Here is a 72,089-nt window from a genome sequence, read left to right as displayed (position 1 = left end):
TACTCCACACTGGAATAAGGGTATATAAGTTACTTATAACTCTTGTAAAGGTTACAAGATAGAAATAATGAAAATAAATATGACTATAGTAATTTATTATTAGTTATACAATATAAAAAGATGTGAATTGTGTCCCCAAAAACATAAAATATGAGAGTATAAAATTGTAGTTTTTTATATGAAATCAAAGTGAAGTTACTGTTGATTTAAAATAGACCATTGTTAAGGCTTGTATATGAAGTGTCCCCCAAAACCTCATGAGTGAGACAATGCAAAAAGATTTGGAGGAGAAATGATTGGATTATAGCCTTAACCTAATCAGTACATTAATCCCTGATGGGATTAACTGAGTGGTAACTGGAGGCAGGTGGGATGTGGCTGGAGGAAGTGGCTCATTGGGGGTGTGGCTGTCGGGTATATATTTTGTATCCACAAGGTGGAGTCTCTCTCTCTGCTTCCTGATCATGACTTGAGCTGCTTCCCTCCCCCACATTCTCCTGCCATGATATTCAGCCTTGCCTTAACCCCCAAGGATGGAGTCAGCCTCCTATGGATGAAGACCTCTGAAACTGTGAGCCCTCAAATAAACTTTCTTCCTCTACAGTTGTTCTGGTTGGGTCTTTCAGTCATAGCAGCGAAAAAGCTCACTAAAACACTACTAAACCAACCTTAAGCAGAACAAGAAGTGTTTAAATAAAAAGGAAACACTTAGGCAGATTTTCATGCTTAGTCAGCTGCTCCTGAACCTGTTAGTATATATAGTTTCAATAAAATACCTAGAATCCAAATTTAATCACCAACAATAACCTATTTAATAAATAGTGCTATGTGCCTGATTTGGGCAAATAAAACTGGTATCTGAAAGGATACACATTTAATTTTAATCAAGGACTCATGGATGGCTACCTGATCCAGTTTTCATTTTAAGAGCTCATCATGAAGTAGAGAAAATGATAGTACAATGACTTTTAGAACTTCAGAAAATGGTTTATAATGAATGTTTGATTTTTCAAACCCACAACCCTAGAGGGACAATAAAAACCTCAGGGAGTACACTTCTACCTCCTGCTGGATCAAGGACCACTCACAGATTTCATTGCCATCTGCCATGCATATCAAAACGCTCTGAGAATTTTATGTTCTCCAATTGAAAAGCTTTCTCATGCAGGTAGGCCAGTGCTGTAAAACGTTATTGGAAAATGTGTTTCCTTTATGGAGCATTCCTGAAGAAAAACTTTCAGCAGTAGAAGTACTCATTTCACTAGACAAGTAATAAAACAAAATATAACAAATAGAATGACATTACAATTGCTCCTAAAATTGTTCTGGTCAGATCTTATAGTTACAACAGTGAAAAAGTTGACTAAAAAACCATTATAACTATAACATGTTTTATGTAACCTTAGGGTAACTACAAAGCAAAAACTTATAGAAGATACACAAAGATAAGGAGAAAGGAAGTAAACCATACTATCATAAAAATCATCAACTCACAAAGGAAGACAAAAAAAAAGTTTCTGCAGAATAGCTAGAAAGTAGCAAAATGGCAATAGTGAGCCCTTGTCTACCAGTAATTACCTTGCATTAAATGACTTGAGTTCCTCAACAAAAAGACAAAGTAGATGAGCGGATAAAACCATAAGATCCAACTAGCTACCTAGAAAAGACTCGCTTTGGCTTTCAGTATGCACATAGGTAGAGAGGGGAAGGGATGGCTAGACATTCTAGACTAATAGAAACCAAAGTGAAAAGGGGCAGATATACATGCAATCGGATAAAATAGACTTCAAGGCAAGCACTAGAAAAAAATCAAGGAAGATGATTATATAATAAAAAAAAATAACAAACCGTCAGAGGATATAACATTTATAAATATATATGCACCCAACATCAGAGCATTTACATATATAAAGCAAATATTAGCCAAAGGGAGAAAAATACAGTGATACAATAATAGTAGGAGACTTTAATACCTCACTTTCAACAATAAATAGATCATTCAATAAAGAAAAAAATGTTGTTTTTTGCTGTATTGGGGAGTGAACCCAGGGGCACTGTACCACTGAACTACAAATCCCAGTCCCGTTTATCTTTTATTTTGAGACAGGATCTCACTAGTTGCTGAGGCTGGCCTTGAACTTGAGATTCTCATACCTCATTCTCACAAGTAGCTGGGATTACAGACACACACCATCCCACCCTGCTAGAATATTGGTTTTGAACAACATTGCAAACCAAATGGAAGTACTAGACAAAATGGAACATTCTATTCAACAACAATAGAATACATATTATTTGCAAGTGCACATAGAACATTGTACAAGATAGATTATATATCAGGCCACAAAACAAGACTAACATTTAGGAAGATTGAAATCATATCAGAATTTTTTTCCAACCACAATTTTTGAAATCAATAACAGAAGGAAAATTGGAAAATTCACAAATATGTGGAAATTTAAAAACACTTCTGAACAGCCCATGGGTAAAATAAAAAAAAAAATTAGAGGAAAATTTAAAAATAACTTCATACAAATAAAATTGGAAAGAACATATCAAAACTTATCAGTAGCAAGCTTCCAGCATGCTTGGGTCTGCAGTGACACTGTTGCATTACTACAGTGCTTGCCATAACAGTTTTGAAATGGTTTGAGGCCTTGTTTTGCCCTATTCGGAGTAAGGTTATAGAAATTTCAGGCAATTAAAAAAAAAAACTTATCGGATGTAGCAAAAGTACTTCTAAGAGGAAACTTTACATTGAGAAATAATCACATAAGGAAAAAGGAAACATCTCAACCAACCTAACTTTACCCCTTAAGGAAGTGGGAAAAAAACAAAAAATTATAAACTAATCCAAGTTAGTAGAAAGTAAGAAATAAAAAAATCAGAAAATAGAGAATAGAAAAAAATAGAAAAGATTAAATTACAAGTTGTTCTTACTCCTTTTTCTTTTTCTTTTGTTTTTTCAGTGCTGAGGATCAAAACCAAATCTTCATGCATGGTAGACCAGTGCTCTACCACTAAGCTATACCCCAACATAGAAGTTGGTTTTTAAAAGAAATAAAATTGACAAACACTTAACCAGAAAAACTAAGGAAAAGTAGAGAAGTCTGAAATCAATAAAATCAGAAAGGTATGAGGAGAATTTACAACTGGTATCACAGAAATACAAAAGCTCATGAGTGACTATAATAAATAATTACATGCCAAATATGGATGAAATAGAAGAAAGAGATAAATTCTTAGAAATAAACCACCAACACTCAATTATGAAAAATTGGAAAATCTGAACAGACCAATAATGAGCAGGGAGATTGAATCAGTAATACAAAACTTCCCAAGAAAGAAAAGCCAAACACTTGCTGGTTTCATTAATAAATTTTACCATCTAATGAAGAACTAGTATCAGTCTCTCAAATTCTCTCCAAAAAATTGTAAATGAAGGAATGCTTCCCAAAACATTCATTGTATGAGGTCAACATTGCCTTGATACCTCAACCAGGCAAGCATACCACATGAAAAGGAAACTACAGACTAATATATTTTATGATCATAGATTCAATTTTCCTCAACAAAGGGATAGCAAATTGAATTCAACAGCACATTAAAAAGATCATACACCATGGTCAAGTGAGATTTATTCTTTTTGTATGAAACCAATAAATGTGATTAACCACATTAGTAGAATGGAGGATAAAAATCATAGGATCATCTCAATAGATCTAGAAAAAAACATTTGATGCAATTCAATATCTTTTCATGAAACATCCAATAGATTAGTTAGAGAAGTAATGTACTTCAACATCATGATCACATATGACATGCCCATAGTGAATACCATATTCAACGGTAAAAAATGGAAAACTTTTCTAAGATTAAAAGTAAGACAAGGATGCCCACTCTTGGCATTTTTGTTCAATACTAGAAGCTCTATCCAGGCAAGATAAAGAAACAGAAGGCATCCAAATAGAAATAGAAAAAGTAAAATTGTCTCTATGCAGAGGACATAATTTTACATGTAGTAAACCCAAAGGTCTCCACAAAACAATCATTAGAACTAATAAAAAAAATTGAAAAAAGATCAGTGTATAAAAACTAGTTGTGTTTTATGCACTATCAACAAACTACTTAAAATGGAGAAAAGGGATAAAGTACTTTGGAATAAACTTTTGAGGAAATAAATCTTATACACTGAAAACTATAGAACACTGAGGAGAAAATTGAAGAAGAATTAAAAGAATCAATATTGTAAAAAATGCTCATACTATTCAATGTAATCTACAGGATCAATGTAATCTCTATCAAAATTACAATGGCACTTTCCAAAGCAATAGAAAAAAAAATTATAAAATTTGTATGGAACCATAAAATACCATAATACCCAAAGCAATAATGAACAAAAAGAACAAAGCTGGAAACATCACATCTCCTGATTCAAATTATATTACAAAGCTATGGTAATCAAAACAATGTAGAACTGGCATAAAAACAGATATGAATTGATGGAACAGAATAGAAATCCAGAAGTTAATTGAAACATACATGGTCAACTGATTCTGGAATATTTGTACTGTGGACACCATGTAGGGAAACTGGACATTTACATGAAAAAAGAAAGAGAGAGTGAGGGAAGGAAAGGAAATGAAAGGAAAAGAAAGGAAAGGAAGAAAGAAAGAAAGAAAGAAGGAGGAAGGAAGAAAAGCCTCTTATCTTATTCCACACACAAGAATCAACTTGAAATAGATTGAAGATTTAAGCATGAGACCTGGCAGCATAACAGTTCTAGAAGGAAACACATGACATTGGTCTTGGCAATGATTTTTTTTTTTTTTTTTTTGGATATGACATTGAAAGCATAGGCAACAAAACCAAAAATAAACAAATAGGACTACATGAAAACTAAAAAATTCCCACACAGCAAAGGGAACAACCAACAATGAAAAGATGACCTTTAAAATGGGGGGAAATATTTGCAAATCTTGTATCATGTAAGGGGTTATTATATTCACACTACATAAGGAACTCATATAATTCAGTAGTAAACCACAGTAAAGGCGGGGAGGGGAAGAAGAGAAATTCAGTTGATTAGACAACAGGGAACAAAAGGAGGGGGGTGGGGATAGGAATAGGAAAAACAGTAGAATACATCTAATATAATTTTCCTATGTACACTTATGAAATTACCTAAATGAATCCCACCACTGTGCCCACCCACAAGAATGGGGTCTTAATTAGAATAAGATATATTTTGTGCTTGTATAATTTTATCAAAATGGATTCTACTGTCATGTATAACTAAGAAAAATCAATGTAAAAAAAGAAAGTATGGTTAAATATCCATTACAGTAACTTGCTTCTGGGGAAGAAAAAGTTGTGTGGGAAAGAACACAGATAGTTTTCTTGGGATGATGTAAATATTTTATGCTTTAAAGCAGTGAAGGTTTCTATGAGTGTACTTGTCAAAACTGTATAGTTAGTATTTGTGATATTCAATACATGTACATATGACCTCACCAACAAATAAATATGTAAAGAGTTGGGCTGGTCTAGGTTGGGGAATGGGTAGAAGCATAGAAGAAATAAAAATGGCATGTAATAAGCAGATGTTGAATCTGGATAACTGGCATAATGTAATATTCACTTTTTATATACATTTACATTTATGTAATAAAACATTTATATAAAATCCCTACCAAGTAAAAATAGGCAAAGGACCTAAATATGCATTTTTCCAGAGAAAATAAGCTCTGTTCATATCAAAACCATAATGTTAGGATGGCCTTTTAATGTTAATAAAAAGGCAAATGACAACAAATGTTGGCAAGGATGTGGAGAAAAGGGAACCTTTGTACATTGTTGATGGGAATGTAAATTCATACATCCATTATGGAAACAGCATGAAGATGCTTCAAAAATTTAAAAATAGAACTACCATATGCTCCAGAAAGTTTACTAATGGGTATATGTCATTTAGTCAGTGTTCTGTTGCTATGACAAAATATCTGAGAAAATCAACTTACAGGATAACACATATTTTGGCTCACACTTTTAGAAGCCACTTCAGTCCATGGCCACTTGGCCTGGTGGTTTTGGGGCCTACAGTGAGGCAGTCTATTGTGTTGGAAGAAAACTGCTCACCTTCTGGTAACTAGGAAACAAAAGAAAGAGGAAGGTGCCAGGGACCAAACATACCTTCAGAGGTTAACCCCAGGGACCTTCTTCCCACTTCCCAAAGTTTGTACCTCCTCCTAATAGCACCACATGTTGGCAACCAAGCTTTTCACATATGATCTTTGAGAGACACTTCAGATGCAAGGCATATCAATATCCAAAGGATATAAATCACTAACTTGGAGATATAGCTCCACTCCATGTCCATTGTAGTATAATACACAATAGCCAAGATATAAAAATAACCTGTGGACTTTAACAGATGAAAATATTACATATAATTTTATACATCTATCAATTGAATGAAATATTATTCAGCCCTAAAATGGAAATTCCTGCCACTTATGCTAACATGGATGAATCTGGAGGATGTTATGCCAAGTGAAATTAGATAGGTAAAGGAATATAAATCCTGACAATCTCACTTATATGTGGTATCGTCAAGTCAAACTCATAGAAACAAATAGAATAGTAACCAAAGGTCATGGTGTTGGGGGAATGAGGAGACATTCATCTAAGGATGCAAACTTGCAGTTATAAAATGAAAATTTTATATGAAATTATATGCAACATAGTGATTGCAGTTAATAATAATGTATAGTAGTTTGAAATTTGCTGAGAGTAGATATTAAAAATTCTTAACATATAAGTAATTATGGGAAGTTATAGATATCTTAATTTCATTGTGCTAATAATTTCATAACGTACACACATATTAAAACCTCACATTGTACACCTTAAGTATATGTAATTTTTATTGTAAATTATACCTCAATAAATTGGAAAAATGATCTTAAAAATAAAAAGAATTTAAATGTCACAGTCTGATTCTATTACTTCCATACATCTATTATTGTTTCGAAGTGAGAATTAAGTTAAAAATCTCATTTCTTAAAATAGTTTCTATTATCAACTTACATTCTCTCCTTCTCCTCCTCATAATGAATTCTAATCACTTCCTGTGTGCCAGGCATCAACTATTGTAAATAGTTTTTGCATATTAAATAATTAAGTTGAATAAGAAGTTTTTGAGGTACATAATATTCTCATTTTAAGAGGAAAAATTAAGGTCTGGAGTTGTTAAACAAGAAGTCACAGACTTTAAAAAGAGACTAAATGAGGAAAAGGAAAGCTGTCGCAGATGTCACCTGTTTTGAATCTAGGTATGTTAAGAAATGGTGGAGGAAAAGGTCTTTGGAGAAAAATGATGAATTTAGTTCGTGTCAGGGATTCTGATGGAATGACAGCGCATAGAATTTAGACTAATAAAGTGGTTACACAGGAAAGCTGGAACTGTGGAGTGGTCAGAGGTGTGTGAGAGAGTTGAAGGTATTCAGGGTTCAGTGAAGGCCTCTGAAGTGATTAGGGTGGGCTTGACCAGGTGGGGGCAGCAGAGCATCACCAATTGCTGGAGACCTCGGGCCAGGAAAGAGCGCCAGAGTCAGCTTAGGAGACACTGGCAGTGGGCCCCTGAAGGTGGGATGACCTGCACAGCCAGCAGCATGTCCAAGATGTGAACGTTTCTAGAAAGTCAGGAGTTGGTAAGCGTGTGAGTAGATGCAAGTGCCTAGTGACTTTGAAAAAAAGTGATTTTGGAAGAGTAGCGGAATCAGCACCAGATTACAGGGATTAAATGGGAAATGGATATGGAGATAGGAAGAGTGGGACTGTATATTTTTGAATCGGCCAAAGAAAAGAAGCAGAGTAACAGGATAGTAGTTTAAGGGGAAGGCAGACTAGCTGGGGAGATTTTTTTTAACCTGAAGTACTCTCATAAAAGTTTATGAGGTCAATGGGATAATATCACGAAGAGAGTAATTGAAGATGACAAAGAGGGAAAGATGCTTCTCAAAATAGTTAGAATATAATCAAGGGTACTAGTAGGTGAAAGTTTTCAGCTAGAGAGGAGCACAAAGAGAGAAGATACAGATGATAGAGATTTTATGGATCTTTACTAAGAATGCCAACTTGTATAATTAAGCTGTCTTCTAATAGTCATTAGTTATTTGGGAAGTTTAAACAATTTTTTTCATTACCAATTTTCCCTTATCACTTCATTTCAGTAAATAGAAATTTCAGGTACCATATAAAATGTTGAAAGAATTCCATCCTTTTTACATTGGTCACTTCAGTGCCTTCAAGTACCTAAATGTCAAGGTGGGAAGTGAGGGATAATTTCTGGTGTCTACTGGGATGAGTATAAGCAGTTACCATGGATGAATCAGGCTTGTTCATTTCTTTAGACCTCTAAGCAAGTGAAGGTTATTTGGGTCAAAGAGGTATCTTGTCCTAGACTTTTCATTATTCTCCATGATTTAGAATTTGAAATCTGAATGGCCTTAATTCACTTGTGTAATCAAATCCAAGTCTGTGAATGCATTGTTTCCTAATCCAATGACATAAAGAAGTTTCCACATCTTGTACTACCAGCCTCTCCCAGCCCTTAATCCTTTTCACTTCTGTTGTAAAGGAAAATACTTCAACATTATTTGCAAGTAAGACTAATTTTCCACAGTGTAAGGTAAAGACTTGGATATAACACAAAGTAACAGTTCAGTATTCATCTTTCAGGTGTTCCTTTTCTCCTTTCAGTTTATTTTTTCGAGTTCAGCATTGCTCTCTATCACTTTTGATCTGAAAATCTCTCTCTGCTTGTTTAAAACCTTCTCTAGCTGCCTCTTTCATCTCTATCTTCAGTATGGATACATGTGGTTCTTATATTTTGTATGTCCTGAAGGGCTACAGTGATGTATTCCATATACAGTTTTGTTTCTTCTTAAACAAAAATATTTTCAAACTAATTATTTCAGAGTGGGTGTGTGTCCTTTTTTATTTTACAAAAATAATTGGAGGGACTCTGAGAGAAGTCATGATTAATAAAGCCAGAAGGAACTGAGAATGAACCAATCTCACTTATTTGACATGTGACAAAATCAAGGCACAGAAGGGTTAAATGATTTGCTAGATAACACACAGGAAAAATAAAGGAATGGAGGAAGGATGAAAGAAAGACCTGCATAAAGTGTACCAATATGGATTAGTTGCCAAGAATTTAACTCAATTTTTTTTTCTTCAGTTTATGGCTATTTTGACCACAAGAGGAAAACTAAATTGGAAGGTCAGGGAAACAGAAAGTTTTGTTCTCAAAAGTTAGCTCACTGTCCAATCGATTGTAAAAAAAGAAAAAAAATATGATTCATCTGTCATTTTTCTCACTGTTATTGCTTGATTCCTTTTCTAAAGGCCTAACCACATCATGATGTCTTGGATTCTTTCTGGTCCATCAACTCCATTTCTTAGCATTGGTTTTTCAATGCTTTGCAGAGCTTTTCTGTTCCCTTTAGACTGAATTAATTCTTTTATTTACTTTTTTATTAATTCATTGGCAGAATGTTTTTCCACATTTTTATGAGAGCTTTGGCTCTGAAAGAAGTATTTATTATACATGTACTTTAACCCCAAAGGAAACCAGAAAAAAAAGGAAACTGGAACAAGAAATTAATATTCAATTTATGGGGATATTAACAGATGAAATATGGTTAGAAAAAATTTCCTGAAATAAAATAACCACAGTGCCCTTCAATTCTTGCCATCGATGTGGTTTGTCACAATACCAAATTAAATCCATTTAAAAAAAAATGTCCTGTGTTATTTTAAACAAATATTTTCCTTAAATTTAAGAAAAAGGAAAAACTCCATTCAAGGTAATAAATATTGGAGTGCTTACTATTTGTGAAGCACTGTGGTGGGCCCTAAAAGAGGATACTAAAATAAGTAAGTCTCTGTGAGGTACTTGTCTTTTTTGAATTTCAAAAGCCTTTGCATAGATAGAACTCTGGGATCTGTTAGAGAATCACACAAGTTTTCACACTTTTGTCTTTTTCCCTCCAAGACTATGCAGCAATTGACACTACTGAACTTTACCCATTAACTGAACGAATATTTACTGCATTCTTAATTATTGGTCTGGTGTAGGTCACTGATACATGGCTACAGCAGTGCAAAGAATCACAAAATTCTTGCCCCTACAGAATTTGTATTATAGTGGGGAGAAACAGAATATGTAACTAGGTAAAATATCATCTATAAGTACTACAGACGGAGGATTAAAAAGGGGAGGAGCATTGGGAGTTTTTGGACTGCTGATGTTGCCATTTCAAATAGGTTTCAAACAGGGTTTCAAGGGAGGGTCTCATTAGCAGAGTTCTGGGGAAATAAGCTGAGTGAAATAAAGGTGTTAGGCAACTGATACATGTGGCAGAATATTCCAAGCAGAGGGAATGAATGGCTAGTGACAAGGCCGACAGTTCTGAATGTACCTGGCCTTTTCGAAGACATACTAATACTAGAAGACTGTGTGGCTGGAAATAACTAGAAGGAAAGGGCAGAGGACAAAGTTTAGGACTTTAAGGGGTAGGGAGACTATGGGTTTTATAAATATGAAAAGTTACTGTAGTATTTTGTTGGATAGTGACATGACCTGATTTGTAATTTTGGTGGACCACAAACGAAGTTGGTCGTGTCCAGAAGCAGGAATATAGGTAAAGGAACTACTATAAAACCCAGTAGAGAGAAAGAAAGAATTGTAGTAGAGTGTGTGGTGAAAACTGGTTGATTTCTGCATATATTTTGTTGGTGAAATCATCAGAATTAGCTGAAGAACTAAAGGTGAGATGGGAAAGAATGAGGACAAGAAGCTACCAGCTTTGGAAACCAGTTACACTTCCAGTATCACTTTTGTAAAAGGTGAAACTTTTTAAACCTCTAGGTTCCTGTTACCCCAGACTATTTAGCCAGGATCTCCAGGATCGTGGAAACAATACATTTAAAACTCCTCCAAGATTTTTCCACAGTCAACTTGGGCTAACAAAACCTGCAGGCGCAGGGTTCATTTGTGTTGGTTATTCGTTGAGTTCATGCACAGCACTGTGCAGTGCGCTTGGGCTGTTGTTCTAGGGGAGAAAAAGATTAATCCTACTTCAATGCAGGAATACTCTTAAGATACCTTTAATGGGTTGGGTTGATCATGGAACGGGAAGGCTTTCTGTAATAGCCTGATTTTGACGAAGCTTTTCTCAGACCTTTAAAAAGAAGGAAAATACAAAGGCGAAAGGAGAAGATGGTAGGATGGTACGAAGAGGTGACAACTGGCACACACCACACCTCTGGTTTCTCACGCAACGCGACACTATCCAGGAGAAATAGTCCTGAGGCGCAGAGGAGACTACACTCAAGCTACGCCTCCGCCACAGAAGACCCGGCCCATTTTCCGTCTGCAGCAAATCTTGGGTTTCCGGAAGGACCTGATTCAGGAGCGGACCAAACCGGATAAAGGTCGCACGCACCCGCCTTTCTCCGCCCTCTTTCTGATTCACCCACAGGCAACTTCTCAGAAGGGCGGGGACGCAACGATCTTTCGCGCAGGCGCAGTCGGCGGTTCACGCGCGGCGCAATGGCTGGGACGCACGTTTCCCGTGTCCGGGCATTATATAGGAGGATCTTGCAACTACATCGGGTTCTGCCCCCGGACCTCAAATCTCTGGGTGACCAATACGTGAAGGATGAATTTAGGAGACATAAGACCGTTGGTTCTGACGAGGCTCAGCGTTTCTTGCAGGAGTGGGAGGCAAGTGACGCCCCCTTTTCTTCGCCTCAGAGGTTTGGGGTTTCTTTAAGTGGTGCCCGGGTTGTCCCTTTCAGAGTCCACCTATCCGAATTCGTGCCCATTAACCCTACAGATTAAGCAGAGGGGCAATCTGTTTTGTTTGAGTTGAATTGCGTAAAGTTGTTCACCCAACACTTGATAAAGTTACATCCTGAGTCCCCAGTTTCTCCCACCGGATCCTGGCTGGAGCAGATCCAGTTATATCAGTGTGTCTAATTCAGTTCGGCTTTTTGGGCTCTTGCGGATACCAGTTGTCCGAGAGGTGAGGGTGGAGGTCACAAAATTGTCAAGTGTTCAGAGGGCTTGCCGGCTTTTCTCCGCTCCGCTGACTTTGCATGTAGCAAGAACCTGTTAATAAGTTAGTGGTTCTTTCATAACTTAGTCTCCACACTTAGAGGTTTGTTTTCCTGAATTATTATATTTTAATCTCAGGGTCTTAGTAAATTTCTTACTTGATACGGAAATCAGATACAAGACTGTTGAAGATTACAAATAGTGAAGGAGAAAAATGCTGGTCGGAGTTAAGCCGGGTGAAAAGTGTTTTTCTAGGGTCTCTAGTCACTAGTCACGTGGCTTTGTTACATTACTGTTCACTATTGCGCCCAGTCTTAAGCAGACACAGACATTAGGGATTAGTCTCTTGACTTTTTGACTTTTTTTTTTTTTTTTTTTTTTTTGGAGTGAAGGAAAAAAAAAAAAAACCACTATTTCGTGGGTTGGGGGCCCTGCAGGATTTCCTCTTCTGATTTGTATAAGTATTAAGAAATGAATAGAACTGGAGATTAGAGCACGTCTCAAGTATTTGAAAGCATGGAATTCTGGTGGTATGGGAATAGAAGTGAGTCTTATGTCTAAAAAGTTGATGGCTGAAGAGATGACTGAATTGGGTTTGTTAAAAAAAAAAAAATCATATAGGTTATACTAGGGTAAACATGGAACTTTTTCACCGAATTTCAGAATTGGTTGTAGAACCATTAAAATTTTAAAACCTGGCATTTAGAAAAATGGTGAAATTTAGAACGTTCCTAAAAATCATGGTGTAGTAGATATAATTTTTGCTTGCCTGAAGCCTGCAAAAATCTTTTTAAGTGCAGACCACTTTATTTTAATAAGGTAATTTGGTTTTGGAGCCAAAACTAGATTCAAATTCAGGCTTGGACATTGTTAGAGGTCAGATCACTTAATTTTACTAGTCTTTTTTCCCCTTGCCTGTAAATTAATAGTATGTACAGTATGCGTCTCAAAATTAGTGTGTGTTCCACTAAGCTGCATCCTAGCCTTGTTGCAGACTTTTAACTATTTAAAAGCACTTTGAATATTGTTAATTGCATTGAAGCTATAATATATTTAAGGTGTTTGTTAAGTGTCTCTTTTAAGTTAGGTCTGTTTGTGGCTTGACAGGAGAGTTTAACTCTGCTCTGTTCTGGGAAGAAATGAGGCTACTTTGAGAAGTCCTAAAGTATAGAAACTTGGAAACGTTTTTAGGGAAAATGTCGGAAAGAGTGGGAACTTAGAATAAATTGAGGGAAAAGAGAATGTAAGAAAAGAACTAGGTAAATTGTTGAACAATCTACGAAGCTTGGTAGGAATTTAGTTTTTTTTTTTTTAACTCTATTGGAATAATTTTAGACTTGAGTTACAGAGATAATATGGAGTTCCCATACATCTGTACCCTGCTTCCCTTTCTGGTAATATATCATCAAAACTCTTTTATCAAAACTAAGAAATTAAGTACTATAATACTATTAATTACACAGTTTATTCATATTTTGCTAGTACATCCATGAATGTTCTTATTCTGTACAGGATCCAATCTGGATCCACATTGCATTTAGTCATCTTTTATCTTTAATCTCTTCCAATCTGTGACAGTTGCTCAGTGTTTCCTATCTTTCAGGACCTTGACACTCTTGAAAAGTACTAGTCTGTTACTTTGTGGAATGTTTCTCTCTCTCTCTTTTTTTGATGTTTATTCATGATCATTGATGATGTTATCCATTATGAGAATACTACAGGGGTGAAGTGTCCTTCTCAATACATATCAACTGATCACTTGGTTAAAGTGTTATCTGCCAGGTGTCTCTAGTGTTAAGTTAATATTCTTATTTGAATAAGGTTTGACTGTGTCCTGTAAAGGTTCTTATGCTGGATGCTTGGTCCCCAGTGTGGTGATAGTCAGAGGTGATAGAACCTTGAAGAGGTGGGGCCTGGTGGAAAGTAATTAGCTCACTGGGAGCATCACCCTTGAAAATCATTGATATATTTCTTGCAGGACACTGGCTAGTTCCTGTTAGAATGGGTTTTGAAAGAGTGAAACTGGCTGTTAAATCTCTCTTGCTTCCTGTCTGCTTGTGGTCTCACACACATTCTTCCACCATGATGCTATCTGCCACGTTGTGATATAGTCAGAAGACCCTCAGGAGAGCCAAGCACGTACCAGTACCATACTCTTGGACTTCCAAAACCCGGAGCTGAATAAATCTTTTTTCTTTATACATTACTCAGCATCAGGTATTTTATTATAGCAATAAAAAATGGATTAAGACACTTTCTATTTTTCCTTTGGAAATTAGTACATATTTTGGGGCAGAGACTCAGAGACCAAATTCTCCTTTAATTTGGCCAACATATTTTAGTGTTCATTGATGAATTTTGCCTGCCTGTGCCACTAAGCTATGTCCTAGTCCCATTGCAGACTTTTAACTATGCTATGTGGAATTTGGTCTCTAGGATTCTTTCATGTACTTCTAAAATTAATTGTGAATTTGAATGGATTCTAAATGTTTTTTATCATTGGCACATTTGAGTATGAGTACCATGGATAAAAGAAAAGGGGAAGGATTAAGAATGCTAGAGAACCAGTATTAGGAAGTTTTCTAGTTCCCCTTATTTGTGATCATGGAAAACAGACATCACAGAAAATATTCAACTGAGGGAGTTTCTGTACCAGGACCCGTTGGAGGAAGGTGAAGGAAAGTCTTTTATTTCATCTTATAAGTAAATGTGCAAATGTGTATTTACAGAGCAAATTCTGAATTTATGTAATTTCTTAACATAAAAGAAAAAATACAAGTTTAGGAAGAGATGTTGGGAATTTAAGAGAATGTTTGATAACTGGTTTATAAAATGTCCATTATAATCTCACTCCCAAGTCCTTTAGGAAGCAAGAAGTGGAATTGTATTGGGTAGATCAGCGTCTTATGGCATTTTAAAAGTTCTAACTCTGTTCGAACAATTTTTTGAAAAATAGCTGATTTAGGTAATGGCTTTCCATTTTTCTGTCTACCACTTATTTTCTAGGGACTCAGAATAAGAGATAAGATTAAATAGCAAATATGTTGGTGAGAGAATGTGAGACAGAGAGCAAAAAGTAGTGTACTGTATAGAGCTATTCTGGAGAACCATGTTTAATTTTCCTTTATCCCATTTATTTATGCTGATTGTCTTCTTGCCTGGTTTCTTTTCCTAAATATTTGCCTTGCTCAGTGTCTGGTGGGGAATGTTTATCAGTAGAAATTCTGTTTTTGGAGAAAAATAAAAAGGCTTAAGCATTCTACAAATAAAACTCAATCACTTATTATTGCCAGGAATGTGGTAGGCATAGTATGGGGCCCAAAAATGAAGTTAATATATTTTACTTTCACAGTGTTTAAAGTTTTGTAGAGTAGAACAGTTAGTACATAGTATGAAAGAATGTCTATTAAATGCCATGGGAGCAAGGAGGAATGAAGTTGAAGGCAACATAGATGATTGAGCTGAGTATTGAGCAAGTCAGTTACTGTGTCAAGAAAAAAATTTTATAAGAGCTGGGCACCATGCCTGCAATTCCAGCGACCTGGGAGACTGAGGTAGGAGGATTGCAAGTTTGGGACTGGCCTCAAGAAACTTGGCCAGAATTTCAAAAAAAGGCAAAAGGCAAAAAACAAAACAAAACAAAAAAAAGAACTTTCTAGAAAGGAATAACATATAAAACATTGAAGTTAGAAGCAATATGACTTTACAGGAATATGCAAGAGCATTGAAGTAAGAAGCAAGATGACTTTTTATAGTACTTCAATGTTTGGAATTTAGTTTCTTATGAAAGATTAGGAAGAGATAAAGCTGAGAAGAGACAAGATATTCTAAATATTTTAGACTTTGAATAGAAATATTATAAGCAGTGGTAGAAATGATTCAAATTATATTTTAGAAAGATCATTTTTTCAGCAGTATAGAGGAATGATTGAAGAAAGAACCAGATTTAAGGTAGAGAGAATTTTTAGGAGATTGGTGCAGTAATCTCCAATATATTCATGCCTGAACCAAGACAGAGACATTGAAAATGAGGGTATAGATTTATGAGTTATTCTTTCAAGGCAGAATGGCACTTCCAAGGCAAGTCCCAGTGACCCACCTTCTCCAGCCACTCCTTGGGTATTTGAGGATGGAAGACTAACATTTAGAGGAAAGTAGCTAACATTTAGGAGTTAGGAGAATGAGTTGATAGTAGTGTAGTGCTAGAATCATTCTCTTTTGTTTAAAATTTTATTTAATTATTCCTTGTCACTTGCAAAGAAACATACTTTTATCCTTCCTGATTAATTCTTGAGACTTGTGTGATAGTTTAGCTATTAAAATATGAACTTTGCTTTTTTTGTTTTGCTGCATTTGTTTTAGAGATGAGGAAATTCTTCTGAGTCATGTGGCCATACATTTGTAACTCGCTCGGGATGTCTTTTTCTTATTTATGACTTTGAAGTGGATCATTAGATAAAAATATGTGATTAAGTTGCATGTGACATGTATTTAGAGTTTCTTTAACTTAGTATAATTAGAGTTGGATGGGTATTTTGCTAATTTTTGTAATTGTATGCCTCTTGTACCTAATTTGGGAACTTCATTTTGTTGATTTTAAGCATTCTGATTTGAAGTTTGTATTTTAGCTTGTGGGAGAAAAGGAAAGAATTATCTCTCTGTTCAGTAAATTGATTCTATGTGTGGAGAACATCTACTTAGTATGAGTGGGTCACTTGGGTACCTCTTAGTTATATTGTTTATTCTGTATGTTACTTATAGCTTTTTTTTGTATCGGTTTATTGAATGGATCTGTCACACATGTTTGTTTTCTGTACCCAGGTTTATCTTTTAAAAATTTTAGACACATTGTGGTCCTTAACTAATATCCTAAAAGGTAATAAACTGATAAAAGGGAAAATATGAAATAGTATATTCTTGTAACATAAAATGCATTTTAGTCTTTTTTGTTGTTATAATGAAATACCTAGGACTGGATAACTTTATAAAGAAACAAGGTTTATCTAGCTCAATACTCTGTGCCAGCAATGACTTGTCTTTGGTGAGAGACTTTGTGGTGGATGAAATTACAATGATGGGAGCCTGTTTGGGAGGGAGAGATCCTATCTTGAGACAGGAAGCCAGAGAATTCAGGGTTTGGAGTCACTATCATAACAGCTAGCTCTTATAGGAACTAACTCAGGTTCCCAGGAGAACTACTTCCAAGGACAGTGCCCCCCGGTGACCTGAGAACCTCCCGGTAGGACTCATCTGTTAAAGGACCTGCCAACTCTAATAGAAACATCTGTATTTGTATATGTATGCATACAACATGCATTCTTACAAATTTGAAGTTTTGTACAGAATTTAGGAAAGATGATATTAATCTTGTTTAAATATTTTATGTAATGTAGTTTATGGTTGCTTAAAATAAATGATAAATATTCTTGAAGTTTTACATCAAGAATATTAGAATTGACTGAAAGGGAGCTTCAGTTTACTCTGTTAAACCCTTTTCTTTTTTTTTTTTTTTTTCCAGTTAATTCACTTCTCTTTTTTTTTTCCAGTACTGGAGATTGAACCCAGGGCCTCATACATACTAGGCAAGTGATCTACTACTGAGCTATATCCGTAGTCCCACCAACTTTTGGTAAAAAAATCAATGATATGTGCTTATGGTTATAAAAATAAGTGTAGAAGGGCTTTAAATAAAGATCAGTATATTCTTTTCTGATTTTTAATTTCTCTGTTCTTCTAGGGATATTCTTTATTCTAGACTTGTTTCACATGTCTTCTGAATTTTGGTTATCTGTTCATATTTGTGAATAAAGCAACAAGAAACAGAACTCTGCATGTAGGTAGGTGTGGTTGATTAAGAAATTACTTTGAGGCTTACAGAGTTTCAGTTAACCTCATTCCTGTTTGCTTTTCTCTTCAGAGTCCCTTACTTTATTTGGTGTTTGTTCAGTTGGTTCTGGTGGTTTCTTTCTCTTCAGCGACATTCTCTTTTATATCCTTGTGCTGTGGCTTCCTCTGTCTAACCCCTCATTACTTACACTCTTTTGCCTGCTTTCTATCTTCAGGAATTTGCTAAAGTCTCTTGACTGCTAATGGCTCTGTTCTTGTTCTTTTAATCATTATGGATTACTGTTTTTAAAAATTCATTTTCCACCAATGCAGTGGAATTTTAGAAGAGAAAACTGATAAGAAAAAAACTGATAAGGCTCCTGTGATTTCTCCAGTCTGCCATTGTTTTACCTGAAAACTCTAAATTCTTTCCTCTTAGAGACGAGTATACTAAGTCCTATTTAAAAAAAAGGTGACTGTGGCATATAGAGAGTATGTCAGGGTAAAATGACATACAGCATCTTAGGACAAAAAGCTTGTGTTTCTACTTTATGAAAGGCTACTTAAGACTTTGGAAATTAAAGTTTCAAAAGAAACCAAACTTTTGCAGTGAAAAATGATTGCAGTGTAAAACGATTTTTTTGTTTTGAATCTTGCTTCTTTACCAGATACAGTTTGTCTATTTGAGTCTTCATTTGTATATTTTTCCTGAGGGAAAGGGAAGCTTCTTAATGGTCTATTTAATTTTCTTCATCTCTAGTGTAGTGCCTTACAAATAATGTTTAAAAATTATTTTTGTGTTTATTAGTCTAAGGTGCTACTTGCCTTACACTTCTGTTTCAGAGTTTTTGTTTTTTTTTTTTTTCAGCGACAAAAGGAGAATGAAAATTGCTGGGATATAACTGTTAAACTTTCATATTAATTAGGTACATATTTATTTTCTGTGTAATTTTTTGAAAGATTTTCTTGGACCTTAATTGTCTTAATAGAGGAGAAAATATATTTCTGCTGAAATTAGAGATGGACCAAAGTTATTTCACCTCTAAGATATGATTATATTGTGAGATTGGTTAAACTATTAAATCAAATGGCTTAACCTACTTTACACTTTTCACTGGCACCCTGATTTTTCCCTTTAATCTTTTCTGTTAGTTGTATGGTTATGTTAGTATAGCAGCAGAAGTGGTAAAGAAAAAAAAAATTGTGTGTTTTATTTGTCTTTGAATATACTGTAGTCACATAGTATAGCATTTAATACCTCCTGAATTTAAAAATAGTTAAAATGAAAAGGCAAATGGATTATATTTGGGGTTAGTAGAAAAATGATAGTATAAACATAAAAAGAGCTCATTTAGCTAGGTAGGAAAACACTAAAAAGAATGGGCAAAAGGCATCTACGGACTTTTTGTGATTTAGGTTCAAAAATGTTAATTGCTATGTTGTGTGGATATAGTAAAATAAAGAAATTTAAAGCAATGTAGATATCTAGTTGTAGAAGAATGAAATTATAACCATGTAATGTATGGTTTTGTAGGCAGCTATTGGAAGTGGTGTTTTAGAAGAATGAATGGCATAAAAAACTGCTCATGATATAATTAAATGTAAATGCTATTAATCGTTAGGGGTTAAGACGAAGAATGATATTAATTTTTTTCTTTGTATTTCAAGTTTTTCAAGATTCTCTACAAAGATCACATGTTACTTTAGTAATGATAAGAAAGCCAGTAAGAATTATTTTTAAAATGCAGTTGGGCTAGGTGCAGTGATGTACACTTATAATCCCATCTATTTGGGAGGCTGAGGCAGGAGAATTGCTGGTTTAAGGCCAGCCCGGTCAACTTAGCCAGACCCTGTCTCAAAAACCACCACCACCATCACAACAAAACCAAAAACAGAAAGGGCTGGGGGTATAGATGAGTGGCAGAGTGTCCCTCTGTTCATTCCCTAGTACTGAAAAAAAAGTTAGTTGTATACACTGTGCAATATTTTGTTACCAGTCTTGTCTCACAAAGGACTTGAGGCAAACATGTTTAGAATCACATACCAGCAACTTTCTTCATGTATTGCCTAATGTTGCCCTTTAAAATTTGTATGTCAAACTTGGACTTTTTCCATGTTTCGTGAATATTAGTGTCTGTTATATATAAGATCTTGCTTAATTTTGTAATGAAAGAAAATGTAAACATGTAGCTTCAAAGTTAAAATTTACTCTTTACTATTAGAAGAAACATTTAGAATCCTAAGGGTTCTAAACTAAGATTAGAAAAGAACTATGGTCACCTGGTATCATCAAGTTCATTTATCTGGTATAAGGTATTTTTAAGTAATACAAGGAATCTTTTCATGTTTAGGTTTTTAGAAATCATATTTAGACCTGGGATTGTGGCTCAGTGGTAGAGCACTTGCTTAGCATGTGTGAGGCACTGGATTTGATTCTGAGCACCACATACAAATAAATAAATAAAGGTTCATCAACAACTAATACAAATTTTTTTTAAGAGATCATATTTATACATTCAGTGATTCTCCACTAAGTATGATAGACTTAAGCGCTACTTAATTTTATTGTATTCTATAATTTTTTGCATTTTTTTGCCTTTTCTAAGTTTTATTAGGTTGAATGAAGACGACAGGATTGGGAAGGGAGATAAGTTAATTGTTGGTTTATCTTCTGATAGGTCAGTTAGGGAGGATGGAAGACAAGTAAACAGGCACCCTTTGTGGCTTAGAAACCAGGAGATTTAGGAAAGATATTTGAGGTAGGTATTTGCCATCCTGGGTTCTGATTACACAACCTGGTAATCTTGATCTTGCAAGTCTGCAATTGGACTAACCAGCATACCCAGAGATGATCAGATTCTTACCATGGGACTCATGCTAATTAAATTTATATAGTACTGAAATATAAACTACAAGTTTGCTCTTTCTTGTTGATAGGGGAAAAGGAGCTGATGAAGAGGGCTTTCCTTTTCTAGAAGTTAGATTATTTGCATTCTCTTCCAGGTGACCCCCCCCCCTTTTTTTCAGATGCGACTCAAAATTCATATTTTTTCTACGTTTTTTAAAGGTAATGGGTATGTAGTGAATTTTAAGAAACACTCCATTGGGATCTGGAGTGGTATTCTGTAATGGTTAATGTATCTTTGGAAAAAATTTGACTATTCACAAGTGCAGTTAATAAAAAGATTTTGTGTCCATTTAGGTCATACTTTACTACCTGGTTTATCTTATTCTAAAAAAGCTTTTGCTTTTGAGAAATTCTTTGTAAAACTGCAACTAGGAGATTGTGGATCTCTGTGAAGCTTTCTGGGAGACTGAGTTAGTGTTTAGTAATTTGCCTGATAAACAGGAAATTAAAATAATAAGAAATGGGTAGGCTTGAGAAAATTTTCTTTAGGCCTCTGCATTTGAAGAAGAAAACATCCCTTTAGTGACCATTTTTGTGGGTCCTCTAGCTTCATAGTTCTTTTTTTTTTCTGAACAGTGCTGAGCACATATTAGCAAGTTTCTCTTTAATCCTTTATGTTAACCACCTTCTTTCTGTTGAGACCATTATTATTATTATTATTATTATTATTATTATTATTATTTTAAAATAGATTAAACTATCTAGGTCTTCTGGGTCTGAGAGAGTTCAGATTCATCTTATTGTGTACAGATTTAATTACTTTAATTCCCAAGGTAGGACTGTGATGTTTTATTTATAAATTTTTGCTCTTCTTGTCTCTTAAACTACTAACTTGAAGCATTTATAGATTAAAGTATCTATGTTAGTTTTCTAAGCTCTTAAACACAAAAAAATTTACACTTTATTTGAATAAGTTTTAAACACTTCATCATTATAAGCATACAGAACAAAGCCAAAACATGAATGTTATATGTTTAAATACCAAACCTTTCTAGACTTTGATGTACTGACTGCACTTTTTTGCTCATGAACAGGTCTATAGTTTAAAACCTATCTCACTTAATTCAGAGTGTGTGCTGTGAAGATAGGTAAGTATCTGTCTCATTCATGTGATTGTTGTTGTTTTTATATACCTACCACCATTCTTAGCTCTGGAAAGGTTGTATGAAAAGTGTATAAATTTTAAATCGATAACTTTAGAATTTCTGGCCAATAACCATAGTTACACTACTTTAAAAGAAAAGTCTGTGAGCATCTTTAAATGCCTTTATAAGACTAAATGAAAGATACAGAGTGAGAACTTATAAAATATCTGGAGTTATATAAAACTTTAATATAGTTTCAAAGTGTTCATAGCATCCTGGAATACCTTATGTAAATACCTAATATTTCTAGAGCACTTTTAGAAAATGCAATATGATCATAGTCTAATATTATAATTAAATCTTTTTGTTTATTTAGATACGGGGGTTGAACCCAGGGGTACTTTACCACTGAGCTACATCCCAGTGCTTTTTATTTTTAATTTTGGAAACGGGTCTCCCTAAGTTGCTTAGGCTAGTGTTGAACTTGTGATCCTCCTGCCTTAGGGTCTTAAGTCTTTGGGATCATAGGCGTGCAACACTGTACCCAGCTTTAATTAAATCTAACACCACCTCCTCAAAGAGATGTATTGTGGTGTTTTCTCTACTTTCCAAACTCCTTTCTCCTATCTTTCTCTCTCTCTCTCTTTCTCTCTCTCTCTCTCTTTTCAGGCAACTTTAGCTATCCACTTTGCACCATCAGATTTTCCTGAAGTGACTACGTCTTCATATTTTTCTTTCAGCATTACCGTGTCATTATTGTAAGACTGTTTTTTTGCTGTCACTTATATTGCTCCACATCACACCCAGTTTTGGGGTCTTCAGTGGAAATGCCAGTGTTTGTGAATTTGTTCTTTAGATGGCACTCTGAACAAAACAGGAAGTCAGCCAGTAGTGGCAGTTTTTTTTTGTTTTTTTGTTTTTTTTTTTTGGTACTGGGAATTATTGAACTTGGGGGCACTCGCCACCACTGAGCCACATCTCCAGCCCTATTTTATATTTTATTTAGAGACAGGTTCTCACTGAGTTGCTTAGTGCCTTGCTTTTGCTGAGGCTGGCTTTGAATTTATACTTCTGCGCCACTAGAATTACAGTCCTGCTTCTCTTAGCTTGTCTAAAATGCTTCATTTCTGCATCATCATATTTGAATCTCCTTTTCCCAGGCATTATCTTCCTCCTCTCAGAGGTTTTCTTAGAAAATTGCAACAAATGGGGAATCTCTGGATTTTTTATTTTTCCTGTATTCTTGCTTGCATGTACAAAGAAGGCAAAGTAGCTCTTTGCCCTTAGATTTCTTGTAGTCATCTTTACCCATATTAACTGTACTGTTTGCTAGTCCCTGAAAAATATTTTCAGGACCAGGGATTGAACTCAGGGGTACTCTGCCACTGAACTACATCCCCAACCCATTATATTATATTATATTATATTATATTGTATATTATATTATTTATTTTTGAGACAGGGTCTTGCTAAGGTGCCCAAGCTGGTTGAACTTGTGATTTTCCTGCCTCAGCATCTGAGTACCCGGGATTATAGATGTGAGCCACCACATCTGGCTCCTGAATATATTTTAAAATAACTTCATAGGTTGGTAATTATGAGAATAGTTATATTAAATATTCATTTCTATGCTATGTTCATCTATCATATTTAATCCATTAGTTTAATTTACTTTATTTGTCAAGATTTTAGGACAAAGACTAATAATAGGAGTTCTTAAAGATTGGTACCCCTTTAACTAACTTTATGCTTGAGTTTATTTCTGAAAATTTGTTTATAAATTGATTTTTTAAAAAATATAATTATGTTTTAAGCACACTGGCAAACTTACTATTTAAAGGAGTTCTCTTTTGGATCCTTTTGTAAAGTGAATAATCAGCCCATAATTTGTTTCTTTGTGTAAAGTTGCATTTGCATACATCAAATTTGTTTTAAATAGGCTGTGTCTACAAGTGTTGATGCATGTGTCTAAAAAGAAGAGAATTTAATTTCTGTTTGATGTGAAGAACAAATTCACTTTTGATAAGTGAGACATACCAGATTATTTTAACTTCATTCTTTTCAACTAAATGCTATCAAAATGTGCTCAACACCCTAAATTAAAGGAGTGGCAAGAGTTCGTATATTTAGATTGAGCCATGGTATATTTTTATAATTTATCTTCTTAAATACTAGCAGGGTTAGTGTGAAGTTATGCAGAGTTTGAAATTATTTAGTGGTTTTATCCTTTTTTTTTAAAAAAAAAAAAAACATAATTGGAGTTCCAAATGTTAATTGCTTCATTTTTTAAAAAAATTTTTGCTTTATCTTAGCCTGTGGATGTATGTGGTGCTTTTAAATATGTATCTTAGCTTACTTTTGCAGTAGTTTGATTATACTCAGCAGTTTATTGCTCTCTTTAATATTTGGAAGATACTAATGACAATTCATCTTTCTCTTAGTTTTAATACTGAAATACTAACTAGAATTAACCAAAAACAGCTATTTAGTTCTTAATACATCAAAAATATGGCAGATTTATAATGAAAAGATAAGATAAAAATGATTGTCATTCTGAATATTTTACTGCAGTGTTGGTTAACTAGAGGGTTTTTTGGTTGTTGTTTTGTTTTTGCAAAACTGTGGAAACCCTGAACAAAACTTGGATTAACCCTACCTAGTACAGTAAAAAATCTACATATAACTTTTGAATCCTCCAAAACTTAACTATTAATAGCCTACAATTGACTGTAAGCCTTACAATAACATAAATATTCGATTAACACATTTGTGTTGTATTATATATATGAAAAATAGAGAACTGCCAGAGAGCACTTTTTACTGCAAACTTTTTTTTACGGTGTCTCTTTATAAGAGTGATGAACTGCTCACATGGAGGTGAATGCTGTCAGTATGATCTCACTGTGATAGCAACAGGTGGAGGCTGTGAAATTTTAACAGTAGTACAGTCTGTATTACAGTTAATTTTATGGAGTTAGAGTTTAATACTGCATCTTTACATTTGTTTGCATTTTTTCTTCACTACAAATGATGTCATATATGTTCTGTAAGTATTGGTGTGTACGTTTTGATAAATTTAACTTATAATTTGTGTATATTTTATGGGAATAAATGATTTATTATTATCTATATATATTTTTGCAGTCACACGTTAATTTTTCATTTTTTGATATTTATAGATTATTCAGTTCATTCGAGAGTTTTTTCAAAATGGTTGCTGATCTCAAAAAAAGTCTGCATACAGTGGACTTGTGCAGTCCAACCCATGTTGTTCAAGGGTCAGTTATGTAAGTTAAAGCCAAGAGCATTGGGAAATTGTTCACATAACTCAGATCTTCTATGCAACCAATTACATTGTTCGTCAAAAGAGAAGCCTTCTCACTATCAAACATGGGTTCTGTTAGATCCCATGGAAAATAATAACCTTAGTAACTGAGGAAGAAGTTCTGTTAGTGAGTCACAGAACTCTTGGTAATTTCCTGGGATTTAGGAGAAACTCTTCTAAATAAGGCCATTTGTATTTATCTACTGCTTTAACAAGTTGAATGTCAGGAATTATTCAGAGGGCATTATTAAGCTCAAAATTGGGAAGGAGATGGGATCAGGAGCAGAGGTTTTGAGATTGAGATCATGGTGAGACATGGAAAAATTATTCAAAATATTTGAACAATGTGAGGGTGTTGGTCACACAATGCCAAAAGTTCTAGACAGAAGCAGTCCAACAGAGTTCATTTGTTTACCCATTCACTCATTGCCTACTGTTTTATAGGGGAGAGGAATATTAAATACATGGTTAGTGACTTCAAGGAATTTGTGTGTCTGTTTACAAATCTGTATATGATAGGTGAAACTCATTGTACCTCAAAGAATAGTGGTTGAGAATATTGGTCTTTTGATAGCAGGGCAAACAGATTCAGAGTTTTAGTACAGGAAGAGAAACTTATTTTTCTCTTACAAAGCACTCCTTTATTTTATTGCCTTTATGAAAATTCATCCCTGTTTTTCCATTAGCTTCTCTTTAACTTGGCGTTAAAAAGTGTGTAAAATCTAAGCCAGGCACAATGGCATACACCTGTAATCCCAGTGGCTCAGGAAGCTGAGGTGGGAGGACTGTGAGTTCAAAGCCAGCCTCAGCAACTTAGTGAGGTGCTAAGCAGCTCAGTGAGACCCTATCTCTAAATAGTATGTGCACACACACATACACACAGCTGGAGATGTGGCTGAGTGGTTAAGTGCCCCTGAGTTCAAATTCCTGGTACCAAAAACAAAACAAAACAACAACAAAAAACGGTGTGTAAGATCTGATCCAAATTTATTTTATTACTTTACATCTCAGTCTTCTTTGTTATGAATTGTTTTGTTGTCATTTGACTGTCTCTGAAAGTGACCATTTGAATAAATCTTTTCATTTTCCTATAAGGCCAGACTCTAAAATGTTTCAAAACAACCATCATTTCTCTTCTCTTTTTCTTGATTAAGTCTTCCAGTGAAAAGCAAATCCTAGTGTCTTCTGATTTCCCAGGACATTATTTTTTTATTTCTGTTTTGGTACTTACTACTTTCTACATCATATTATGAGTATGTACACCTTTTTGTCACTGGTACATGTAAGTTCATTGAGGATAAAAAATTATGTTTTACTTATCTTGGTGTACTTTAAAATTATTAAGATAGTATTTTGTGTATCATAGAAGTTCAGTAAATCTTCCCAACCCAATGAAAAATGGGTGTTAATGTTCATATCTCAATAAAAAGTTTACAAAATACATGAACTGTAGTCTTCATAAATATTAGTAGTTTAAGCAAAGGCTTAAACTCTTAAATTGTATTTCATTAATATAAAATAATTCATTGTTATATTCACTGGGTGCTTGGCTTATGCCAAACACTTTAATTCATATTTCATCTAGATATGTAGTTAATGGGCATGTGATTGTATGGATAGTTGGTTCAGTTTTTAATTATAAAACTAGTATCAGGCCTCTGTGGTTCCTAATTATTCAGAACAAGTTAATGTAGCTTAATATTCCTGTTTCTTTTTCTATTCAGTATAGTATTTTAAGTGCCTAAGGTGGGGGAGAGTTAAGGCAAGAGCAGTTAAAGAATTTAAGACCATGAACTGGAAGAGACCTAGAAGAGCCATAACTGTTGTGCATCTTAGAAACAAAAATAGTGTCTGCTATGCAGTTCCCTTATGCTGCAGGCGAGCACCATCTTTTCTTAGGAAGGAGTGGAGCCTTGTGCACAAATGTTTTCATTAAATTTTAGTAACAGTTACTTGAAGGTTACAATTGGATTCGTCTTTTCAAATGTGGGAAACTAGGGTTAACTGAATACTCTAGTGAAGTATAGTAGTTTTTAAAATGCATGTGTAATTTCAAAAACTTCCACATGATGGCAGAAGATCCTTGTGTCTGGAAAGATGAATGAAATGCAGAAAACTTTACATTTCAGTTTTAATCTGCAGTATTTGTCTTTTCACATATGAGCTAGCAATTTTCATGTTTGTATTATGTAATATAGATATGTTGTTGCCATTTTAATATTTCAAATGTATTCACTAATTTTAAAATGAAATAATTTTTCTATTTCTTAAACAGCATCCATCCATTTTTGAAGGTTTCATGGTATTCACCTGAATAGCATTTAAATTTCAAGTGTAATTATTTTTTTCTTAGTTTATGGAAAATTTAGGGCAGTTATTTACTCTTTATGGGTAAAAATATGAAATCTAATAATGTGAAACTTTAATTTTATTTTAGAAATTAAGGAATTGATTCAATATGTATTCTTTTGTGTGTTAACATGCCCAGAATTTTGAATGGCAACCTCATTGTCTCTTTACTATTTTGTTTCTTGCCTCATTTTTTTTTTTTTTTTTTTTTTTTTTTGGTTATGCTGGGAATCAAACTTGGGGTCTAATGCATGCTGGGCAAGAGCTCCAATACCAAGCCACAAGCCACATTCTCAGCCCTTCTGGTCTTAATTTAAGAAATTCATTCATTCAATAAGTTTTTATTAAATGCCTACCATGTTTTAGAAACTGCCCTACTGATGATTCATAGTGGTCAAAAGAAAAAAAATAAATAAAAAAACTTTGTTTTGCAAGGATAGCCACCAAATACATGCTGTGTTTTAGTTAGTGTTTGTGATTCTTGAGACAAAATAGATTTTTCATAAAAATTTAAGCAATGTACTGCTTTTTTACATAGGTACAGATTAATTGCAAAAGTGTGATTTTGAATTATATGAATGATTTACTTTGAAAAAGATCAAAATTGAGGTTTGGAGATTCTGTGAGAAGTTAAACAGGCTATTTTCATTTTGAAAACTAGATGGTAGATGATCTAGTTAAAGGGGGGAGATAAGACATTTTTTACTTTTGGCCTGTAATATTCTTTTCTTTTTCAATGTGCTGATGCTTATTATTAGTTAAGAGTATGTAATTTGTTGTCAAAACTGTAACACTATTGGGAATGGAAGAAGCACTAAAATCATACACCTACATGTTTGAAATGTGTATTTATGGACTTATAAATTTGGTTTATTGCTAGAATTGTAATATAGTTTTATGATAATTATTACCAAGAGTAAATTTTCAAAATATAAAAACATCTGTATTTTAAGATATTAAAATCTTAAAATATCTCTAAAATATCTTAAAATATATTAAAATATCTTAAAATAATCTTAAAATATCTGTATTTTAAGATTAAAATTTACAGATTTAAAATATTGTAAGATTTTTGTAATGTTCATATAGTTGCGATTATATGAACATTACAAAAAAAACTTTTTTCTGAAAAATATGAACGTTGCATTGTGATTTTATTTAAAACATTTCCTTAAGATTACCTGCAGTGTTTTCTGAAGTTACATTTTGTGATTAACAATGATCTTTCTCAATAGAGTGGAAGAAGGGGATTGAAATGAAGGTAGGAGGAACAGGAAAAGGGAAGAAGAGTGGAATGAATCTGACTGAACTTTTGCGTGTACTTACATGAATATACCATAGTGAATCCAACATCAAGTATATTCACAAGACACCAGTTTAAAAAAAAAAAAAACATATAAATTGCAGAAAGATCAGTAGAGTAGAGGGAGGGGAATAGGGAGAAGGAAGAAAGGGGCACGGGGAGGTAGTGAGTGCTAGGGACTGAATGAGAGCAAATTATATTCCATGCTTTTGTGATGATGTCATAATGTCCTAAAGTTATATATAACTAAAAAGAATCAATTAAAAATTCTGGAATCATAAAAAATGATCATTCTCTGGGTGCTAAGGTGGCAGAGAAGCTCAGGACAAATCCTGTTCAATGGAGGATTGTTTTCGAATTGATATTTTTTGTATTTGTGTATTAAATATTTAAGGTTTGATCTTTTTTTTAATCTCCATTTGAATTTGCTTTCTTTGATACATAGATTTGTAATGCAAAACTTGTCAGAGCAATTGTAGGATTATTTTGGGTGTTTTGCCAAATTCGTATGCTCTGAAATCACATGCCTTTCCAATTTTCTTCCATTTTGTTATAAATATAAATTAAATACATTTAGTTATAAGTAGAAGCTCCTTCAAAATATTGTTTCCAGAAGTTGAGATAGATATGCGATTATAGAATTTCAAAATTAAATCTTGCACACTATTTGTGCTCCCATAATTTAATTTGTTGGTTCTTTCTTGACAGTAAATTTCCATCTTCCAATTTATAGCTTTATTTTCAGAAAACATTTGTGAAAGTTTAAGCTTTTGGTTTATTTGTCCACTACTTTAATTAGAGAATTCCTATATTGATTTCAACAAAATGCAACCACTTAGGTTGATTTATAAATTATTTCTGTAAAGACTCTAATATTTCTTAAAATCTGTAGTTCATAGGCATAGAGAAAGATTATACTGCCATACACTCAATAGCAGATAGAAATCTGTAGCGTATAGACTACAAACTGTATATTTTTAAAAATGTGTCAATTTGACGACAGATTGTTGTGATTATTAGAATATCACAGTTTGACCATAGTTAAGAATCGCTTCCATACCACAACTAATTCCAAGAACATTTCTTAAGGGTCTTTAAATTTAATTAGTACATTCATTCTTACTTTGGCATTCTGCTTTACCAAAAGTTGTTTATAGTATCAATGAAAAAACAAATAATTTAATCTTCGATATTAAACTTTTAAAAACTGAATTTATAGTACCATTCATCGTAAAATCAGATATTTCTTTTTTTAATTTTTTTTTAGTTGTTTATAGACCTTTATTTAATTAATTTGTATGCGCTGCTGAAAATTGAACCCAGTGCCTCACACATGCTAGGCAAGCACTCTACCACTGAGCCACAACCCCAGGTCCAGATGTTTCATCTTTGAGTGAATTTCTAATAGCTTTATTTTGATTCCATGAATTTCATAAATCATGATGTTACTAGATTTACTTTGCTTTTTTATTTAAAGCTTTTGGTATCACTGATGTAGAGCTAACATTTAACTTTTTGCCAAGTGGTTCTTTTTTGTGGGGAGAGGTACCAGGGATTGAACTCAGGGACACTCGGCCACTGAACCACATCCCCGGCCCGATTTTGTATTATATTAGAGACAGAGTCTCACTGAGTTGCTTAGCACCTCACTCTTGCTAAGGCTGGCTTTGAACTTGTAATCTTCCTGCTTCAGCCTCAGTTGCTGGAATTTCAGGTATGTACCACCCGGCCTAGCCCAAGTGGTTGTTTTGCTAACAGTTTAGCAACTATTGATTTATTTTTTACATATGCACAAAAATTTAGGATAAAATTGAGTGAAATTAATTTAGATGAATAGCTATTTGATCTCAGTAGAAATAATCACAGTTTTCAGCATAATATATAAATATATTATCTGTAGCTATATGCATAGTCTTGTATAGTTTTAAAGTAATTCAAAATTTTAAAGTAAATGCTGATACTTAGAAGATTGTGTCTTGGTTTTCATGTGGTCAGTGCAAAGGCCTTGTGTGTTTAGTACTTATCATCAAATTCAGAAATGGAGATTCCACATTGACTTTTTTCATTCAAAGTAAACATTTTTGTTAATTGATGCCAAAAGGAGTTAGCAAGTAAAAAGTTATAGATTCGTACCACATATTAAATGATAAAACCAGTAATGTTGGAACAAACTCTATTGTATTTACTCTCTATATTATCTCTTTCCCTTATGTATTTTATCTAACCTTTTATTATGGTATGGATATGTGGTATCCCCCAAAAGCTCATGTGTGAAACAAAACAGTTTTCAGAGGTGAAAAGATTAGATTATGAGAAGTATAAACTAATCAGCGGATTAATCCACTGATACGGTTTAACTAGGTGGTAACCATGTAAGGTAGGGTGTGATAGGAAGGTAAATCACTGGGAGCATGACTTTGGGACTTTTATCTTGTCCCTGATGAGTGGAACTCTCTGCTTCCTGGTTGCCATGCTCTGAACTGTTTTCCTCTGTCATGCCCTTCCACCAGGATGTTGTGCTTCACTTTGGACTGATAACTATAGAGTTGGCCACCTATAGACTAAACCTCTGAAACTGTGAGCCAAAATAAACTTTTCTTTCTCTGTTGTTCTTATCAGGTCTTTTGGTCACAGCCTGAAAAAGTAGACTAAACTCCTGTAATTTTTCTTGTCCCTTCTCAGACTGCTTATTGGTAGTTTTGTGTACTAGTCTGAAACATACCAGACTAAGTTGTTGGTAGGGCAATAGAGTCAAATACTTACATGACTATTCTATGCTGTATCAGAGGAGACACTTGTGTCTGAGTCCGTTAACTTCATTATCCAGATCTTCTATGCTGTTCATGAAAGGAAGGTGTTTAGTTACATTGAATCAGGAAAGAACTGGGAGAGCGAGATGGGTTATCAACAGCTATCTTCCAGATTTAACCACTTATTAAATCAAGAACTTGTGTTAGTTGCATCTTAAACACTGCTAGACTAGACTGGCAGAAAGTAAAAGTACAAAGTGGAGGTATACTAGTTCCATCTCGGCTATCTAACGAAACTATTAATACTTTGGTAAAAATGAAAAAAATTCAGGGGGTTGGAGGTGTGACTCAGCGATGGAGTGAGAACCTGGGTTTGAATTGCAGCACTGCCAAAAAGGGGAGAAAAACAACAAATTTAGGTCACATTTTAAACTGAATGAGTTCTTAAAAACTTTTCTAGTTCAGGTGTTAAGTTAACCTTATTTGCACAATCCAATTTATTACTATCTAAGAAAGAATGTCAACCTCGGAAACAACTTTAAAAGCCAGTAAGTCTGTCACAAGAAACTAGACTTGGGCTGGGGTTGTGGTTCAGTGATAAAGTGCTTGCTTTGCATGTGTGAAGCACTGGGTTTGATCCTTAGTACCTGCATATAAATAAATTATTGTGTCCATCTACAACTAAAAAATATTGAAAAAAAAAAAGACTTAAAGAATGTTATAATTTGATACTTAAAAGATGGTAGAAAACCATCTAAAATGTACAGGTCTGTGTACTCTAAGGTAACAGTTGGCCTGGAGATGTGACTTCCCATTATATGTACTTTCTCCCCACTTTCACTTCTGAAGTGCTTTTAAAGTCTTAGGGTCCAAATTAAAAAAAAAAAAAAAAAAAAAAAAAAAAAATTATTTAAATGTGGACCAGATTAACTGGTCACCCTAAAATAACTCATGATTTTCAAGAGGAAGACCACAGAGGGTATATATACTATTGCTATCATTTTTACCTCATTAATGTGGCTGATGAGCTTGCATCATAGTTGGAGACATATCTTATCATTTCTTACTTGTATTTGTATTAGTCATAATGACTTCAGAAGATTCATTAGAGTCATCTTTTAAAGCTGCCCATTTTATAGCTTAATTAAACTAGATAATATAAATTACATATATAAATTATAATTTATGATTATATAAATTACAAATGTCTATATATTGTGTATGTTATATATAAATTATACATTTATGTAATTATATAATTATAAATTCATTTAAATGGTATATCAAATTATAGCATATTCAAGTAGCATATGTCAATGGCAGATATAGTCGTGGTAGGGGAGGTCTCATTGGGGACATTTGGGTACACCCATTCTCCCCTATATATATATATATTGCTTGTATACTACATAGCTTAGGCTGTATGTCGTAGTCATGAGGATATCAGGGACAATCTGTAATTTAATGAATCCAGAGACTAATAAATCTAATAGAGAACTAAAAGAGTTTTAAAGGTCATTTTACTGGTTTCTTAAATTGATTCTTTTCTATATTCTCCAGACTTCCTCATTTATTTTGTATGATGCCCTGCTCTGGTTCTTATTGGCAATTTACTGCTCTTAGAGATTTAGCATTTACTGTTATTTAATGTGTGGTTAAATTTCCTATGCTAAAGTAAGTCCATAAATTCTGAAATAAGTAGCAGTATCATAAAAATGGAATGTATCACAGCCTAAATGCATATAGTGAGTGTTTTCCTTGAAAAGATCATAGCTACCCACCTGACTCCAACAAAAACAAAATTCTAGACCTGAATTATATAAGTAATCATTACATGTCTGAAGAATAGATTGTTCAAATATTGCTTTATACTTAAGACTGAACCTGGGAATCCTTATCAAAATTCAGTCATTGCTAGATTACGTTGTCTTAAAATTTTTCTTTTGGGGGTTGGTTAATTGAGAGGGTGCTTATAAGAGTCTGGCATTTATATTCTCCAGCAATATAGAATGTGAATGCTTTCATCCTTTGGCCTTTTGTCTTTTATTTTTTTATTTTATTTTTTGGGTGCTGGGGATTGAACCCAGGGCCTTGTGCTTACAAAGCAAGCACTCTACCGACTGAGCTATCTCCCCAGTCCTGGCCTTTTGTTTTTTAAATCTCCATTTCTTCTCAACTTATAAACACCTTCCCAGTATCCCTAGTTTATGAGTACTTCTTTAGAATGGGAACATACACAAGCTGTATCATTGGAAAAATAATTTAAAAATAATATAGTCTAGGATCACTTTAAAGAAACCCAGAATACAAAATACAAACTTAAGACTGTAATTAATTAGGATTAATTACTTTATTTCCAAAGAAATTAGCTTTTGCAAAGTTTTTAGAAATAAACCATTTTACTTTGTAGTTTTACTTCAACTTGTAGAAATTTGATTCATAGAATCTTCTTAAAATTGTAAAGTGAGGCAGGTAACTAAGCATTTTGACAGATGGCTAATATTAATTGAATACAGTTAATAGATTCTTTATAAAGCAGTGTTTGAACAATCTGCTCTTCAGATATGTAATGATTATTAATGTGAATTCAATGTAGGATTTTTGTTATTGGTGATGGGTGGGTAGTTAGGATCTTTTCGAGGAAAATGTGTACTATATGCATTTAGGCTATAATACATACCATTTTGGGGTTACCTTTACTTACGTCAGCATTTATGGGCTTATTTAAGAATTCGAAAATATGACCAGGCATTAAATAATACTAACTTGCTAAGAGCAGTATATTGCAAATATAGTAACTAGTATTTTGATGCTACCATGAGAGGAATAAATATGATACTTTGTAGCATGGCATGTGGCAACATTCTCATGGAAGTTATTATTTTGTTTGATTTATTTTGAGATATTGCTTCGTGAATTCATATTTTTTATACTATGTGTTTTAGAATATTTGTGAAGCTATTTTTATTGTGATGTTTAAAATGTATATTCAGAATGAATGCAGGTTTAAGGCCTTGATCATTTCAGTTAAACTTAAAAATTGCATATTTGCCTATTATTTTACCATCCCATTGTTTTAAATGAATCTTTTTATTATTCAGGGCTATTCTTTTGTCAACTATTTCTCTTCTGAGGTATTATCCTTCAGAAGAATAACTGCATGAATTTGAATATAATTTGAATAGATTTGTATTAGCTGTGTCATGTATTCATTTTTAGCTTAAAACTTGTCCATAGATATTCTTTCTACCTTACTGTTCCTAAGTGGTAATACAAAAACTTGTTGATTCAGGTGAAATTTATTTTGTAAAATAAATGTATTCTGGCAAACTTAAATTTGAATATATATATAGTTCATTTTCCTAGTGATTTGTATTATGAAATTTAAGATTTGATGGAGGTTGACTAATATGTACAGTTCAAAATAATTTATTTAAAGATGTATCCACCTATGTAAAGTCTATTTTTGTAGTTTTTTTTTTTCTTTCTAATTGTTTTTATTAGTAATTCAGTATAAGGAAAATATACTTGCTGAGGGATCCTAACTGAATGTCATATAAAGAAGTCACTCATTTTTCTTTAAAAATGTTACTTTTTAGCAAAGTAGCATGCACGTCTTCTAACTTCCCTAGGCTATTGGTCTCTGTTCTTCATGTTATTAATGTTAGCTTCTGTAACAAATACTCCCAAAGTTTGGATGGCTTAATATGATAAAAATTTGTCAAACTGTGAAAGTACACTGTAGATGTTCCTGTTCAGGCTGCTGTCCTGTAGTCAATCTCCTCTAAGCAGTGACACTGGAATCTAAACTTCTTTAACATTTTAGACATGTGGATGTATGTGAGACCTTTTAGATTCCCAGAAATACGTGGATACTTTTCAAAGCCCTTACTCCCCAAAGTTTCTCATTCAGCAGCCTTTCATGCCAACATATTTGGTTAGTCTGCCCCCACTTCTGTTCCTGCAGCAGCAGGGACTAGTAGTACATTTATTTCCTCTGCCTCTCTTTCACAAACGCCCCCCTGGTGCTTCTCTCAGCACTGGAAGAGTTTGAAGTAAAGCAAGATAAAGGCAATTCCTTTGAGTTGGTCCTCCAGGCAGTCACCACACAAGTCACAACAACTTCAGTCTTGAGAGTGAGTTCATTCTAGTTTTTCTGGTACTGGGTACCTGTACCTGAAATGTGGGCTGATGTAATAACCATTGCCCATCTGGGGAGCATAGAAAGGGATTAGAGTGAGTTAAAATGTCACAAAGTTGTCTTACCAAGATTCAGCTTTTTTTTTTTTGTCTTGACTAAATGTTAACCTGATTTCTGTAAACTCCATTCTATAGTTTAGAGAAAGCATAATCTGCCAGTTTTTGATAGTTTATTTGTTGCTTTGTGAAGGGATAGCCCGCTGGAGATCCATACTCTGCCATTTTTTCTGGCTTTTGTTTGAGAATGGTTTCATTCTGATGACATTGGGAAAGGAACGATAATGACAAGGATGTGTTAATGGTGGGTGTAGTGGCACATGCCTGTAATCCCAGAGGCTTGGGAGGCTGAGGTAGGGGGACTGCAAGTTCAAAGCCAACCTTAGCAATTTAGTGAGAACCTAAGCAACTTCATGAGACCCTGTCTCAAAATGAAAAGTAAGAGGGATGGGGATGTGGCTCAGTGATTAAGTACCCCTGGGTTCAATACCTGATCAAAAAAAAAAAAAAAATTGCTAATGATAAAATTGTAAGCAGTTGTAAATATGGGTGGGATTGTTTTGAAAGGCACAATTGTCAGACTTTTATACTAGGTTTTTGAATTTGATAATGTTAACTTTGGAACGTGGAAATTAATTTGTGGAAAGAATAGCAAAGGGTGGTGTGCAAAGGGTGGAGATGAAATACAGTCAATGTGTATAAAGAAACGTATGAAAATAATGAAATAGGACTTTTAATTTTTCTTAATGGGAAAACTGTGGAATTTAGTATATACTAACATTAATTTCTACTTGTTACTTTTTTTTTTTTTTTTTTGGTACTGGGGATAGAATGTAGGACTGACACATTCTAGGTAACCATACTACCACTGAGCTACATTCCCAGCTGGAATTTGTCATTTCTTAAAAAAAAAAAAAAAAAAAAAAAAAATGATGTAGAATCTGTGAGACTTCACTTCCCAATTGGGATTGGTTGGGTTTAAAGGGAAGGATAATTAAAACAGCGATGTTTTTCTGCTTGGACTTTATCAAATAATCAGTTTGTAGTAAAAGAAATCAGAAAGACCTAAGTACACTCATGTACCATACTCCAGTATTTTGGTCAGTGAAGGACCACACATATAACAGTGATACCATAAGATTATATCACCTAGTGGTGTTGTGGCCACAGAATATACTCTGTAGTCTTTGCATAATGACAAAAACACCTGTTAACACATTTCTCAGAATGTATCCCTGTCACTGAGTGATGGATAACTCTACTCAGTGTTGCCTTTACTTATTTATTTTTTTACATCTTTCCCTTTGCCAAATCCTACCCCTCTCCGAACTCTGGTAGCTTCGTTTCTAGTCGCTATAACATCAGAGCTTTTTAATATCTGTTGAATTGATTTGAACAACCAGTTTGACAAATACATTGTACTATCTAACCTATCTTCAAGTAATCAAATTGACCTCATCTCATTCTCCATTTTTTCTCCTCCTTTCAGCCTTTGCTTTTGTCATATTTAACACTGTATCAGACTGCAGACATTCTAGGAAAAGGCAATAAGGTGAAATTTTTCAGAAGTTTCAGTGTACCTTATCAATATCCACAGTGGAATAGTAGAGGCTTTAATTATTTGGAACTACCAAAAAATCCCACAAATTTCAAAAGTGTGTTTTAAAATAAACTGAATCACGATCTCTTGAGACTTTCAAAGTAACTTCTCACTAGTGATCTGAAATTATTCATTTAAAAATCAAACAATAATTAGACTGAAAAAGGAAGGATATGATCATGGTAGTTTTAATTGCTCCCTAAGTGTATTTTACCAAAGTAATACATTTTTTTTAAATTGGAAAAGGAGGACGGTATGTTATAGACTATAGTATTGAAAGTGGAGAAACCCAAAGCATTTCTTACGGCATATTGTTTGAAGTAATGCTAATAATTTGTATGTCTACTAATGATGTATAGAGATTTTAAGGAAATTCTATTTAGAGTTGATTTTTTTGAATATGCATTTTTGGTAATATTCTTGCTTTAATTTTTGAAGATCAGTGCACCAGGGAGACCACAATGGTGACTATTAGAAGGATAATACAAAAAGAATAAGTCAAGGACCGCATGAACCAAATAAATGAAAATCAGAGAAACCAAAGAATGAGCTGAAAAAGGAATCTTTTGTTTTAATCCAAGTGCCCATTTTGTTGATTTCTGAGTTTCTTCAATACTTCATGTGTTCATCCATGCAGCACATTTTCCCCTGTTGGGCCAACATATTATTAGGAGCAGTCCTGTTATCCAAAACACTTTTAGCAAACAAGTTTAGCGAAGTTTATTGGACGGCTATAGATAACCTTTGCAGTCAAGTCAGCTATAGTAGCTAATGTTTGAGAAATTTCTAATAATAACCTCATTCACATTTGTGTCATGCCAGGAAAGGAGTATTATATGCTAAGATACTCATTTAAAGGAATTTATACTTGCAGCCAATTTTCTATTTATCCTGTAGGCTAGAAATAAGAGGTGTAGACAAATTTTCAGGTTTCATTTGGTTATGGAGTGACAGTGGTGTTGTAGAATCCCTAATCCACATTAGGCTCTTATTTCATTCTGTTGAGAGTTGCCTGTGTATGTGATTGACCATTATGTCCTCCACAGATAACGAATTTTGACAGGACACAGTAATAGTTTCCTGTGAGTTGCCTTATATGGTGGGAATCATGAGCAAAGAAGCAGTAGTAGTATTTCTTCAAGGCTCCACTACTGAATTAGTTGCATGGTTCAAAGGCTACTAACAGAAAACCAGAACTAGTGAACTTTCCTCTGCTTTGGTTTTCTTACTCAGTTTCTGGGATAATTTAACTGGAAAACCTTCAGTATATTTTTAAAAAATTATTTATTTTTTTATTTTTACAGACTGCGTTTTGATTCATTGTACACAAATGGGGTGCATCATTTCATTTCTGTGGTTGTACATGATGTAGATTCATACTGTTCGTGAAATCATACATGTACGTTGGGTAATAAACATATATGTGCAGGCATCTTTTTGCTATGATGATATCATTTCCTTTTATATGTACAACCAGAAGTGATATAGCTGGATCATCTGGTAGATATTCTAGTTTTTAGCAACCTCTATACTCTTCTTCATTGCGATTATACCAATTTACATTCCTACCAAAAATGTATGAGAATTCCCTTTCTCTACATCTTTGCCTGCTTTTACTCTTTTGTCTTTTTGATAACAGCTGGGGTGAGTTGTTACCTCATTGTGGTTCTGATTTGCATTTCCCTGATGGTTGGTTGTGTTGAATATTTTTTCAAAAATATTTTGGCCATTTGAATTTCATATTTTGAGAAGTGTCTATTCATATCCTTTGCCCATGTTTTTAGTTATATTATTTTTTGTTGAGGTTTTGAGAGTTCTTTATTTTTTCTGGATATTAATCATTAGTCAGATGAGTAGTTTGCAATTTTTTCCCTATTCTGTAAGTTGCCTCTGTGCTATGTTGATTGTTTCCTTAGCTGTGCAGAACTTTTTTAGTCTACTATAATACCATCCATTTTTTGCTTTCTTCCTAAGCCTTTGGAGTCTTATCCAAAAAAATTGTTTCCTAAACCAGTGTTTTCAAGCTTTCTCTTGTTTCCTTCTAGTAGTCTCAGATCTTATAATTAAGTCTTTGGTCCATTTTTAATTGATGGGGCAAGAGATAAGAGTCAAGTTTCAGTCTCCTGCATCTCGATATCTGGTTTCCCCAGTACTATTTACTGAAGAAGCTAGCTATTCTCCAGTTGGCTGCCTGTGATTGACTGAAGCTTGACTGTTTCTGATTGGCTGAACTTGGCTCTTACAAAAAAATATACCAAGTTTGGTTAGGTAGAAAGTCAAAATGTGAGACAGCCTCAGGCTAAAAGCCTCAAGCTTATTTAGTTTAGCAGAATGTATAGTGGCAAGGTAATTATTATCTCCAAGAAAAACTAAAGAAGAGTTTATTCATGGTACTGTCTTTCATATATGTTACATTTATGCAATTAGCCATCTTGATTAATTGTTTGGTTTGTTCACAGTGAATAACTAGAAGTGACAATTTGGAGTGAAATCAGTCTACAAATTTGGGGAATAGAAGGAGAATAAGACAGACTAACATAATTTTTCATAATTTGCTATGCACTGAAACAACATTATCATGTAATCATTACATAGTGTGCTGAAATTACAGGAAAGATGTATAAATATATTGGGAACATAGTTTGAAAAAATGTGTCATGGCTATTAGGAGACAAATGGAAAACAGTAGCTTAGAGTTACTTGTAAGATTAGATTGTAGTTGCCCGGAAAGCTGAGGCAGTGTCTCCAAGAGAACTGTCCTCTGAAAACTTTTTTTTTAAAGCAATCTGTAGATTTATTAGCATTTGAGAAAATTTTTACATATATAAAATAGCTACATTTTATCCTTTCAATAAAAATAAAAGTTAAGTAAAATTGATGTGATTTACTCTAGAGAATATTGATTTTAGTAAAACAGGTTTTACATTATACAGAAGAAAGAATAGAGAAAGGTATGGAAATCCTTAGAACTCCTCTTTGATTGAAATTTGGGGGGGATACTGGGGATTGAACCCAGGGGTGCTTAACCATTGAACCATATCCCCAGCCCTTTTATTTTTTATTTTGAAAAAGGGTCTCACTTAGTTGTTTGGGGTCTCACTAAATTGCTGAGGCTGGCTTTGAACTTGGGATCCTCCTGCCTCAGCCTCCTGAGCTGCTGGTATTACAGGTGTGCACCACCACACCTGACTTTGAGTTTTTTAAGAGATCCCATTACACTTGTTTTATACTGGCAAAATAAGTTTGACTTCAGATTAGGGCATCTAAAAGTGATTTTCCTTGTTTTGTTTCATTTGTTGCTTGCTTGTTTTCATTTTGGCTACTAGTTAACATTCCATTTAGTTCTCTTTAAAAGTTGACTTTGGGATTAAGGAGAACCTTGTTGCCTTTTTATGATATTATGTTTTTCTGATTCAAAAAAAAGGACTTTACAGAATATTTTGTAAAGCAGTATAAGGGAGAAATAAAAATCTCCAAATCATGTTTTATTTGTCCTTACTTGAAGGGTTATGGAAAATAATATTTCTGCAAGAGAGCCCCGAAAGAAAAATGGAGAGAAGTGTGGCTCGGGAGGAGGAAGGGGAAACTAGCCAAGGAAACCTCCCAGCAGATCTTTTCTTGATAATGATGGGTCCTGGGGGAGAGAGGCAGATACTGAATACTGGGCCCTAAATAATGACCTTCTACCATATATAGTGAATAAAGGCTTCTCTGAATCCTTTGAAGTCTGCATCCCGTCCTTTTGCACTTACATTATTATCTTCATTTACTGGGATGAATCAGGGTCTGAATTCTGACAGATTGCAAATTCATTCATTGAAATGGTCAAGTTATCTCTGTTTTTGCAAAATTGAAGAAATTACTATACATATTTCAGTTTTAAATTAGTAGTTTCCCTTGTGAAACAAAATGTTAAGTGAACTGAAAACATGGATTTTGATTGATCAGAACATTTTACATATTGATTCCCTTTCCTGGTAACATGTTCATACCTGGTATTACCAGACATTGAAGGCACATGAATATCCAGGCATGATCTTTTGCTTTCAGGACTTTGCTTTTAAATTCTAATGTAAGAAATTTCAACAATAAGAAGTATGCTATAAAGAATATATGTACTGAATGCCAGAGTATCATAAAACTCTATCATGGAGAAAGTGATGTTTGAGATAAATCTTAAAGGAATATATGTTGATAGATGCACAGACAAGCACAGAATATTGGTGCTTTGTAATGACGGTGGTTAAATAAGGAGCCAGATGGTGAAGGATCTTGTACAATAGTAAAAGTAATAATCACTGTTTTTGCAATTTGAAGAATCACATGCATATCTGAAAGTTATTAAGCTTAGCCAGTGATAAATAAGGAATTTTATGACTATGTATCTTTCTCCACTACAGTGTCTTGCTTTTAAGAGGATCCAAATTCTCATTTGCCTAATCCAGACATTCCCACTTGGAAATGCTTGGTAACAATTTATTCAGTACTTTTTTCCTTGCCAAGGTGTTTAAAGAGGGGTATGCTCAAGAGGCTGAATTATTCAGCTTTGTGCTTTTATTGTGCCCCCTCATTTTTTAAACCTTTTAAAAATGTTTCTCAATTTTTGTTCCTTCTTTTTCCTGTTCTATTTTAAAATTATGAGTAAATGTTCAAAATTGTTAAAATATGCTTAATCATATAGTCTTTAGTAAATTATTTTTAATTTTTTTAGCTTAATTATACATATATGTTTTCTTGGTAATTTAAAATATGATTGTGATAACGCTGAAGTGTCTCATTTGGTTCATTAACATAAAATCTAAATGTAGAGAATAACTGAGGACATGGTATATTTTTGTTAAAATTTTTCTTTCAGAAACAAAGTGTCACAATGTAATAATAATTTGCTTTGAATCATGGCATGCAACCCCAAATTGGACTGTGACATACCAATTTCATATGTGATTTTTACCCCCATTTTTTGTGATACTGGGAATTGAGCTCAGGACCTTCTGCATACTGGGCAAATGCTCTACCCCAGCCTCTCACCAGTTCTTTTTATTTTGAGACAGGTTCTCTTGCCTGTGTTGGCCTCAAGTTTGTGATCTTAGTCCCTGAGCCTCTTGAGTAGCTAGCTGGGATTTAGGTATGTACCCAGTTTCTGTGAGGTTTTAAAAGATACTTAGTTTGATGTAGTAACTCACTTGATCTTTTAATAGATTGCTCTGGAGAATGTCTGAGAATTACGTAGATGCTGTGGAGTTTTTTTGATAACTGCCAGAATATGAATTAATAATTTGTTAGAAACCATACTGCTCATTTTATTTTCTTGATAATTCTTTGAAGATTTTCTAAACTCATTGCATCAAAGCATAATTCGAATTTTTTTTAAGTAATCTGTTTGTTTTTTCTTTTTTGAAATTTGGAATTATCCTGCCTTATAAATGAACAGGTTTTTCTGCTCTTTTGCCTGTGATTTTAACTTTTTTAAAGGTAATATTTGCAATCTGTACACATGGAATATTTACTTTTTGCCATTTGTGGCAGCTGTATTCTCCAGTATTGCTGTTTTCTTTCCTTTTCCCCTTCTAGATTGACATTTTCTCCCCGCTTCTATACTTGTGTGTAGAAAATCTGTCTACATCCTTTCTCAGAAAGTCTCAGAAGCCCTACTAAATGATCATGGGCACATTATTTCTTTCCTGGTTAGAGATAATTGAGTATGGGACAAACACTTAGTATAAACTTTATCTATGAGAATTTGGAATTGGTTGGGAATGGAGGACCTGGTTTGTAAGGTAGGACTCCTTGATTTGTTAGGTGTTGTGAATAGGGGTGGAGGTCAATAATTTGGATCAGGTAAACACATGAGCAACTAAACTCTGATAGCAGAGATAATCCCTATTCCAAACATAATCTTTCATTTCTTTTTTTCATTGTAATTGGGTTGAAACCCTTATTAAGAATTTAATATCTCTATGTAGATTAGTGCTTCTATCTAACTCTTCCGTGATTCTATTAGATTCTAAAATTTGTCAAGTTTTAAATTTTTTTTGTATCATGTAGTGCGGTTAATTTTGGTACTAATTTTACTGAACAATTTCCTTATTCTAACTTGTGTAATGACTCGTTAGGTTTTGTTGATTAATTTTAGGGAAATCATCATTTCTCTTTTCAATAGTTCGATTTGTTTCATGTCTTACTCATTTGCTTCATTGTTTCATGCTAACCACCTCTTCATACTTTGAAAGAAATCATATAAATACTTCATTCATTTTGTTCTTAAGAGTTTTTGTTCAATTCTTATAGGAGTTAGATAATTGGCAGTGAGGTAGCATTTGAAAAATACAAAGTCAAAGAGTTGACTATTCTGTGATGTAAGTTGAAATCTTCCTTCTAAAGATGAAATTTCTAAAGTGTTTTCTCAATTGTGTGCTTTGAAAAATATTTTCATTAATCTCTAGGATGAACTATATAGTATGTAGTATTTTCCACATACACCTAAGTAGAGGTTGTCTTTTCAGAAGGAAGAGCATTTAGTGAGATTAGAGCTCCCTGAAAGATACTTTGGAAAAGTTGTATTCCAGAATTGCAACTGATACTCAAAATCAGCAGTGGATAAAACTACTGATATCTTTGCCTAAGTTGAGGCTGTGTGCTAGGGGTGTAGCTCAGTAGTAGAGTGCTTGATGCCCTAGCATGTGTTAGACCCTGGTTTTGAGCCCCAGCATCTAAAACAAAAACAAAAACCCAAAACAACAATAAACAGACTGTAACACAAGCAGTTATCATATCATCATTGCTTTGCACTTACAGTTTTAAAAAAGACCAATATTGTTTAAGAACATCCTTCATGAAACAATAAACATTAATTTTTTTAAACAGGGACCTTTGAGTATGTGTCTAAAATTCTATGGGAAGTACTCAAATTACTTCTGCCTTTTACTGAAATGTGATGCTTATTTGAGTAAAAGCACTTGTGCAAATATTTGAGTAGCAAGCTAAATAACACACTTTTTTTTTTTTCTTTTCATTTTACCCCCTTTAACTGACAGTTGTTTTTCAGACTTGGGTATTTGCAGACATTTTCTTTAGAATTAATGGAGTGATTCTATCAGTTCAAGTAAAACAACTATTTCTTGCCAAAGGTAACATTTTCACTTGAAAGCTCAAATTAGAACTTTGTAAAAATTTCTCTCCACCACTATAAGATTTACAAATATGATATAATCTTAAATTGTGGATCTTTGTAAAAATCTAGAAGATGAGGTATTGTACATGGTAGCTTTCAGTGTGACATTATGCCTTTACTACCTTACGAGTGGGTTTTGGTAAATGTTTGGATAACATTCATTTATTAATCACGAAAATTATAATTACTGAGCACTGTCTTTGTTTCCAAGTACTATGCTAGATGAAGGAAATTTGGTAATGAAAAAAATGTATTCCTGTTTTTCATGGACTTTTCTAGTGGGGGAAACAAAGTAATTCTGATTAGGCTAAGTACCAGGCAGGAAATCTGGATACTAAGACTAGCAGGCTAAATAGACGAGTGAGAAAGACCTCTCCATGGAAGAGACATTTAACCTGATATCTGAGAGAGAAACAGCAGTCAACCATGAGAAGAACATTCCAGGGAAGGGGAAGAATACTCATAAAGACATTATAAATGCAAGGAGAATTAGAACTCTGTGGTGTTTCATGGCCTGGACAAGTACCTTTTAAAAATACTAACAGTTTGTCATGTAATTCTAACCATAATCCTCTTAGGTAGGCAGTGCAGATCTCATTATTGTCCTGTAACTGTTTGGTAGTTCTAGTAAAGATGTCCTGATAATTAGAATGCTGGATCACAGTTTTTATCATTTTTAACTACCCTGTGTGAATGCATCATTGTATCATCGGCTTAATATCTACAGCATAATGAACTTTATAAAACTTACTGATGCAAATCATATCTTTAGAGAAAAATTGAAGTTGCTGTATAAAGCATCAAGTGTACAGTCTGTTTACCTCAGTGGTTTTTGAAATGATCAGGAAAATATAATTTTAAAATTAGTTTTATGCCAGGCAGTGATGATATACTCCTGTATTCCCAGCAACTCAGGAGGCTAAGGCAGGAGGATCGCCAAGTTCAAAGCCAGTCTCAGCAACTTAGAGAGACCCTGTCCTAAAATAAAATAAAATAAAAAAGAGCTTTGGATGTGACTCTGGTTAAATGACCCTCAGTTTAATCTCTGGTACCAAAATAATTTTACAGTTACATAAGATACTAACCTTTACAATGATGTTAAGCTTCTAGGGAATTTTGGATGAATTTCATAAATAAGAATGTACTTATTTGCACTGATTTCTTATTTTTGACATTGTCATATTCCTTTTGTATATGTCTAATGTCGAGGACATACAGAATTCATAGTAGAAAAAGTAGAGAGTATTTGAGAGTCACATCTTCTCTAACATTTACTTATTCTGCTTCCTTAGCCAAGAACTTTCCATGTTTTTGCTTTTATTCCAGATTTTTTTTCTTTCTTTCTTTTTTTTTTTAAATTCCCCCTCTGTACTGTAAGTAGCAACTAATACCTTTCTTCCTCAATCCTAGAGTCACAGATGAATCCTGAGTTTGGTTTACTGCAATGGGCAGAGAAACCTGGGGAACTTGACTCCAGAGAGGCTCTGGCTTCATGGTCACCTGAGAAATACACTTATTGGTGGCACTTGTATTATTTTCTATCCTTGTTTGTATTCTATGAATTTAAGTATTTAAGAGTTGAGAAATAACATTTATTTGCTATCTCGTGCTATAAAAATGGATAATCTATCCTCAGTGACTTGAAAATCATAAAACCTGGTCATAAAAGAGCCAAGAAACCAAATTTATTTCATTGCAACAGATTCCTTTTTTCTAGAATATGAATTGTCTGTATTAAGGACTTGGGCAGATGTGCTTCAAATCCCCAAAGTGCCTTTGCATTTAGTTATTATAATTTGGGTAACTTTCAGCTTTCTTGTGGAGGAGGGTGTTTTTGTGTTTTTGCTCTACAAGGAGACCTGACATTTTTAATCAGTTCTCTAGGGAAAGTTTGACTAAGTGCTGCAAATTTAAATTTATTGGTTCAGTGTTACTGAATAGAATCTTATGATAATTGAATAAAATTGGGAGAAAGGTATTTGTTTCTTTCTAGATTTAATAATTGTCCTTCTGTTTGGAAGTTTACATGGAAGGACTTGAAATAATTCATCAAATTTATGAAAACAATTACTATTTTAGCTTTCTAGCAGATTGTGAGAAGGGCAACACATGCTTTAATCTTTTTTATTCTTTTGGGGAGATTGTTAAAAAATTTATGTAATTTAAAAGAAAGCTAGGTTTCTTTAGACTAATTCTGATTATGTGTTAGCATTTTTATGAACTAATCTGAAATGTAATGAAATGTCAGGTTTTTAAATGGGACAGGGGGTACATAGAGAATATAATTCGAGAAAAGTTCTAACTTAAAACCATTGGTTTTGTTGGTTAAAAAAAAATCCATGCTTTTAAAAATACATGGAGTAAATAAAGGAGGAAAGATTTATTTTGACTCATGGCTTCAGAGGTTATAATTCTTGATCAGCTGGCTTCTTTGTTTTGGGTCTGTGGTAAGGCAGAACATCATGGCAGAAGGGCATGGCAGAGCAGAACTGCTCACATAGGGCAGCCGGGTAGCAGAGAGAGAGAGGAAGGAAGGATCTAGGGACAAGATAGAGTTCCCAAGGGCATGTCCCCAGTGACCCATTTCCTTCAACTAGGTCCTACTTCCTATAGTTTCTACTACCTCCCACTAGTCCATTCAACTCTGAATCCATCAATGGACTGATTGATGGATGAGTTCAGAGCCCTCATGATCCAGTCACTTCCCAAAAGCACCACCTCTGAACTTAGCTACATTGGGAACAAAGCATTCAACACATGAACCTTTGGGGGACTTTCCAGATCCAAACCTTAACAACTATTAAAAGGAGGCCTATGAAAAACATGTTTTCCTAAATATGACCTAGTGTGTGTGTGAAGCAACTATCCTTTTATTTACTCAGTTTGTCAGTTTGGGTTTTTATATGTTGTGATTTTACAATTAAATGTTTCTATTTTGGGGTTTTCAAGAAACCAAGGAAAGAAAATACTAGATGTGATTAAAAAATTAGAACCTGAGTTTGGTTATTTCTTATAGTTAAATTAATTAATTTTAGCTGGCAAATTGATTTGATTCTTATTGTTAGGACAAATTCTGAAAAACCAGAGCTTCAACTTATTCATTTCAAAGTCTTTCTCCTGTAATTTCTCTTCTCCCAGCTTTCTCACCATTTAATTATGTACGTCTTTATTATTTAAAATTTTAGAATAGCAAGGAGGTAAAGGTGTTCAGGACAAAATGTGAAAGACCACCCACCCAAGTTTTGTGACCATCCTTATAGCCTACTTTCACATAAATATTCTGTTGCATATAAATTTTTACACATTTTAAAGCCTAAAAAAGCATTGTATTTACATAATATCCTGTAAGTTGATTTTCTAATTTGTCTTGGGAACTCTGTCAATACATTCTTGACTACTCTTTTTAACTATCACATACTGTTCCATAGTATAGATGTACCACAGTTAATTTGACCAATTTCTTATCTTTCTATATAGATAAATTTAAGATATGAATGGGGGCCAGTAACTTTTCTTTCCTGATATTCCTTTTATTCATGCTTGGCAGCTCAATTCTCTGAAATCCATGAATTTATTTTCTATGATTTTCTTGCTTTCTATGTCTCTATCCCACATTCAAATCCTATTCTCTTGTTGCCAATTCTCTTCCTTATTGGCACTTGGAGAATTCATGGCACAGATTTGTTCTTAAGAACAGTCTCAATTTTTGTGTGCCAGCTGTATAAGGAGTTTTATTTGATTCTAGCCTGTGGGGAAAATAGCACAAATCTAGCAACTTACATTATGAATACAAATGCTAATTTAATGGCACACAAATTTAGTTAAATTAAGGTTCACTGTGATAGAGTGATGATTCTGAAATCTTATTCTTTTACTGAGGAAATTCCCATAAAACCTATGTAAGACTCTGTCTTACATACTTAAGGAAAAATGCTAGGAAATTTAAGAAAAACTGCTGGTAAATTTAAATGTAGACTTTTTAAATTAAAGAACCTTAATATGTTTTCTAATGACCACTTTTAGAGTGGCAGAAGAAACAGTGAAATGGTTAATTGGTAGCAGGAGAGAATGAGGATCAAAGGGGATTAACAAGAACTATAATGAACAAAGCAGATAATCATTGTAACTGCATTATAATATTAAAAGTATCAAGATTGAGCAAAGATACCTTCAAAACTAACTGGTTTTATTCTTTGAATCTTGATGAATCCACAAAAAACATTTTTTAGGTATGTTTTAGAAAATGAGATTACAAAAAACAGACAATATTTGAATCTGAAGAAACTTTTATTTTCTTCACCGATTCACAAAAAATAAAATTTTACTTTGAAGGTGCTTTGTATTCCTTACTGAAACTAATAATTGAAAGTTATGATTTTCAGGTCAATAAAGCAATATATTAAAGAGTTACATGCCTATGGTTAGACAGGGGAGGGTTAGCCCCTTAGGACTTATCATGTTTTTTAGATAAGAAATTTCAAATCCATAGTTGGAATTTATAAGTGATTGAAATAGTTTCAGATTAGTATTTATACATAGTTAATTCTGTTGATTTATATTTCTGATTTTAAGTTATGTGCATTATGTATATATACATACATACTTTTAAGAAACTAATGGGAAAAATATCAAACATATATGCATGTTCAGAGAACACAGTGAATCACCATGCATACATCACTTGACTGCAACATTTATCAGTTCATGGCTAATCTTGTTTTATCTATAACTCTGCCCCTTTTCTCCATATCATTTTAAAGCAAGTCCGAAACATAATTTTATTTACAGATGCTTCAATATCTATCCCTAACAGAAACTCTTTTAAATTAACCATAATACTGTTACAGGTCAAATATCCCTTATCTGTTAAGGGATATTATCTGTTACGCTTGGGCCCAGAAGTGTTTCAGAATTTTTTAAAATTTTGGTTTGCATAGACTTTACCAGTTGAGCATCCCTAATCTGAATTCTGAAATGTTCCCAAACCTGAAACTTTTGAGCATTTTGGATTTTCATATTGGGAATGCTCAGTATGTATTATGACTTTAAAATTAGTAATAATTCTTTTATTTTTGGCAGTACTTGGAGATTGAACCCAGAACCTTGTACCTATAAGGCGAGTTCTCTTCCACTTGGCTGCAAACCCAGCCTACAGTAATTCTTAAAGTTTTTGATTGAATAAGAATTACATGGATACATTGTAATTCATTGAACTCTCAGATCTTTTAAAATTTTTCATTTTTAGATTTTTGAGTTAATTTTAGACTTAGTTTCAAAGATAGTACAGAATTCCCATACCCTTTGCCAGCTTCTCCCCATGTTAATACCTTACAAAGCTATAGTAGGATGATTAGAACTAAGAAATTAACATTGATGCATTAATTTTAACTAAATTAGAAAATATATTTAGTTTCAACAGATTTGCACTATGCTCGTTTGCTGTTCCAGGGTTTAATCCAAGATCCCACATCATATTCATTTGTCAAGTTGCCTTTATTTGCTCTAATCTGATAAAGTTCCTTAGTCTTTCCTCATGTCTCATGACCTGAGAAATACTGATCAGTTATTTTTATGAGTCTCCAATAATTTAGGTTTATCTTATGTTTTAGATTGATTTATATTATTGGGAGGAAAACTACAGAGGTGATAACACCATTTTCAGTGCCTAATGATCAGGGGCTTATGATGGCAACATCACTTACTAATGGTGATATTTTTCTTGATCATCTGGTTGAGGTGTATCCTTCAGATTTCTTCATTGTAATGTTGATATTTTTCCTTTATTACTTGTGTAGTTTTAAAGTTTTCCTTTAAAACTTAGTTTTCCATAATCTGAATTTTGCTGGTTACACTCCCATGGTTATGTGTAATACTTTACTTTGCCTTCTGTATTTCCTATTAGTTAATGGAGTAGAGGCTCATTAAGTACAGGTTTATTTTTGGTATAGGTAAAATATACTTCAGTCAGGAGGCACATAACCTTTGGTTGTTTCTTCTTTTATGTTATTCATTGAAATGATCTATTGATCTTTCTGCCATTTACCCACGGTTGCACTTTCCCTTTTCACTTTCCAATTGCTGTGGGTATTCCAAACTGTCCTTTGATTGCTCATTAGGGACTCTGCAGGCTACTATCCAAGTTCTAATCTTCTTTCAGCACCCAAAGAATCTTCCTTCAGACAAAAAGAGAAGAATGAGAATCTACCCTGATGTCCTCTGCTGTCCTTCAAAGAGTCAATTCCTTTCCTATTTCTGTCCAACTTGTGTCTTTGGATTATTGTTTTATTATGTACTGTGTACCAGAGTTTACAATGCTATCTGCAAGAGGGTTCTGATGAGAGTTACTCTACCTTTAACAGAAATGGAGCTCCTTGCATGTCCTTTTTCTATTACAAAAATATAAAAATGGTTAGAATGGTGGATGTTTTCTTCACCCACAGAGAAACACTGTGAATATTAAGCAATAACACCCATTCCACCTCCTCCCAGCACCGGATAATTTTTGTTTTACCTTGTTTCTATGAATTTGCCTATTGTAGATATTTCACATAATTGAAATAATACTTGCCCTTTTGTATCTGGCTTATTTAACTTAGCGTGATGCTTTTAAGGTACATCCATATTTTAGCTTGTATCAGAATTTCATTCCTTTATATGGATAAAAAATATTTCGTTGTGAGTCTGTTCATGATTTATCTGTTGATGGGCACTTGCCTTGTTTCTACGTATTGGCTCTTGTGAATAATGCTGCTCTGACATTTTTTATACAAATAAATACCTGTTTGCATTCCTGTTTTCTGAAATTTTGAGAATTTATCTGAGTATATTTTACTTTTGAAGAACTTCCAAAGTCTTTGCTGCAGTGGCTATATCATTTTACATTCTCACTATGCTAACACGTTTTTTTCTGGCTTGTCATAGTAGCCCTCCTAGGTGTGAAGTTGTATCTCTTCGTACTGTTTCCTTGATGACAATGTTGACTATCTAGAAAAATATTTATTGTAGTCTTTTGCCATGTTTAATTGTGTATCTTGTTGATAAGTTACAGTTTTTTGTGTATTCTGGATATAAAACTTACCAAGTATGTGATCTGCAAATATTTTTTTCATTCTGTTTTATCTTTTATGCACAAAAGTTTTTACTTTTGATGATAACAATTTTACTTATTGTTTTGTTGCTCAGACTGTTGGTGTCATTTGTAAGAACCAATTGCCAAATCAAAGATCACAAATATTTACCTGTACTGTTTTTCCTAAGAGTTTTATAATTTTACCTCATATTTAGACCTTTGATTCATTTTGACTTAGTTTTTATATGGTAGAAAGAATCCAACTCCACCCTTTTGCCTATGGAAATTCAATTTTTCCATAACCATTTGTTAAAGTCTACTCCCCTATGGAGTAGACTTGACACCCTTGTTGGAAATCAGTGGAGCTATATGTTTTATAGGTTTATTTCTGGGTTATTGGCTCAGTTCTCTTGGTGTTGTATGTCTGTCCTAATGCCCATTCCATGCAGTTTTGAAATTGCACAGGTGTGAATCCTCCAGTTTTGTTCTTGTTCAATATTGTTTTGTGTATTAAAGCCCCTTTTATATTTGTGAATTTGAGAATTGGCCTTATCATTTCTATAAATGAATAACTTAAATTCGCTTTTTTAGATTCACCCATGTTGGTATGTAGATATTTAGTTCAGTTGCTGTTCTTGTTAGTCCATTGTTTGAATAAATTTCCATGTATTTGTCCTTTCTCCTTTTGAAGTATGGATAGATTGTTTCCAGTATTTTGCTTTAACAAGCAATGCTCCAGTGAACATGTTTGTGCATGGCACTTATTCACATGTTTGAAAACTTCTTTAGGATAGTTCTCAATCAGGGGCGATTTTGCCTGCCAATGTTTGGGGCCTTTGACAATGTTTAGGGCCTTTTTCATTATAAAGATTAAGGGAAGGGATGCTACTGGCATCTAGTGGTTGGAGAATAAGATCCTGTGAAACACAGTAATAAAGAAAAAGCTCCCACCCACTCCACAACAAAGAATACCCAAATTATCCAAAAATTTCAGTAGTGCCAATATTGAGAAACACTGCCCTGAAGCATATACTTGGAAGTGGAAATGCTGAGCCATATGGTATGCGCAATATTGTTATGTTATGAAGTGGATTTCTGGATAGTATGAAGAAAACATGATTTTTAATACAAGTGAAAGTTTGGAATTAGAATTAAAACTGCTTCAGTGATGCTAGCAATCTAGCATTTATAAACAATTTAGGTGTCATAAACCAGATTGGATAGTAGCATTATTCAGAATAAACCAGTTCATTCACTTACCCAGCATATACCTATAATCTTTATTATTTATTTATTTTTAGTTGTTGATGAACCTTTATTTTGTTTATTTATATGCAGTGCTGAGAATCAAACCCAGTGCCTCATACATGCTAGGCAAGTGTTCTACCACTGAGCCACAACCCCAGTCCTACATGTAATCTTTAACTTAATGAAATGAAATACATGAAATGAAATCTTCCTGTCAGTTAGAAGATTAATTTTGAGTAAGAGTCTGTTTTAAAAATGATACTGAAAAAAGGAGTAGTTGAATATTAGATTGAACTTGCTAAGAGTAAAATGATACCATGAAAAATATAGATTTTTTTCCCTGACAGAGGTGGTTGTTAAATATTGAAGGCTAAAAGGATAAAAAATTTCTTTCTCTAGCATTTTAACTTTTTAATTGAAGATAGGGAAATAGACAATTTTGAGACCCACTTTTAAGCCTATAAGATCCATGGACCCTCTTTGAAATACTAATGAAAGCTGTGGTCCTGAAGTATGTGTATACTTGTGTATCTACAGTTTTGCTTATGGTTTTGGCTGGTACATGCTTGCTTCCAATGCCCATCCATGGGATCCCACCCTACACACACTTACACCATGGATTTGTAGCTAAGGAATTTTCCTAAAAGCCTGTGCTAAAAATAACCTGTGTTTGAAGTTATCAGTAAATTATTAGTAAAGATTTACTAAATTATTAGTAAAAATATGACTATTTATATCTTAGGTAAATGCAGAAAATTTAGTGATGGAGGAGAATGGGTGACTTGGAATTAGAATTCATTAAGCCCTTCATGATTAAATAAGTAAACATCAATCTTATTTTAATTTTATATCTATAACTTTCAATTTTCTTTTTTCTAGGTATATGCAGCAGTATTGTGGCAACAAGCTAATGAATACAGACAAAATTCAAGTGAAAAAGCATGTTTTGGCACCTCCCTCCCAGAAGAAAAACTTAATGACTTTCGTGATGAGCAAATTGGACAGTTACAGGAGCTGATGCGAGAAACTACTAAACCCAACAGGCAATTTAGTATCACTGAGTCTATAAAACCAAAATTTTAGTAAATACAGTAAAGTTTAACAAAACATGTAAAATTCAGAACTTCTTAATCATTAGCTTTTTCAAGTTATTATTTCAGTCTTAAGTATTTTATTTTTGGCTGATATGGATGGATCAGGATTACCAGCAGACAGCTAAAAACTTTAGGACATTTTTGGAATAACAGTATTTATTGAATGGAATTTCATTTTTTGGATTAAATGAGAAAGACTCTAAAATGGTCAAACTTTGAAATATTATTGAGAACTTTTTGTTTTAAATGCTGTTGTTCAAGCATTAGCCTCAGTGATTTTCTTTTACTACATTAGTTAAGTATATCATAATGACAAATGTAGAATTCCAACAAGTTTATCATATTGTCATTCTGAAAGTATGACAAGTATTTCTACTCTAATAATTGCATACATGATTATTCTGCATGTCTCCTTCTGACTCATTGTTCACAATGAAAGATTAAATAGAAGATTTAATATTCAATATTATCATTTGCATAGTAGATTATACAAAGTATTATACTGTTTCTACAGTATTTATAACAAATGACCCTTCAAATAATTTGTAGTTACTTTGAGAATCTCATTTATTGCCTAATGGTTGGGGAGTTTAAAAACACAAGTTTTTCTCATAAATTGATTTATACATTTTTAAAAATACACATTAAAATTCTGCATATGCCAAGCATCATTCTGGATATGGAGAATACAGCAGTTATCAAATACAAAAAGTCTACTCCCATGCCATGGATTTGCTCAAAAGAATGGTGTAGTGACATTATGCAAACTTAGGGTCTAGGCCTCAGAACCTAGCACACCTCCTTGGCACCACTGGGAACCTGCCCAACTGCCATGTTAAGCCTGAGCTGACCCTCTAGACTATCAGATCAGATCTTGGGAAGCATAGTGAGCCACCCTACCCAAATCCACCTAGACCTGGCTTTCAGGCAATAGCAGATACATAAGTGAACCCAGTTAAATTTAGGTTTACAAGGAATTTTTAAGGACCCAAGAAATTTTCTGATAAGTAAGAAGATGTAATTTGTAGAATTTTCACAAAATATTAGATTTCTTTTTTAATTGGTGGCAGACTGTGTTCATCTGAGCAGTGTTAAAACTAAAACTTTTTTAGGTAAAATAGAAAAAGCATTTTTAGATGCATCTGGGAATTAGCAGTATTCTAAAAGACTACGTAATTCTAAGACCAGTATTACTAAGTGAAACTGCTGCAGCCTCTTTGCCCTGGGGTGAATTTCAGGTTTGATTTAGTTTGTTCTTAGGAATACTGTGGGCAAAAAACAACTTAGAGACCCACTGAAGTGGAGTCATAAGATACACGTTTTCCACAAAAGCCAGGACCCTAAGGAATATACCGTCAGAGTAAGAGTAAGCCAAAAGATAAACCTGCTCCAGTATTTGTACAGAGTTGTAGGCTATCCTAAATTCAAGTCATCTCTGTACTAAAACAGCTTAAGTAATGAGTTTATATAAAATGGTCCCAGAATAAATACCTGACAGATTTAAATAAATTTTTGAAGTATACTCAAGGAAACTCGAGGAAAGTTAGCACTGTAACTAAGACAATAGAGACAGACCCCTAGAAAACCCAGAAATTAGAACTAAACATATTTTATAATTGTTATGGTTGAAATATTAGTTGTTGCCCAAAAGCTCATGTGAGACAATTAAAAAAAAATCTTAGAGGTAAAATGATTGGATCATGAGAGCCTTAACCTGATCAGTGCATTAATCCCCTAACTGGGATTAATCGGATGGTAACTATAGGCAGGTAGGGAATGGATGGAAAAGGTGAGTCCCTGGGGTCATGCTTTTTGGGTGTATATTTTGTCCATGGTGAGGGAGTCTGTCTGCTTCCTGGTGCAATGTTCCCAGCTGCTTTTTTCTACCACATCCTTCTGCCATTATGTTCTGCCTCACCTTGGGCCCCAAAGGAGTCATCTGTCTATAGACTAAGACCTCTGAAACCATGAGCCCCCAAAGAAATTTTTCTTCCTGTAATTTTTTTTGTCAGATGTTTTGGTCACAGCAACAAAAAACTGACTAAAACAATATTATACATGTGCTAAGAGGAAAGGTTGTTTAAAAGCTCTCCAGGAAAAGAGGCACTCATAAAAGATGACTAGCATATTTGAAAAAAGAAAACAATAACTTCTCAAAATGGAAAATATAATAACTAAAAAAAAAAAAACTCAATGAACAGCTTTAGCAGAAATTAAACAGAATTGAAATGAGAATTGGTGACTGTAATGAACAGAAGAAATTATGCAGCATTCTGCATAGAAAAGCAGCTTGAAAATGTGAGAATATAGGGAAAAGCATAACAGTCAAATGTATAGCTAATAGTTTCAAATAGGTAGTGGGGACATAAGCAGTATTTGAAGATGTAATTGCTGAGAATTTTTTTTAATATTTTGTTTTAGTTGTAGGTGGACACAGTACCTTTATTTTATTTTTATGTGGTGCTGAGAATCAAATCCGAGTCACATGCATGCTAGGCGAGCACTTTTACCATGAGCCACAACCCCAGCCCCAGTTGCTGAGGATTTTTCAAACAAAAAACACCAGTCCACAGATTTATCCTCAGCAGAATAGATATGAAATCCTCACTTAAATACACAATAGTAAAACTGTAGAATTCCAAAGACTTTTGATTAAAGTAGCCAAAACAGAAGTCACAATTAACCTTCAGAGGAGCATCACCTAGAGCAGGACAAGTCCCTAGTAGTCTTGGTGACACAGCTCTTCCCCATTTTCTTGTTGGTATTTCTCAGAAAAAATGTACTCAGAATATGCTGGTAATGCAACATCATGAGATAAAGAGGGAATGTCCATAACACCCTGGGTTCTGTTTCTGTCCCTCTTAGAATGGGATGGCCTTCAACACTATAACTCAGCATATGAGGTCACCACCAAGATATTAAACTCAGGATGGCATGCCTTTCAGAGACCTTCAACTGCAGTGTAGTTGGGGCATGTGCAGATGAGACTCTTGCCCTGGACAGCTTTCCTGACCCTTGGAAGAGAGGCTGGTCATGAATCTAAGGCTACTCTTGTCCTTGCTGCCTATTTATAAGTAATAAACACACTTCATGTAATGTGTGAATGTTCTGTTTCATCACTCCTGGAAATAGTAGAAATTGCAGGACAGGAAGAGGGCTGAAGTGGTAACCAGTTCTCAATCTTATGCACAGCTAGTCTTGAACTGACTTCTCAAGAGCAGTAATGAAAACCAGAAACTAGTTGTACGACAAAGAGAAAAATGATTTCCGACTTAAAATACTATACCCAGCAAATATATTTCAAGAATGATGGCCGAATAAAGACTGTTTCAGACTACAAAATGAGTAAGTTTATCAACTGAGGATTCTTAAGGGAAAGTCTAAAAGGTATACTTTATGTAGTAGGGAGGTGATTGAAGATGGAATAAAAGACCAGAAGGCTGTAAATAATGGATTAATCTAAAGGAGCCTGTGCTATATGGAATAGTAATGCTGTTTCATAGAGTTAAAAATGATATTTAAAATATCTTTCAACAGTAATATGTAAGTTGATAGGGTAGTGACTGGACTAATTCCTCTAAATTTGGATGGTCTGAGAAATTAAAGGTACTAGTTAGCTTTAACCTTAAATATAAATATGATTTCTAGTATAACCACTTAAAATTATTGTTACACAGAAATTAATATATAAATTCTGAGGTAACAAGGTAAAAATAGGGAAATAATTATAAAACAGAAAGGGAAACATAGGAGGGACAGGAATAGGAGGAAAAACAGGTGATAGATGTCATGATTTGGTAGTGGTTTGCCTCTTCTGAAACTGTTGGAATTTAATCCCTATTTTGAGTTATTAAGAGAGGGTGGAAAACAATCTGACTATAGTGTTTAGAGGTAAGGCCTTTGGGAGGTGACTGGTACTCTTCTGGCTTGGAACTCTTCTCACAAGAAGGCCGTCACCATGCGCAGCCCCAGCCTTAGACCAGAACTGAGCCAGAATAAACCTCTATAACTTAACCCATCTGAGATATTATATTATTATAGCAGTAGAAAACAGTCTTAGAGAACTAACCCAGATATGTCAGTAATTACATTAAATGTAAATGGACTAAGTTATCCAGTTAAAGACAAATTGTTACCTGGTTAAAACATGAAACCAATTATATGCCATTATAAAAGATGATACATAAAGAATAATATATAGAAAGTTTTAAAGTAAAACGATGACTGAAGTTATATAAACCAAAATAAAGCCCATATGGATACATTAACATCTGAAAAAATTGTTAAGGTAGAAACATAGCTAAGGGTAAAAAGTCACTTCATATAATGAAAGGTTCAATTCATTAGGAAGATAATGCTAAACTGGCATTTACCTGGTAAGTAAATGATTAAGCAGCCCCATATTTGGAGAAAGTAGCATGATTCTAAATAACCCATGAGTAAAAGAAACCCTAGTGACTCTGAGATATAAGCACAATTAGAGTGCTGAAAATGCATAAAATGAAATTAAGAGCACTTAAAGGAAGTTGATAGACTTCAATGAGTCTAGCAGAAACAAAGGCTGAATATTACTGAGAAGAGCTATCTTAATAAGTTAGAAAAACAGCACAATATATTCAAAGAAAATAGGGGAAATAAAGATTAGAGCAGAAAGAAGGTTTAAAAGAAAATGAAAATTTATTATTTGAAAATGACTCAGACCCCGGCAAAGTTAATCAAGAAAACGCGCACACATAACCTCTATAAAGAACAAAAGAGGACAAAACTTTGTTTTGTGTCATTAAGTAGATATATATGAACAACTCAAAGCCAATAAATGTATAAACTATGGAAGAAATGGACAAATTTTTTGAAAGATGAAAAATAGGCAAAAAAATGATTCAGTAGCTATGAAGATAATTGCATCAGTAGTTTAGAATAGTCTAAGAAAAATCTAAGCCTGAGTAACTTTTTTGATGAGTACTGCTTAATAGTATGTGTTGGGGTCTTTAGCCCCCTTGCTCTTCTTGACCAGCGACAAGAAGGACAAGGGAGCACTCCCCAACAAGGCCAGTCGGGAAAGGTGGGGCCAACTGACTGCTGCCGTACCCAACCCTCCAGGCAGAGGACAATCAGACGTGTCTGGGAGACCAGTCACAGCAGAACTCGTTTATTGAGGAAGTCACAGAACTTTTATGTAGGGTGAAGGCTAGGCAGGAACCAATCAGCTTAAAGATCATCAAGGCAGGGGTGGGGGCAGGAGGGGTTCACGCAGGCGAGAGTCCCATAGGACTATATGGCAAGCATGAGCTGATCACATTGGCAGAACTTTTGTTAACCAATCCCTGACGGTGGTCTGATTTATCGTCAACTTTTGAAACCGCCTCTGAGGCCTTGATCTTCCTCACCCGCCAGGAAGTAAGGAGTCAGTCTAAGTTAACATGTCATTAGTCCCAACAAGTATGAAATACATAATCTCAAACTTAAGCCTTTCCAGATAATAGAAAAAGAGGGATACTCCCTAATCCATTTTATGAGACCAGCAAATACCTTCTACCAAATGAAGTATGGAGAATTACTCACCAATTTTACTTAGGAACATAGATATAAAATCCTAAACTATTAGCAAGGCAAATCCAGCAAATGATGTTTCATCATGATCTGGTCATGTTTATGCCAGGAATCCAAAGTTGTTTTACGTTAGAAAATCAATTACTATTATCTAGCACATAATCAAATTAAAGGATATTTAATAGTGATCATCTGAAGAGGTGAAAAGAAGGTGTTTGCTAAACATTCAACATCTATCTATTCATGATAAAAATGCTCTTGAACTAGGTATGAAGGGTACTTCAATCTAATTAGAGGGTTTCTACCAAACATCTGCAGCAAACATGAATTGTTAAAAGCTTTCTCTTTGAGACTGGGGAAAAGGCAAGTATGTCTTGTCATTATTTTTGAGTCAAAATTGATAGTCTAAGATAATGTCATATACATGGAAGATCTAAAAGAGCTTACAAATTATTAGAATGAATAAGAATTTAGTCGTTTTCTGGATGCAAACGCAATGGTAACAGCATGAAAATTCACAAAAATATTTTGTCAACAAATATTAAATACTTAAAACCAGTTTACTAAAAGATGGTCAAAATTCTCAGAAAGAAATTGTAAAATTTTACTTCAAAATGCTAAAGAAAACTTAGAGACACTTCATACTCAAAGATTGAAACATTTAATGTTGTAAATACCTTAATTGTTCTTAAAAGGTCTGTAGTTCCAACACAGTGTTCATGAGAATTCAAAATATTTTTCTTTTTAATTAACAAACATTTTTTAAATTTTATGCAGTACCAAGGGTCAAGAATAATCAAGGCATTTTTAAAAAGAACATTTGTGAAACACCTTATTATACCAGACATCCAAATATAGTATTGCCTTAATTATTAAGATAGTGTGGCATTTCATCACACAGGGACTTGATTTCTGTCAGTCATGTTCTGTACTCCAGTGGAGAAAAGACTGCTTGTCAGTAAAGGATTTTGGTTCTGTGACTGTTGGCTATTTTCAATTTCTTTGAGAAAAAAATGGTGTTTAGAATTGTTTGTTTTTTCAAAAATCAAAATATGAAAGGCAGAATTACAGTGCTTCAAGAAAATAAGAAACATCTTCAAATTATTGGAGTAGGAAAGGACTTCAGACAAAACAAAACTACATACAAAGAAAAAGTAAGTATGAATACAGTAACGTGGAACTTCTTTCATCAAAAGCAGTAAAGAATGCAAACACAAGCCTCTGTGAATAGAGAGTTGAATTACCTATAATGGTCCATGGGCATAGTATACAGAATGTCTAAACTCCTATCTTCCACTAAAATGCAATAAAAATTGGTAAAAATATTGAACAAGAAATTTGCAAATAAGGAAATTTACATAGTAAATAGGAAAAAATATCTTTGACCTCAATTAAAATAGACATGCAAATATAATTCACAATGAGATTGTAATATATAGCACTCAGGTTGAATAAAATAAAGACTGGCAAGTGGTGATAAAGATTGGAAGTAATGGACATTCTTAACCTGTTGGGAAAAACCATAACTCTTCTGGAAAAGTATGAGACTCTTTAGTAAATTTAAAGATGTTTATACTCAATATTATTATGTTAATGCAATAATGGTATTATGGTGTTTGGGTACAAATTCTGTCAAATTCATGGATTTGAATTTCATCTTTACAGTTATCTGACCTTGTAGATGTAACTATATATGAAAAGAGTAAGGTTTTGTCTTGGTTCCCCTCTCCCTTCCAAGAACCAGTTTTTGTGCTTCTAATGTTGTTAGGATTAAATCAGTTAATCCATGTGAAACATTCAGAATAGTACTTAGGACATAAACAATATAAAGTGTTTGGTATCTTTTTTTTTTTTTTGATTGAAAATCATAAATTTACATAGGACAATATTGTTTGATTCATTCTGTTATTTTTTCCCTTCCCCCCACCCCTCCCACCCCTCTTTTCCCTCTATACAGTCCTTCCTTCCTCCATTCTTACCACCCACCTTATCCCTAACCCTAAACCTAACCCTAACCCTAACGATAACCCCTCCTACCCCCGCTTATATGTCCTCATCCGCTTATCAGCGAGATCATTCGTCCTTTAGTTTTTTGAGATTGGCTTATCTCACTTAGCATGATATCCTCCAATTTCATCCATTTGCCTGAAAATGCCATGATTTTATCATTATTCATGGCGGAGTAATATTCCATTTTATATATATATATATATATATATATATATATATATATATATATATGCCACATTTTCTTTATCCATTCATCAACTGAAGGGCATCTAGGTTGGTTCCACAATCTGGCTATAGTGAATTGAGCAGCTATGAACATTGATGTGGCTATATCTCTGTAGTATGCTGCTTTTAAGTCCTTTGGGTTTAGGCCAAGGAGTGGGATAGCTGGGTCAAATGGTGGTTCTATTCCAAGCTTTCTGAGGAATCTCCATACTGCTTTCCAGAGTGGCTGCACTACTTTGCAACCCCACCAGCAATGTATGAGTGTACCTTTTTCCCCACATCCTCGCCAACACCTATTGTTGCTTATGTTCTTGATAATCGCCATTCTAATTGGTGTGAGATGAAATCTTAGGGTAGTTTTGATTTGCATTTCTTTTATTACTAGAGATGTTGAACATTTTTTCATATATCTGTTGATTGCTTGTACATCTTCTGTGAAGTGTCTGTTCATTTCCTTAGCCCATTTGTTGATTGGGTTTTTTGTATTCTTGGTGTAGAGTTTTTTGAGTTCTTTATAGATTCTGGAAATTAGTGCTCTATCTGAAGTATGAGTGGCAAAGATATTCTCCCACTCTGTAGGCTCTCTCTTCACATTACTGATAGTTTCCTTTGCTAAGAGAAAGCTTTTTAGTTTGAATCTATCCCAGTTGTTGATTCTTGCTTTTATTTCTTGTGCTATGGGAATCCTATTAAGGAAGTCTGCTCCTAAGCCAACAAGTTGAAGGTTTGAACCTACTTTTTATTCTATAAGATGCAGGGTCTCTGGTCTGATTCCGAGATCCTTGATTCATTGTGAGTTGAGTTTTGTGCAGGGTGAGAGATAAGGATTTAGTTTCATTCTGTTGCACATGGATTTCCAGTTTTCCCAGCACCATTTGTTGAAGAGGCTATCTTTTCTCCATTGCATATTTTTGGCACCTTTGTCTAGTATGAGAAAATTGTATTTATTTGGGTTTTTGTCCCTGTCCTCTATTCTGTACCATTGATCTACCTGTCTATTTTGGTACCAATACAATGCCGTTTTTGTTTCTATTGCTTTGTAATAGAGTTGAAGATCTGGTATTGCGATACCCCCTGCTTCGCTCTTTCTACTGAGGATTGCTTTAGGTATTCTGGGTTTCTTATTCTTCCAGATGAATTTCATAATTGCTTGCTCTATTTGTATAAGGTACGTCATTGGTATTTTAATTGGAATTGCATTGAATCTGTATAGCACTTTCGGCCATTTTGACAATATTAATTCTGCCGATCCAAGAACATGGGAGATCTTTCCATCTTCTAAGATTTTAATTTCATTCTTTACTGTTCCATAGTTCTCATTGTAGAGGTCTTTCACCTCTTTTGTGAGATTGATTCCCAAGTATTTTATTTTTTTCGAGGCTATTGTGAATGGGGTAGTTTTCCTAATTTCTCTTTCTGAAGATTCATCACTTATGTATAAGAATGCATTGGATTTATGAGCATTGATCTTGTAACCTGCTACTTTACTGAATTCACTTATGAGTTCTAAGAGTTTTCTGGTGGAATTTCCAGGTTCCTCTAAATATATAATCATGTCATCAGCGAACAGGGATAGTTTGAGTTCCTCTTTTCCAATTCGTATCCCTTTAATTTCTTTGGTTTGTCTAATTGCTCGGGCTAGAGTCTCAAGAAAGATATTGAATAGAAGTGGTGAAAGAGGGCATCCCTGCCTTGTTCCAGTTTTTATGGGGAATGCTTTCAGTTTTTCACCATTTAGAATGATATTGGCCATGGGCTTAGCATAGATGGCCTTCACAATGTTAAGGAATGTTCCCACTACCCCAATTTTTTCTAGTGTTTTGAGCATGAAGGGGTGCTGTATTTTATCGAATGCTTTTTCTGAATCTATTGAAATAATCATGTGATTCTTAACTTTTAGTCCGTTGATATGGTGAATGACATTTATTGATTTCCGGATGTTGAACCAACCTTGCAACCCTGGGATAAAACCCACTTGATCGTGGTGCACTATCTTTTTAATATAGTTTTGTATGCGATTTGTTAAAATTTTGTTGAGAACGTTTGCATCGATGTTCATTAAGGATATTGGTCTGAAATCTTCTTTCCTTGATGTGTCTCTGTCTGGTTTAGGTATCAGGCTGATATTGCTTCATAGAATGAGTTTGGAAGGGTTCCCTCCTCTTCTATTTTATGGAATACTTTGAGAAGAATTGGAATGAGCTCTTCTTTAAAGGTTTTGTAGGACTCGGTGAGAACCCATCTCTTCCCGGACTTTTCTTTGTTGGTAGGCTTTTGATGACCTCTTCTATTTCATTGCTTGAAATTGATTTATTTAAGTTGTGTATGTCCTCCTCGTTCAGTTTAGGTAATTCATATGTCTCTAGAAACTTGTTGATGTCTTCGAGGTTTTCTGTTCTGTTGGAGTATAGATTTTCAAAATAGCTTCTAATTATGTTTTGTATTTCACTCGTGTCTGTTGTGACATTTCCTTGTTCATTCCAAATTTTAGTAATTTGAGTTTTCTCTCTCTCTCTTTGTTAGCGTGGCTAAGGGTTTATCAATTTTGTTTTTGTTTTTTTTTTTCTTTTCAAAGAACCAACTATTTATTTTGTTAATTTTTCCGATTGTTTCTTTTGTTTCAATTTCGTTGATTTCAGCTCTGATTTTAACTATTTCCTGTCTTCTACTACTTTTGGTGTTGGTCTGCTCTTCTTTTTCTAGGGCTTTGAACTGTAGTGTGAAGTCGTTTATTTGTTGATTTCTACTTCTTTTGTTGAATGCGCCCCATGAAATAAATCTTCCTCTAAGTACTGCTTTCATAGTGTCCCAGAGATTTTGATATGATGTGTCTTTGTTCTTGTTTACCTCTAAGAATTTTTTAATTTCCCTCCTGATGTCTTCTGTTATCCATTCATCATATAATAGTGTATTATTTAATCTCCAGTATTGGAGAAGTTTCTGTTTTTTATTCTGTCATTTATTTCTAATTTCAATCCATTATGATCTGATAGAGTACAGGTAGTATCTCTATCTTCTTGTATTTGCTAACAGTAGCTTTGTGGCATAAGACATGGTCTATTTTTTTAGAGAAGGATCCATGTGCTGCTGAGAAGAAAGTGTATTCGTTCTTTGTTGGATGGTATATTCTATATAAGTCTGTTAAGTCTAAATTGTTGATTGTGTTATTGAGATCTATGGTTTCTTTATTCAATTTTCGTTTGGACGATCTATCCAGCGGTGAGAGAGGTGTGTTAAAATCACCTAGTATTATTGTGTTGTGGTCTAGTTGATTTCTGGAATTGAGAAGGATTTGTTTGATGTACATGGATGAGCCAATGTTAGGGGCATAGATATTTATAATTGTTATGTCTTGCTGATTTATGCTTCCCTTAAGCAGTATGTAGTGTCCTTCTTTATCCCTTCTGACTAGTTTTTGCTTGAAGTCCACATTATCTGAAATGAGGATGGATGCTCCAGCTTTTTGCTGTGTCCGTGTGTTTGGTATGGTTTTTCCCATCCTTTCACCTTTAGTCTATGGGTATCTCTTTCTATGAGATGAGTCTCTTGCAGGCAGCATATTGTTGGATTTTTCTTTTTAATCCAATCTGCCAGTCTATGTCTTTTGATTGATGAGTTCAGGCCATTAACATTCAGGGTTATTATTGTGATATGATTTGTATTCCCAGTCATTTGACTCATTTTTGTTGTTTGACATGATTTGGTTTCCCCTTTATTTGGCTATTCCTTTAGGCTAGTTCCTCCCATTGCTGATTTGCACCGTTGTTTTTCATCTCTTTCTCATGGAATATTTTGCTGAGAATGTTCTGTAATGCCGGCTTTCTTTTTGTAAATTCCTTTAGCTTTTGTTTATCATGGAAGGATCTTATTTCATCGTCAAATCTGAAAGTAAGTTTTGCTGGGTATAAGATTCTTGGTTGGCATCCATTTTCTTTCAGGGCTTGGTAAATGTTGTTCCAGGCCCTTCTAGCTTTTAGGGTCTGGATTGAAAAATCTGCTGATATTCTTATTGGTTTCCCCCTGAATGTAATTTGATTCTTTTCTCTCGCGGCCTTTAAAATTCTGTCTTTATTTTGTATGTTATGTATTTTCATAATAATGTGCCTTGGTGTGGGTCTGTTGTAATTTTGTCTATTTGGAGTCCTATAAGCCTCTTGGACTTGGTTTTCCATTTCATTCTTCAGATTTGGGAAATTTTCTGATATTATTTCATTGAATAGATTGTTCATTCCTTTGGTTTGTTTCTCTAAGCCTTCCTCAATCCCAATAATTCTTAAATTTGGCCTTTTCATGATATCCCATAATTTTTGTAGATTCTGTTCATGATTTCTTACCATCTTTTCTGTTTGGCCAACTTTGTTTTCAAGATTAAATATTTTGTCTTCAAATCTGAGGTTCTGTCTTCCAGGTGTTCTATCCTATTGGTTATTCTCTCTGTGGAGTTTTTCACTTGGTTTATTGTTTACTTCATTTCAAGGATTTCTGTTTGGTTTTTCTTCAGTATCTAACTCTATTGAAATGATCTCTTGCTTCCCATATTTGCTCCTTTAATTGTTGATTGGTGCGATCATTTAATGCCTGCATTTGCTCTTTCATCTCCTCGTTTGCTTCCCTGATTGTTTTAATTATGTACATTCTGAACTCCCTTTCTGACATTTCTTCTGCTGTGCTGTCATCGGGTTTTATTGATATAGTATCTAGGTTTTTTTGGGACATTTTCTTCCCTTGTTTTCTCATATTGGTCAGATGTCAGTGGGACTTTGTGATATTGCAGAATTCTTCTATTGGCTTATAGTGTCCCTGTAGATTTCCAGTGTATCACCTTCCTGCTTTCAGTAGCCTGAAGTCTTGGAGTAACTTGATAATGCAGTGCTTCCGAGGAAAGCTGCCCCTAGCCCGCTATTGGTTCTAGAACTTGGAGCTGGCTCTATGTGGAAAGGCTCTCATTGGGGGGCCTGCTCCGAGAAGCTGGCCTGGAAAGGTGCTTCCCGCTGGAGGGGGCCGGGCTGCGGGCTGCTTGGGGTAGTCCCTGGCTGCCCTGTCCTGGTCCCTCAAGCAACCTGTGGGCAGGAACTCGCCGCCCTGGTTCAGGGACTTGAAGCTTGGTTCTGTGCAGAAAGGCTCTCACTGGGGGGCCTGCTCTGAGATGCTGGAAAATCTGGCCCTGTGGGAGGACCCCACCGCCGGAGTGCACAGAGCTGCCTGGGGAAGACTCTAGCTGCTCTGCCCTACTCTAATAAGCCACCTGAATCTGGGCCTGCCATCCGGGCAGTGCTTCACTGGGTGGGGGAGACTCACCCCGTGGCTCTGTTTTAGTCCGAGTCTCTCAATGCCTCCCCTTCTTGAATCCTGGGTTCTGGAGCGACTGGAGATGCAGTTACCCTCTAGTCCGCCATCTTGGATCGCCTCTTGTTGTTAATATTACTTTGCAACCCACGAAAGCAGTCCTACACAATCTTGTGCAAGTGTGTAGAACATTCTATACAAGAAGATTCATATAAAAATTATTTTAGCATCTCCATACCATAAGCAATGCTTTATCCTCAACAGGGGATAAAGTTATGGTACGATCATGTAGTAATGACTCTTCTAAACTATTGGTTTCATAAATACAATACTGACTGAAAGATGCCAAATATTATAAATACAAGAGATGAATCCATTTATATGGCGTTCAACAACAGGAAAAAAAAAAACTTGTAAGCAATGTAGACATTAGTGGTAAAATTATAAAGACAGACAAGTAAATGACAGTCACAAAAATAAGAATAGTGGTTAACCCCAGAGGGGTGAACAAGGTTGTGACTGGAAATGGGTGCATGGAATCTTCTGGGGTCCTGGGTGATGTTTATAAGAGTGTCATTCTTAAATTATACATACAGCTCATTCACTTAACATTTTTAAGCTAATACAAAATTATGAAGTGTGAAAGACAATTAGTTTAAAATAAGGGCATGGAGAGTTAAAGTGTAATCTCTAAATGGACTGTCCACAGACTTTGGGGTAAGAATGGGTCTGATATGGAACTCCTGCTCCCACCCAGTGTGAGGTACACTGCAGCTTATTAAAGGAGAGTGGTCCAACATTGGCTATGTTAGATTTAAGTACCAGGCACCCATCCTAAAGATTCTGTGTAGCCTAGAGTCTAGGCATTTTTAGTTTTAAAAAGCTGTCTAGGAAATTCTAAGGAGTTTCTAGGCTTGAGTTCCACTATTGTATTAAAAGTAAACTAAACAAACAAACCTGGACTGAATAAAACTAATAAAGTAGAAATCATTTTATTTCAAGTAAGGAACAACCGCAGTATTTTTCACATTTAGCATAATTAGCTATCTTCTTTAAAATCAATCCAACACCCCAACTTTGAAATTATTCATAATATTTGATAAACTTGTTTAACATACAGTTTGTAAGAATATGCCTATTTTAAGAGGAAAAGCAATGTTTAATTTTATTTTAAAAGAGTAAGATGAACAAGCACAAAACTATTTTCTAGCTTTTGACAGTTTTATGTTAATGTGTTTCAGAAACCTTTTTTCAGTAAGCAACGTTTAAGGGTTGTTTGCATTTTTTCCTTTGGTCCCTGATTGATTCTTTTGGTGGGAGACCTGATGAAGGAAAGACTCTAAGACCTTTATAACATAATTAGATTCTCATAAAAGTATTGAATTAGAGAGACTGATAAGCTTATCTAGTCCAACCACATTTTTCACCCACTCATGTGTCTCAAGATTGGTGAATGTCCCACACAGATTCACTTACTCCATTTGGTTTTATGTTTGGACATCTCTAAACTGAACTATAGAAGCATGTAGAAATGCTGAGATGAATTGGGAGTTATAGGCTTTAGGTAGTTTTTTAAAAATTTTTATATGAATTATGACATTAACTTGTGCTGTTATATTAAAGAAACAATAGCATTCAATGCTGGATACCTGAAATAGTATGTACCCTTTTCAGGTTTTCAAATTAGTGCAAAAGCTGAAAGGAGCTGAATGTTGCTTAGCAACTTTAAAAAAATAACTATCTACATAGTAACAGCATATCCAGTGGATGCTGCCACTCAACATTAGATAACTGGAAGGGAGAACTGTGCACCAGGCCACAAAAATAGTAAATTTTGCAAGTTCATTGTTATATACTTACATGTAATAGTAAATTTTACAAGTTCATTATTATATACATTTTACATTGCTCACTCAAAAGCAATTTGATTTAAAAAATGACTAAAAAGATTATAGTAAAAATATTTTAACATTTTAATTTGGTTTTGAATTAGTTGATATTTTAAACCAACTTTTCTAAAATGGGAAGATGTGAGTTTGATCTCAAAACTTAGGTTTATGACATGTGAGGGGCACTCTGTCTTCTATAGTCAAAGAGATGTGTCATTATTTTAACTGATGCCCAACTCCTTTTTCATATTGGAAATACAATGTTCCATCAGGGCAGGAATTTGTTCATTGATGTTTCATCATTACTTGCAGCAGTGTCAAACACATAGGAACTCAATAAATATTTCAATAAAATAATGTCTGAAAATAATACATTAGAGTTCATTCTAGAGATGAAACTGATTAATTGGAATAAGGAAAGTTTAATATAAAAATAGTACTCAATAGGGGAGTAACTATAAAGATGTAAAGAGAGATCTATTTTTTGGTGGGTGGGGTACTGGGGATTGAACCCAGAGGTGCTTTACGACTGAGTCACATCCCCAGCCCTTTTTATTTTTTGAGTATCACTTAGTTACTGAGGTTGGCCTCGAACTTTTGATCCTCCTGCCTCAGCCTCCCAAGTCCCTGAGGTTACAGGTATATGCCACTATACCCAGATAAAGGATATCCAAGGAGATAGTTCTGAGGGAGTATCCAAGGGTGAACAAACCTGAAAGAAGGGGACCTTCTCTAGACAGATTCAGAGCTTTGGAGCAAGTGTGGTTGTAGCCTATTGGGTCACAGAGACATTTGCTGTATTGTACAGGCTATAGCTAGTCACCCTGCTGAGAAGGCAGGAAGCTACCTTCTGGCAGATGCAGTGATACCAGCAGACAGACTTACAGAGGAAGTTGGGCTCTTAGTATCCTGCTTACTGAAAGCAGACAAGTGTTTGCTGTGTGGAGTGCCTTGAGAAACAACCTTGTGCAGTATAGCCAGGATGAGATTGGTGGCAAGCACACAGAGTATTGGGCCTCAAAAAATGAGTGGTTTCGAGTATATGGTATCCATATCTGGAGGGACAGAAGAAGTGTCTTGGGTGTGCATACAAAGACTGGTATCGAGGTAAGACAGAAGGAGTCAGAACATAGGGACACTGGCAGGGTGCTGTGAAGCCTGGGATGCTCAGTATCCATATAAGGAGGAGCATATGAGATGGTCCTAGTTCAGGACAGGCTACAAGCATGACAAGAAATTGTACATCTTAATTGTGCAACTAGGGTAGAGTACCACTGGATGTCCCCACACAGGAGCTGCTGTCCATTAGGCAGCTGAAGCAAAGAATAAACCCAGATGAAAGTGTATTGGAATCAGAGAATTCCCTGTTTTTATGGTGATCTTCCCTGCATTCCACAGACAGCTTAATACTGTGTTCACTGCAAAGGTGAAACATTGAAATCTCCATTATAACAGCTGGTGGTGTAGAATGAGTGGTGAGAAGAGTCAACAAACTGATATCTAGCACATACAGCTAACAGATCTCTTACATACTAGTCACTGGGATTCATATAGATTATTACAAAGATTATATATAATAGTTATTAATCACATAGATTATTTTACATAGATATTTAAACCTCCGCTTTCCTATTAGGTCGCTATTGCTTCATCTTAAATGAATGATCTGAAGCTTAGAGCAATGAAATAACTGGTTAGAGGTCCAGTAGTTAGAATTTCAACCTTTTGGTTGGCATGGCACTTAGGACTTTAACCATTGTACCATTACACTTTCTGAAAGGAAACTGAAAAGGTGACCTGCTGGATCAGCACCTATTGGTTATGCCCTCGTCAAGTGACCCTTGGAAAATTTGCTTTCCAGCGGTCTTACCCCCTCGGAGGTTCTGATGTTCATAGCCTCCTCACCATTCCTTTCGGTATGTCTGTACCAAATCCTCAGAGTATCTCTTTCTTGCCACTTAATAATGATGCCAACAAATAGAGTAGTCTGCACTTGAGTCCCTTGGGCAGGAAGACATGGCAAATTTGGCAGTGAACATGAGGTAATGTTAACTCTTCCTGAAGAAGATTATGAGGTTAATTTCATGAGGTCCTGATATCACATAGACTCTAAGTCTGGAAAGAGATGATATCAGCATTCCATACAGTAATGAAGAGAAATATTTGTTTACTCAAGGAATTACACCAAATACCCTCACATTTATTCTTAGGATTTTTTTTTTCATAGACCTTTTCTTGCTATTTCCTTTTCTGGGTACTCCATCAGCTCCTTTGGCTCCCTGTACCTTGTAGTTTGATGATCCCTAAATGTCTATCTCTAGACTAGATCTCTTCCTTGTGAGCTCCATATCTAAGATTCTAACCATCCACTGGACATCCACCCATAGTTACCCTAAGACCTGAAGATCTTGGTTCAAATCTCAGTTCATTCAGGTGCCCTAAAACTGATCCTCCAGAGTATGTTTTCTCTTTATGAGTTGAATCACCCAGCTGTCATTACCAGAGACTATCATCCTTGATATGTACCTCTTCCTCACTTCCACGTGAAATAAGACCTTTTCCCTCTATCTAACATCACCAAATCCTTAATAATTATTATGTTCTATTTTTAAATTTTTGTTTTTTGCAGTACTGGAGATTGGACCCAGAGGTGTTCTACCACTAAGCTATATCCCCAGGATCTCTTCCTACCTTTTTTTGAGTCAGGGTCTCTCTTAGTTGTGCAGGCTGGCCTCAAACTTAACAGTCTTCCTGTCAGCTTCCTGGGATTGTAGTTGGGATTATAGGCATGTGCTTTGGCATCTGTCTTCAGTTTTTTTCTCTCCATACTTTGACTTCTTTAGTTCAAGCCATTGTTTCATCTGAATTTCTATAGTACTTTATTAATTGCGTTGTGTTGACCCTGCTAGTCTATTCTCCAGAGGCATTAGGGGTAATTTTTCCACAAATCCAAACCTGGTTATATTATTTTCTTGCTTTAAAAATCCTTTAATGTTATTTTGGATAATTCTAAACTCCTTAACTGCTTATTTATTATATCACCAGGAGTCTAGTCAGGAGGTAGAACTACACCA

At 34.4% G+C, this 72,089-nt stretch overlaps 1 protein-coding gene and 1 long non-coding RNA gene across 3 annotated transcripts; both read left to right on the top strand.

The window, feature by feature from the left end:
• Positions 1 to 11,550: 11,550 nt before the first annotated feature.
• SDHAF3 (succinate dehydrogenase complex assembly factor 3) lies at positions 11,551 to 55,344 on the top strand. Its single transcript, XM_079150691.1, has 2 exons — positions 11,551 to 11,797; positions 53,841 to 55,344. The coding sequence occupies exons 1-2, from the start codon at positions 11,624 to 11,626 to the stop codon at positions 54,042 to 54,044; spliced, it is 378 nt and encodes a 125-aa protein (XP_079006817.1). The 5' UTR covers positions 11,551 to 11,623; the 3' UTR covers positions 54,045 to 55,344.
• Positions 17,785 to 30,644, top strand: LOC306667876. 2 transcript variants are annotated; one of them, XR_013765664.1, is made up of 3 exons: positions 17,785 to 20,715; positions 21,899 to 21,952; positions 30,543 to 30,644. It is a non-coding gene; the product is annotated as an uncharacterized lncRNA (long non-coding RNA). The 2 variants fall into 2 exon arrangements; XR_013765665.1 differs by lacking the exon at positions 30,543 to 30,644 and adding an exon at positions 25,129 to 28,552.
• Positions 55,345 to 72,089: the final 16,745 nt, after the last annotated feature.

This window comes from Sciurus vulgaris, assembly GCF_902686455.1.
Source record: "Sciurus vulgaris genome assembly, chromosome: 8".
Lineage (NCBI taxonomy): Eukaryota > Metazoa > Chordata > Mammalia > Rodentia > Sciuridae > Sciurus > Sciurus vulgaris.
The sequence above is the reverse complement of the archived record's forward strand: the minus strand, read 5'-3'. Positions and strand labels throughout refer to the sequence as shown.

Excerpts from the sequence above, each read along its gene's own strand:
- SDHAF3 (XM_079150691.1), top strand. The coding sequence starts at position 11,624 with ATGGCTGGGACGCACGTTTCCCGTGTCCGGGCATTATATAGGAGGATC. Across the intron at positions 11,798-53,840 it reads GTTTCTTGCAGGAGTGGGAG|GTATATGCAGCAGTATTGTG; the intron begins GCAAGTGACGCC and ends TCTTTTTTCTAG.